This window comes from Gallinula chloropus (genome assembly GCF_964237585.1).
Source record: "Gallinula chloropus genome assembly, chromosome: 20".
Classification (NCBI taxonomy): Eukaryota; Metazoa; Chordata; class Aves; order Gruiformes; family Rallidae; genus Gallinula; species Gallinula chloropus.
The window spans coordinates 12531820-12603543 of NC_140105.1; the positions used below are offsets into that span (position 1 = coordinate 12531820).

Below are 71724 nucleotides of genomic sequence, written 5' to 3' on the forward strand. Positions count from 1 at the left end.
TGCATGAGTGAGTCTCAATGCAGTGCAAATAAGGGATGGCTCAACACTTGACTCTCCATGTAGTCTGAAGTTCACAAACAAGGGTGGGGCATCAGGGAGGACCAAAGGCAGCCAGACCTAGAGGAAGAAATCTGTTCTAGGGCTGATGTCTGAAAGTGTTTTGTTTTATCTGCATACTCTTTAGAGAGGCACTGCCTGCCAGGCCATGAGCATCATCCAGTGATCTCTCCATGGAGCCCATAATAACCATCTGAGCTTTAATCCATTTATAGAAAGACGTTACATCTACACCAGAGACCACAGGGAAGATACACAGGGTAACTTCAAGCTGGTGGGGACAGAGAACAGTTTAGCTGAACTTGGAATGGGATAATCTGCCCTACCAAAAAGCTGGATAAATTGGCCTAATTAATGTGTACTAACTCTGCCTTTCTACTGCTAGACTCGTGTTACTATATGAGCCAGGTGCTTTTAAAATGGCTCTTGTGTCTCTGCTTTACATCGCAGCATGACACACAGACGTATGCCACGTCTTGATTTAAGGATGGTAAGTAGCAGGAATCTTGTTCATCCCTAGATAAGATACCACAGTGATTAACTACCCTCATTGTTGAATTGGGCATGTTCTTTATTAGTACAGACAGTCTCTAATGTTGACATTCTGGTCTTAAAGGGAAAGAGTTTCGAAAGACTATGACTGGTGCTCTTAAATCTCTTGGCTACTCCTGGTGATTGCTTTTTTTTCTGATAATAACCGTGCTCCAAAATCTAGGCAAGAATAGCTGTTTGTTCCTTAGTTTGGTTCACGCTACTGTTCATCATTTCCTATAGCAAAACATAATTTAAAAACCAAGCCATATAAAATTTGGTTCCTTTAGTGATTTATTTTATTTTCACGGTGTCTGGAGACATGATGTACTCCCATCCTCTCAGAGTGGTTATTAGAGTTTGGCCTGGCTGTTTCTTCTGGAAAATCATAAAAATATTTGGTGAGCAAAAGAGAGATGCTGAGTGCTTTGGTGGTCTGATCAGGGAGGGTATTTAGAAAGACTGCGTGTTTTGTTTCAAATGAAGTGACTAGCTGTATCCTTTATTGATGGCAGAGAGACGCCGAATTGCAGCATAGTTCTGTATTTTTCTTTTAAATCACTCTCTTAATTTAGAATGTTTGAATGTCTTGTGTGAGAATCTTAACTGGTATGTTTTCAGTTTAAACTACTTCTGGTGTTTTGGTGAAGGTAAATAAGCATCCTGACAGGGCAACCCTTGGACCAGGCCAGTAGCCAATGCCAGCTGAAAGTTAATACGGTTAGAGGGTGAATCATTTCCAGTGTCACAGAAGATCAGGAGATGTGGATAGCAGGTCTGAGTCAAAGAAATGGAAATCGACTTCAGCAGGCTTTGGATCAGCCGAGCAAGAGAAGAACTGGCTAACTGAGAGAGGACAGCTTCCCGAAGGAAACCTGTTAATGCTTCAGCAGTCCCTCCCCAGGGGGAAGCTGTAATCAAACCTTATTTGCACCAGAAATATCCTTTTCCCAGTGTCATAATAAATACTGAGCTAATAGGAATTAGAGGTACCACTTGAATGAAAACCTGCATCCCCAATTCATTTTTAACAAGAAAATGTTATTCTGCTGGATTTTTTCTGTACTTTTGATCTATGCTATTTGTGAAAGAAAAACCATTCAGATCTCTTTCACAAATGTATTTAAATCAATACATGTGGAAGAACAAACTTGAGATGAGCTATCACTGAAATTACACTGGTATAAGACAATAGAAGCTTAAAATAGTCACTCGATAACAAATTTACAACTACAAAATTAAAACTAGGAATCATAACAGATTAAAGCTAAATAATTTCATTAAAATTGCAAGTAAAGTATATAAATTCTAATAAAAAATGAAATAAAATAGCAATAAATAACATTCACTGGGATATGGCTATTTACACAGTGGCATAAGGATACTGGTTTTATAAAGTCCATTGTGGACCAGGCATGGAGTTACTATGACCAGCATTGGTATTGGTGTCATTATTGCAATACCTAAAATAACACTGTAGTGCTTCTTGGACAGTAGAAGCCTTGGATCTCAACACATCCTAATTTATTCTGCATCAATGATTTCTGCAAAGATACTGTCTACATTGTAATCCAGGGCTAAAGAGCTTGGTTCATCCCTTGGACCTCTCATTGCAGGCTCTCAACCGCTTCAGGGAAGCCTTGGCCCACAATTTCATGACTCTTTCCATAAAGTGATGTGCAGGGAATTGCTTAGGAAAGCTGAACTTTCATGTGTCTGCCAGTTCTAGTCCAGAAAGATGAAACTAGAAAACTTGCTACAGGCAGTCAGCATTTTGCCCACATTCTGTATCAGTCAATATTCCATATCAACCCCTTTCCACTACAGTCCACATTTTCTATCCCTAACGTGTATGTGTACACGTGCATTTTGATTTACCACTTCATTTAACTTCTCTGTACTGAGAAAAGTGCTGATATTTATTGCAGAACACTGTAAAGCTGTTTTTTTGCTGCAATGTCTGCTTTCTGATTCCAGGAGAACAGTGTCATGTGAAAGAACCTATTCAAAATCCATTGCGTTCCCGTCCTTTTAATTTATGCAGTCAGATTTATACTCCTAATTTCACATATCAGTTCTTGTCTGCTCTTGAATTAATTTGCTTTCATAGCAGATGGAGCCGCTAAAGTGGCTGCATACATACCAGCCTTCTTAAACTGGAATGATATTGTCCCTAGGTAGGTTTCCTTTAGAAATGCCACTGATCCTCCCAAAAATTCTGGCAGAGCACGGAGCACATCACAAGTTCAGCAAACGCGGGACGATCGGATGATAAAAGCCTGTTTGTGCTGCTCTTGCTCAGTAGGAGTAATAGCTGATTCTTCACATGCCCAAAATGAAATTAAGGGGGCTACTCGAAGAGGTTGTGGTTACACGGTCACTTTAATCTGGCATAAATCTGGCTGCTGCTGAAAGGGGTTGCTCCACTCCTCTCCCCCCTCTTCCTCTGCACCCAGTCACTTTTTTCGCCTACTCTTGTCTGGCACCAGCATTTATGTGGCTTTACAACAAGTTGGACAACAGAACTGATCCAGCTGAGTATCAATTCACTTAGGAAAAAAAAAAAGCATACAGCTAATTAGTTTCTTAGGGTAGTGCAGTCACATGAATGCTTGTGCTGGCCTAAGAGAGCACAGCGAGGAGTGTCTGGGCGAAGAGGGAATGGAGGAACCACTTCTTCAGTAGCAGCCCAAAGGACCGTTGAATGGTGGCCTGATCAGACTAGCAGCATCCAACCCACACAACTGAAATTATCTAGGCTAGGCCATGAACTTTGCACATAGAATCATAGAATCATAGAATCATAGAATCATAGAATCATAGAATCATAGAATCATAGAATCATAGAATGGTCTGGGTTGGAAGGGACCCCAAGGACCACAGAGCTCCAACCCCCCTGCCACAGGCAGGGACACCAACCTCCAGGCCTGGAGCTACACAAGGCTGCGCAGGGCCCCATCCAACCTGGCCTTGAACACCTCCAGGGACGGGGAATCCACTACCTCTCTGGGCAGCCTGTTCCAGCCCCTCACCACCCTTTCTGTAAAAAACTTCCCCCTAATATCTAATCGAAACCTTCCCTCCTACATTCCTTGGTAACTCCTCTGCTCTGGTCTCATAAGCACCTACCCATTTCTCAGTAGCTACTGAACACTGAGTTTTCAGGCGCTCTTTGTTCTGGGAATCGTCTGCCCATCTCGGCCATGAGCAGAGGTATCTGCTTTGCTTTCTTTTTCAGTTTGTAATTTCTACAATTTCTCAGCAGTCATAGCCCCAGCATGTCAAATTAATTCAAATTTCTTGTTTGTTCTTATTTTTTTCCTTTTTACCACAATGTGCATGCCATCCTAAACTTTTCCAGAGACCGGCCAACCAAAGAAAAACAAGGTAATTTTATAAATTATCTAAACAATGAGCATTTCAGTTCTGAGACACAGTCCAAAGACCGTTTCCCAATTCAGTGAAATACTGTCCTAGTTCTGTTGGGCTTAGGGGCAATATGCAGTTGTGTTATCCCAACAGTAAAGCAGTGCTTCAGTTGTGGCTCCTGGGTTTCTTCCCTTCCAAAAGAAGCAATCCATGTCAGCATTGTGCTTGGCTCCGACCACGTTCCCCTCCTTGCCACATGGCTGCCTTGGTGTGTGAGGGGTGCCAAACCAAAATTCCTCAGCTCCCCTTCCCAGCCCACCTGTTCCCCACCCATCTGTGTGGGAATGGGGAGGGGCACTGCTGGGACCTGCCACACCAGCAGCCAAGGTAAGAGAAGAAAGGGAAAACTGCCTCTCAGAACTCTACCATGAAAGAAAAATTCTCATGCCCACTACTCAGAGTGGCAGGTACAAACCCATGGCAATAATAACCAGTGTAATATTTGTGATCTTTAATTTGATATAAAAAAGCTCTTGTGTGTGGCACATTTGCACAAGACTTGAGACCAGAAGGTGCTGACCAAGGGAAGCATCAAACCCTCTAACAGAACACCACCCCCCCCCCCCCCCCCAAAAAAAAAAGCACCCTGGAAAGGCACAAATCCAGGTCAATGTTTTGTATTTCTTCATCTTTATTCCAGTTTTATCACAGAGCTGGGGCAGTTATTGCTGGTTGCACCTTCTGAATCCAGTTGTGCATCAAAAGGAGCATGGTCAGCAGGTCAAAGGAGGTGATCCTCCCCCTCTACTTGGCCCTGGTCAGGCCCCACCTGGAGTGTTGTGTCCAGTTCTGGGCTCCCTGGTATAAAAAAGACAGGGATCTCCTGGAAAGAGTCCAGAGGAGGCTATAAAGATGATTAAGGACCTGGAGCATCTCCCCTATGAGGAAAGGCTGAGTGAGCTGGGGCTGTTCAATCTTGATAAAATAAGACTAAGAGGGGATCTTATTAATGTTTATAAATATCTCAAGTGTGAGAAACAGGGGGACATGGGCAGCCTCTTCTCAGTGTCTGTGGGGACAGGACAAGGGGCTATGGCCTCAAGTTGGAGCACAGGGATTTCCACACCAATCTGCAGAAGAACTTCTTCCCAGTGAGGGTGAGGGAGCCCTGGGACAGGCTGCCCAGAGGGGTGTGGAGTCTCCTTCTCTGGAGATATTCAAGACCTGTCTGGATGCCAACATGTGTGATATGTCCTAGGGACCCTGCTTTGGCAGGGGTTTGGACCCGATGATCGCTTGAGGTCCCTTCCAACCCCTGTGATTCTGTGAGTCTGTGAAGACACCGACAGTGGAGCTGAGCAGACACAGCTATGTGAGGCACACTTCCTTGAAAATTCCCACTTTTCCTTTAAGCACAGTTCCTGGCTCTTGATGTAGAAGCCATATCGATCTGAGGAACCATGCAGCACAACGAAAACTTCTCCACCAGGCAAAAAAAGGCCAACAAACTCAGTATGCTGGGTTGTCTTTGCAACAGCCTTTTGGGCTTCTCCAAGTCTGACACAGTCTCACTGTGGAAGTGTTTTGACCCATAAGTAAGTTTGGTTTGGCCTGTTAACAGCAACGGGAACTTTCTTTGGGTTCATTTGTAAGTTTGAACTAATTACCCGGGTCTGCTCAGTTTTTCAGACTAGTGCAGTGACAAGCCAGGCAGGGTGACAGCCGTCACTTGATGACTGGACACAGTTCTGAGGCAAGCAGGCGATGCTGGTGGGCTGCCTGCCTGCCTGACAGGCTGACAGACGGGCTGCCTGACAGACAGACGAGCAGACAGTTGTGCTGGGCAGCCCCAGAGCAAATAGGTTCCTGAGTGAGTGGGGCATGCCAGCCCCGTGGCACTGCAACCTCCCTGCAAAACTGCAACATCACGAGGCAACTAGAGATCCCAGGTGGTATTACAGCTCTTGTAATTGAGATCTGTGCTTCTGTAAGCACTTGGATTTGAAAAAAAGTCTCTCTGTGTGTCAGACCTGGCCCTGGGAATGTGTGGCAGCAATGGGAGCTGGCGTGGGCAGCACAGGGAAATGGGCTGGGTAGAGCAGGAGCACCGATTGCCCATTGTCTCCATCCATCCCCCAAACATACACCTGCACCTACGCACACCCAGTTTCACTGTGATTTGTCCCCGGATTGAATTAAGCTGAAGGATCAAAGAGCCAAGCTGGGATGCTGTGGTCAGAAACCAGCCCTGTGTTTGTCCCTGCTGGCCTCACCTGATTCAATCAAAGCACTTTTGCTTCCAGCCCTTGCTCCCTCCCATCACAGCCCCCTCAGGTTTCTTCCCATATGGGCTCCTTCCAACTTTGCCCCATGTTCTCCAAAATGCCAGAAAGTGTAATTCCTTCTTTTTTTCTTTTTGTTTTCCCTGGAGTTGGCACTAAAGCTGGAAGGAAAGACATTTCTGTCTGATCAGAGGGGGTAAATACCTGTTCCAAATGCTTCTGAAAAAGGCATGGCAGACTTTATGACACTCCTTTGACAACAGCGGATTCTATTTTCCTTTTATAAACTTCGATGGAGCAATTTTCCATGTCTGCATAGATGCAGACTGCCTTATTCCTGGGTTGGGGGAGGCTGGGTCTCCATTAATTGAGTGGTGCACATAGTTTCTTAAAGAGTTTTTTAACGTGAGCTTGAATTACATCCGCAATTTTAGCTTAAGGTTCTATTGAAAGTGTGGCTCTGAATAAACAATAATATACAGTTAAATGCAAACTCTTCCTGCTAATTTAGGCAGAATCAGGATACTTTATTTGCTGCTTTGCTCTGAACATGCAGTTCATTATTCCACCCTAAATATTTTAGGATAGTTGCGGTGATGTATTTATAGTTCCCAAGTACCCCGGCCTCGTAACAATCAATGTGAGTAATGGCACATTGTTCATGTGATAGCAAAGGAGATCAGATGGTGAGGTTGGTAGGTAGTAAAATCTGGTCATGAGGCAAATGACATGAGCAACGTCTGAATGCTACTGTTATGGTAAATGCTGATCTCCCTGATTTTCAGTAACCACTGCAATTCCTTGCAACATCTAATCAGTCCTGTCACCACATGGGTGAAACAACCTTTGCAGCCCAAAGTTTGTAAGTTTGTCTACACAATAGGTAGGGGAGATGTTTATAGGTTGGTTGCCGTAGCAGAGCTTGAGTTTTAACAGGGAGCATCAGGTGCTTCTGAAACTGAGTTCCAAAAATAAAAGGAAATTGCCAAAAAGTGCATAAGCTAATAAATACCTAGCACCTTTTGTAGTCCTTTGCTGCAGATAATGCTCTGTGACCATCTTTTACCTGACAGAGAAGAACAAAGCTGAAAATAAATGAGACATGTGTGGGCTTAAATTGGAGCAACAGGTAAGGAAGAAGTGACCTCACTGGCATTTCATAGGTTTTCTTGTCTTGTTTAATTTAAGGAGTCATGTTCTAAAAAATCACACTTTGGTATTTCTGTTGTCCCTGTGCTTCTCTCTGGGCTGGTGATTTACTGTGTGTATCCCAGAGCTGTAATCCATTTCTCCCTGGCTTAGAGGGACACACATGTGTCCTGCTGCTGACAACTTGAAGCCCTGGGTGATGTGCACTCCAGAAGTCCTCTTGAGAGAGTCTGGTTTTCACAACAAGCCTTTGGTGTGTATGGAGCAGAATTAAAAGCTCAGGAATAAATTAACTAGGTGGTTTGAGCATTTCTCATCCCTAGGAAATAGATGAGCAACTGAAATGATGGAAGGAGCTTCCCTCCTACCCTATGGCAGCCATGAATTTCAGGCCATGCAGGATAATTCAAAGCAGAACTGAGGATGTGTCAGCAGTCTGAGGGTGTAAATAATGCTGCAGCCCTTAATAAACCCAGTCAGTATACCATCTGTGCTAGAGCCATGCCTCCTCGGGGTGGGTCCCAGCCAAAGTTAAAGCAGTGCCCTCTGTTCAGTGAACTGTTGAAATCTGCTGTCAGAATATTTTGTTTGAGGGAAACCCCTGTTTATTTCTTGGGTGGGATGAAACACTGTGAGTACCTTTGGGGTGAGTCACCTCTGTGTGCAGCTGAAATGCTGCACAGGATGGGCTGTTGCAGAACTACGTGGGACAACCACAATATACACCCTTAGACACAGTAGTAGTATTGGGTACGAAAGTTTTCACCTCCCTGGGCAGTTTAACCACAACTGCAGAATTTTCTGAGTAGAGAAGCCTGTGCAGCTGATAAAGCACCCTAACCTGCAAGGAAGTATCTCCAGTTCACCAAAACCGGTGTGGAGGAGAGAGAACTCAGTCCCTAAAGCTTAGGGTGGGAAAAGGAAGCTGTCTCTGACTCGAGCTCATATCTATTGCATCTATGAGCTATTCTTTACTGAGGTTGGACTGGAAAGCTGTAACTGATCATGAGTTCAGTAGGCATGCACCAAAAAATAAATAACTTGGCTTACTGTCAGCTGGAGGGGTTTTGGACTTTGAGTCTATGGTTGTGATTGTTCACTTTGCTGAAACTCATTGCCTTGAAGTGCCTCTTCAGAACTGCCTTCAGCCTCAAAGCCATATTAATATTTAAAATGTTTTTCTCCAGCAGTGTAACAGCTGTGCAGTGTGAAATAGAAGACATTTTTCTCTCTTTCCCTGGGCAGCTCTAAACCATCAGTTGGTAAACAGAGAAGGGAAAAAAAAAAAAAAAAGGAAGCTTTTCTTTGTGTGCATGGGGGCTACAGCGTGTTCTCCAAGTGAAAGATGAGATTCTGGGTTCTTCATATGTCTCCAGGGGATGACCAGTAGCAGTGCAACCTTGGTCCATCACAGGCAGTATCCATGCCAGCCTCTTGGCTTTGTCTGTTCAGCAAGGGAATTAGTATAGTTAGGAGTTTCCAAAATTGTATTTGGGAACAACAGTAAAAAAATGCTTGAATACCATGTACCATAGTAACTTTAGTCCTGTGGAAGTTTGGAATTCTGGATGACTTCCATAGGCAAAATTTACTCATATTTTACAGAAGAAAGCCCTGAATCTTTATTTTTAAATTATTATGAATTTATATAATATATAATTTGTATTATTTCACTATTTCTTTTGCAGGCTCAAGGGCTCTGGTTTTGGTGAATGATGGTATTTGGTTGTTGTTCAGTCTGAGAGTTTCTTCTACAGCGACTATTTGAAATGTGATTCATATGATAGTATAGCTGTAGTGTAAAATAATAGCAGTAGATAGAACAGAACAGTTAGGACAATAAAGAACAATGTAATATAGACTAGAAATAAATGGCATCTAGAGCTGCACAGCATTTCTGTGTACAATTTCCCATAAATACAGTTGTTGGCCACAGGTCTAGTTGGTATCTGTACAAGAGCTTGTCTCCTCATGGTCTTTCTCTGCTGTGCAGAAGTCTGTTCTTGTTTAACCCTAAATGGCTGTCTGTTTCTTCAAGGAAGAATTTGCTTTGTGAACATAACATTTCTAAAGATTTTTTTTTTCTTTTGTAAGTCATTGCAATTTCATTTTTAGAAAGGCAAGGAATCCAACACATCCTCCTCTGAGTAGGGCTCTTCGATGGGTTAGGGTGATGCATGAATGATAAATATATCCACAGACTCAGAATAAATATTCAGTGGCATGTAACTAAGGTATAAAGGAGTAAATTTTATACAAGCTGCCTTGTCATTTCCCAGTAAATTGAGGAGTCTTCCGTTGAACCTATAAATTTATCATACTGGTATTCTTCCATGACTAGAGAAACAGTCTGACCCTGTTTGGATGGAGTGTTTCATTCCCCACAGATAACAAGAGCCCAGTGCTGTTCTCACTGATACCATGGCCCCAATAAATTGAGCACAAACCCCTTTTTGCAGCTCTTCTGTGGCTGTTGAACTTTCTTTTTTACTGTTTGGTTGTTGGTTTTTTTTTTTTCATAGAACCTTGCTCAGACTCTTTGACAGAAGAAAAAGTTCTCTGCTAATTACTTACAGGCTTATAAGCAGTGTTTTGGTAACAGAAGCATAGCAGTATGAAGGAAATCTTTCTGCTGTTATGAATCACATGGTAGGTTTCCAGTATTGCCCAGTGTCCTCAGTTGCTTCCCAGCACAAGCTGATCCAAAGTGATGGAGTTGAAGGCCATGCTATTAGGCCTGGATTAATTTCAGAGTCCAGATTTGTGTGTTTCTGAGGTAAAACTACCTTCTTTGCTTAAAATCCTGTGTTTTTACATACCTCACCCCTCCTTGTGACACTCTGAATGTCAGGAGTTGCCCACGATTGCAAATGGTCCCTTGGGGGAGTGGATTGTTTCTGGGTTCTACCAGGAAGGGAACTTTCTTGCATGGTGCTGAGCTTATGAAACAATCCTTGAGTGGTGCAAAGAGCAGGTGGGAATGAGCTGGGGCATGTAGGGAGAGCTCTGATCTTATACAAGACTGGTGAGGCCAAACCACGTTCTGTGAAGGGTCTGCCCCATCCTGGGCAAGATCTGCTTGTACAGGAAAATGCTGCCGTTGCTCCTCGATTGGAGGATGAAGATTGTTGAAGATGCCCATGGGCACCTGCCTAGATCCATGGTTAGCCATGGACAAAGATTCTGCCAAGTAATAATCAGGACTTTGTAAGTGTAGGATGCTTTTCAACCCCAGGAGTAAAATGTTCAAAATATCATGAGCACAGTTGTCTCAACGTGAAAATAGCCATGCCAGTGCTGCACAGTCATTGGTTTGGCATAATTACTGAGGATCAGATTTTGAGAAAGCTCAGTTACAATTTTTGTAGACTTCTGGTCCCTCCATAATCAAAGAAAAGAAATGGACACTAGCAGAATACCCATTTTAAGAACCTGCTTTTGGATTATGGGAATTATGACCTAGAGGGAGCAGATAAATCCCACATTTATTCATTATTAATTTAAGAATGCTTTATTTATATTTGATCAATTCCCATTACTGCTAAGGCTTTGACATAAAGGTACGGTATGATGCTCATGTTATACACATTGATGCCCAAGTGGATCCTTAGATCCAAATTCACCCACATTTGGAAAAAAAATGGTGCTTCAACTGCTCATTAGGTACTGAATTGTCCTGAAAAAAAGACAGGAAGTACCAAGATAGGCTTGAGATTTGGAACAAGGCTAGTGCTTCAGACCTTTCCTTTCATGTTGAGCCTACCCTGGGCTGGACATGCCCATTCAATAGAATAAGGATAGTTTTATTAGCTTAAAGTTCAATGAACCTTTTCTGCTTTATACTGTTTTTCATTTTAGTACACATCTTTACCCCTAGACCTGGCAAAGGATTAAAATGCCAGGAAGGAGACAGATCACTCAGCATTTCTAATCACATACCAGAAATCTCAAGACACTTAGTTCTCACAAGATTTTCTGCTCTTTCATAAAAGGCTCAGATAAACTTCTAAAGTCCACTGTGATCTCTTTAGTCATTAAAAAATAAGTTTCCACTGAAAATCTAATCTAGATTCCTACTGCAGTGATCACATTTGATCGATCCAGTTTCCTTCCACTGCTTCAGAAGTTAGTTATTCGTTCATTCATTAAGACAGAATAATGGAAGTTTTCATTCAAAGCAAGATTCTAACATTCAAAATAAAGCTACAGATATTGCCAAAAAAGTCCCAAAGTACTGCAGGCAAACACTTCTGTAGGCATGTTTTCATTTCAGATTGCTACAGACATTTTCTTTGTCCCTCCCTTCGATGTCCACTTGTCAGAAATGCTCCTGAGGGGTCCTGCCACCATGGGTGGAGGAGTGCGCCCGCCTCTTCAGCCTCCAGCAGCAGCAGGTGAAGACTATCATCTGAGCTACAAACTGGTAAGATGAACTTTGTATTTTCCATGACCTTTACCACTGTGAAAGTGAATTTCAGTGAAAATTCTGGAAATTCCAGTCTTAGTAAGTAAGTAGTTCCAGTGCATGTTCTCCTACAAGCTGAGGCAGTCTGGTAGAAATAGCCAATTAGTTGGCTTGCCAAATTGCCTAGTGGCAATGGTGTGACTACTTTATCTACAACTTACCTGGCTGTGATAAAATCTTGGCCTTGCTGAAGAACTTGATGCTTTCAGATATTCCAGACTTTATCTTTTTTCCCCAAGTTGTTGTGTATTTAAATTAAAGTTGAAATTATGATCTCCTGTTTATAGAGGGTGCTACATTTCAGGCCCTGAGCACAGTCTGCCTTTTCTGTACAGGTTTGTACAGCACCTAACACATAGTCCCCCCAGCTGCTAAAGGGAATCAGTGTAATATCTAATATCATGCCATGAAGAGTGATGCTTTTACCAATGAGTCTGCAGCTTACATTTTGGGGTGACTGAAGATAGATTAAATGGGACCTAGCCTGAGAGGGAAGACCTTCTACAAACACACAACATCCTGTCCTAGGATCTGTGTTTGAATGGCAGACTGGAAGAAGGCACAAACCACTACAAACTGATGCAAAGAAACTTTCAACCATTTCTTTCTCTGACTCTTTTACTGAGTGCACCCTCCTGACAAGGCAGACACCCTGCTAACATCTGCCTTTGCAGCAATCTTGGATCCAGAGGGGGAAAAAATCAGCCGTTTGCTAAAGGTCTTTTCTTTTTCCAGTTAGAGATAGCTTTATATTTTGCCACATGAGCTGAGCATATTAAGAAAAGGAGTGAAAAAACAAAGGGAGAGAAGGAGGGATGCAGGATTTTGAGTCAAACAGCTTCTGCGGGCTGTGATGCTGCCGGTGACACGCAGGAACAGTGGCATCTAGTGGGCAGTTTTTCAGATGAGAAAAGTCAAAATTGGCAGACGTTGAAAACAAGTAAGCGATTGAAACTAATGATATGTTTATCTCTTTCATAGATTAAAGATTTCCCCAAGTCTGTTGTAATCCCTTTCTGCAAAAGCATTTGGAAAGAAACTATTTTTCCAATTTTCACATCTTCACTATAAAACTTCTTCTTCCTATTTTCATTATATTAAGCCCTCTCATGGCTTTCAGATGCAAATTCTAATTACTTCACATCATAGAGATTTTAATAAATCTTCACCCAATAGAAAAGCTAATGCTTTGCATGTATGTATAAAAATCTACCATCTTCCCCCAAGATTTTTGACATGGATTAAAAAAAGAAGCCCTTCAACTAGACCTTGAGCACACTTGATCTAGTTCAGCTTTGGATGATGTCAAGCACAGCGTGGCTTTGAAGGAAAGGTCTGTGTAAAGGAAGAGAATGAAGACACAGTAGGGGCAGCCACACTGAAGGACTTTGAAAAAAGCCTCATTACGTAATTTCTGTAGCTACAACATAAATTCTGAACTTCAGTGTTTGCCAATGCTGAGCAAACTTCTGAAAGGCCACTGTGCTGTGATGGCCTCCTCTTCTTTGTCTGTCTCTCAGGTATGTTGAAGAGTGTTTAGCCATTTACTTGTAGGTCCCAAATTAATTTGTATGAATGGAGGACTTGGCGTCTTAAACTACCCTCATTATTTTCTGTTCTCTCTCTTCTTTACACTTTCTTTACACTTCATTCTCTATGTTTCAGCCTTTCCTATGTGGTGTCTCCTGTTTTTCCTGTCTTGATGGATTGGGAGGTACCACAATGGTCAAGTCTGTCACAGAACAGAAGTGTAGATATTTTTAAGAGAGAGCTTACTTTTATGAAGAAGCTTAAGTGCTGGAATTATAGGAACATTTATAATGGTTTTGATCTGCAAATGTGGGTTGCTTTTCTGCCAGTTGGCTAGCTGAATCAGCCTGACATAAATGTGGGATATGGACTTATTAACATTATACCAAATTTTTCTCCTTGTGAAGTGGGAGAGAACACAGAACAGGGACCTAGAAGTACTTCATCCTCCTGTGTTTCTAGATTTCTCCTTGTAACTTAGACATAATAATATTCAACTTTGGAAATACCTATAGAAGATCCTTCAGCCCTAATGTGGAAAAGCAAACTTAAACCAAATAAACAACCTCTATTTTACTACTGAGGTAGACCGAGAAGCCACTATTTAACCTTACTAGTTATCTACCTCATGACTGAATATAACTAGGTGGGAGTTCTTTTATTTCAGAGAAGTACTTAAATTGACTTTCACTTGGTCATAATTGAGGTCAACACGAATTTTTCACTGCACAAGAAGAAACAGCGACAGGATTTCACCTAATGGCTTTAACTTCAACATAGATATACTAATTGAGATTTAGGTATTGAGAGTATTATGAACGAAGCACAATAGCAGCCTGATTATACATTTTTACACTCCCAGATTTAATCTCTGTTTTCATCTTGACATTAGGGAAAAGCAAGCCTCTGATGCTTTGAGATTTAAATTATTTCCTTGGAGTCATCTAGGGGAGATCTCTTTTTTACTGGAAGGAAAGTATGCTAGAAGGGCTGTTGATCTATTTCAGCCAATCAAATGCTCTGTTGAAGCAGTAATTACCTTACACATCTTCATAATACTGTGTTTTATTTTCCTACCAGTCCTCAGGCTCTTAGTGTGACTGCAGTGAGGAACTCTGAAAGTTACTTTGACCCATTCATAACTGGTGCTGTTGCCTACATGCTTCCTCAGTACCTCACAATACTGAGCCACACTTCAAGCAATTTTTATTAGCATACAGTATGGGAGACTAATGTAACAACATCATATGAAAATGGATTTGAAGCAAGCTTTTATTATGAAATAATACATGAAATACTCATCAGGCAATTAAATACAGATTGGTGCAGCATACATATTATGTCTCCATATAATATTTTTATTTAAGCTAGAAAACTGTTATTAAGGATTCCTCCAAAGTCCAGAAATGTGGCCTTCTCTTCATGTTTATACTCTTCAGTTGTCTATGGATCTCTCCTGCAAAGGTCCTATTGCCTCAGACAGTTCAAAGATGTACCCTATCATCCCTCAGGGCTAATCAGCAATTTTTTCTTGTCGATACCTCAGAAACTGGGGGAAACCCTTGGTGTATTTATCCATACATGTAATCACTACTGGTAGAGAATATATGGTGGTCTATAACATATCTAGCCAGTTATAGTTGAAAGCTTAGCTGTATCACTAGGATCACACTGTTTTGCAAGAGGTTCAGCTCTACAATGAGTGTGTAGCCAATGCAGGAAGAATCTTGTCCTCTCTAACATAATCGCAGTATTTATCCTCTTCAGTGTCCATGAATGTATCTGCATAAAAAAACAACCAACCAAAATTAAAGCCATGCTGACACTGGTGATGCTAATAATGTGTAAGGGGCTTCAAATCATTTAAGCACTTTTCTAGAATTAATTATTCCCAGTCACCTGTGAGCAGCTCTTGTGAAGACTTACAGAGGCAAAGTGAGCCAGCTTGCAGCTGTGACTCAGCTGGAAGAGTTTTGAAAACTGCCAACCTACCTCTGACCACTAAGGTTTGGGAATTTTATGTTGGGCTTTTAAAGGAAGTTTCAGACCTTTGGCCTATTGTGGATTAACATAGCTCCATTGAAGTCTACCACAACCACATTTTCTAAGGTGTTTAGGTATGTACAGGTAGCAGAATTCTAAGCACAAAAACGTTTTGCCTTTTGAAACAGATCAGCCCTGGCAGACTGTATTCTATGTGTTCTCTGCTTAAATGCTTTTGCCAATATGGAGCGAAATCTACAACTTTTATGTTAATAAGTTAAAGGTGAGTGACACAGCATCGCTACAGTGGTGATGATTCAGGTTCATCCCAGCTGACAAATTTCATATCTGAAGAATGTAAAGCAGGAAGGCTTATCCTTATACAGTTTTTTGGTGTCACAAACACTGTTGGGTAATTGGAAGAGTATATGATTAATACTTATATTTTACAATCCTATACATTCCTTACCACAATACATGACATTCTTTCAATGTAGTGCTAAGTTGACACTGCATTCAAAACTCACAAGGAAAAAAAGGATGACCATATCACAAACCTAATGTAGATGGAGCACAACTGGGATGTGCCAGTTTGTCACCAACTGGCTGGTGAGTAGTGCCTCATTTCTGAGCTGTGCTTTGGACTATATTTTCCTCTTGAACTCTATGATGCATATGATAAACACTTGCAATAAAGCAAATTATGCTATTACACTGATGTTGAAAACCATAAACAGAACTAATAATCCATGCAAGCTCTGTGAAAATGTTCTATCTTAATGCTTACCAGCATGTGTATTAAATAGTGAATTTAAAAAATCAGCAGCTAGCCAATTATTACAGCAGAGATACTGCAGAACAGGCTCAGCTCCTGTTCTGGTCAGACTCAGGTCAGACTGCATCTTAAATATCTCAAGGATTACAACTATGAGTCCAATCCTACCACACTGAGAGCTAAATAAACAAGTACAGGACTTAAATAGATGAGTTGGAAAAGGGAAACAGCAGACAGGAAAGAAACAGGAGTGATCTGAAGCAACATAAACAAGACTGTTACGCAGTCACCAACTTCTATGCATATAGCAGAGAAATGCATAGCCAAATCTTTTATTAACACCAACAGAACTACAATGCTGATGCTTATGACACTTAGGTTCCCTGCCACTGCTCAGCTGCCAGACTCCTTTCAGCACCAGGTCTTCCTCCAGCCATTGGTTATTCTCTCCTCTTCCAGTTTGTGGCTCTGCCTTTCATTATGAAGGACGAAATACATGCTACAAAAGATATATATATATATATATGTGTATATATATATATACACATACATACTGATTCCAGGGTAGGGAAAACCGTTAGACTGGATGCACTAAATCCCTGTTGCAGTGTGGGAAGCAATGTGGATTCAACCAGTGTTCAAGGAATTGTTCTTCTGATCTCTGCTCCAAGTGCTGGAGGTGAAGCATATATTCCTATTTGAAGAAAAGAAAAAATAATTTAACTTTGTAATCACTGAAGTCAGATGTCAGGCCAATGAACCAGGAGAATTTTGCAGCTTACGTAAGAGCAATTAATTTTCTCCTTTAAATTATCAAATATAGTGAAGTGGTGTTGCTAGTCAGCTTGCCCCAACCTAGCAATATTTATTGAATGATATCATCAGCCAGATCAGTGAAGGGGATGAGCAAGAATTCTGCAACAATATTCATGAATTAGGAAGTCTACATACACATTTCTTATTCTTACAGGTAGGGCTGTTGTAGCCTCTTTTGAAAGTTGGTTCCTGATGATTAAAACCCATTAACCCCTTACAGCATCCTGTGGCAGTACTGTGAAGGCTTCTAGTAAGTAGCATGCAGGATTGATTTTATGTACATCATATATAAACAATGTTAATTTCCCATGCTAATTTATAGGGGGGTTGGTGTAAGAAACAAATCACCAAACTGAAGTGGCAGTGTACCAAAACCTTGACCTCCATCAGGAACAAAATTTACTTTAAAAAGTTACAACCCCAGTGCATGTGGGCTCACAAGCCTAGTGAGCACTAGATAGATTTTTTCAAAATACACCCTTTGCTTTGCACAGTAGGCACTCTAGGAATGGAAGCTGCTGTGTAAACTCTTTGCATTGGCCAAGTACTCCTGCTGTCATCCAGTTCTCTGCTCCTTGTGCTGACCAGAGGGTTGGTGCACTGGGTGCCAGCAAGGAAGCGTTAGTATCCTGCCTTTTCCTGTGCTCGCTCTTCTGGCAGCACAGACAGGCTTGGCTCAAATCCCTCAGCAAGGCTGCATTGTAAACTTGCAGTACTGGGAAGATACTGCATGATAAAAAGCAGGGTCCCCATCAAAGTAAGATTAAAATGTGTGGGTAAGGTAAATGGCTTTTTTTAAATCGTCGAAGATGGCTGATCTTGCTGTCTGTAATGGGCTTTTTGACTCAAACAGCACTCTGGAAGTCAGGCAGTGTCACAAAGAATTGCAAATTAAATTCCCCAGCTCAGCATGAGCTGGCCTAGTGCAAACAGCTTTTGCTTAAAATCGATGAACAGAGGAGGTAGGTTCATCCCAGCATCCACTTTTTTCTGCTACAAAGAATCCACACAAAATCAGTTTTTCTCCTTGAGCTGGTGGCAGAACTGTGCACAGGGATACAGCAGCCATGCACCTTCCTTCACAAGGGAAAATCTCCATGTTCCACATGGCACTGGGGGTTAGTTTTCTTTATGAGAAGATCTTTCTTTTTCTACTGAAAACCTTGATGTGTAGTGAAAAAACCAGTTTTTTCTTACAGAAAGACAGCATTGCTGTATAAAATTAAAAAGAAATAAAAAGAAGGTTGGAATTTTTCAACAAAGTGTTTGCTACTAATTGTGGTAGGGTGGAAAGTGGTAAGGACAGGGCAGCAAAGGTCAGTACCCAAGCACTTCTCTAGCCCCAGCTCCCTCGATGCCCCACCTAGAATCATCGAATCATACAATTTTCTTGAGTTAGAAGGGTCATTGAGTCCAACTCCCTGCTCCTCACAGGGCTACCTAAAACATACGACTAAGAGTGTCATATGTGAGCGCTCTTCATGTCCTGCAGAGTTCAGAGCGCTCAGCACCTTGCTAAACTGAGACCCTTGTATTCATCACACATGCACAACCTGTTGTGTGCTTTCTAGCTTCTGTGGGTTTTGCCTCTTTGGAGCCATATAATTTTATCAGTTTATTTACTTTGGAAAGAAATAGACAGTGATTTTAAAATACATTAAGTACTTCTTGAGAAGTGCAGAATTATACATTACATCTTGTCGAAGCCAGTAGGAGAGAAAGGTCCTTAATTATTTTCCTTTTGTTGTAATATGGTTTGAAAATAAATGTGCATATTGCATGCAAAACCAATGCTGATGCATTAAGCTAACAACTAAACCCAACTACAGTATCATAACAAACAGCCCTACCTGTAGCACTCATAAATAAGTGGAAGAAAGAAAGTGGTTTGAAAAGCCAGTTCAGAACTACCTCAATCTCCACGCTGACCACTGACACCTACATCTCCTCTCTGCCTTGAGTGCAGAATGTACTGTAAGCAGAAGACGTTTCCTGTTATTTAGGGTTTCAGGAGCAACCTGATGAAATCCACATTTCTATAAATGAAAAGCCACTTTCTTCTCAATAACTTAATTGGCATTCTTAAACCATGATAAATAACTTCCACATTCTGCAAGTGTACATTTCCTGGGCAACAGTCAGCACTTACAGAATGCTGCATAGCAGTAAGTGAAAGAAGGTAAAAGGGTTTTTTTATATTTAATGGAAGAACTCAGCTGCTGAAAAAAGCAATATTCATAACTTATTGCTTGGAAATCTATAGAATACAATACTAAGCACAAATTATTGGGGGTGGGGGGGGGTGTATTTTTCTTTCAGTTAATGTAATTTAAAAATAAATCTAATAAATCACCCTCATTGGCTCATCAGGGAAACCAGCTTTTCTTGGTCTGTCTTCACGACGAGTTCTCAGGATTTGTTTGGCATCTTTTTCAGCCAAAATTGGTGAAGTGTCTGAAGACAGAAGAGTAGAAATTAGGTCTGAAATTAGCAAAAAGTTAATCATTTGTAAAATGAAATGTCTCTGAGCTTGATTTTTGACTATATACAAAGTGTTCTTTCATTACAGCCCCTTCCCAGGGGATATTGCATTCCAGGAGATATGAGTGGAATTTTAAACCATTTTTATACTTGTGCTTTCTATAGTTCTACTAGTAGGAAGCAAACCCTACATATTCATGTTCCTCCCTAAAATGCAAGAATATAACAGCAACATTAGTAACCCTTTCAATCCTTCATTCTTTTCTGTGTTGCTTTACTTTTTACGATTATTTTTCAGAGTAATGAGTTAGACTTTTGTTGTAAAGGAGAGACTGAACTGAACATTAGGCTTGCAGCACCTTAGTAAAATAATATTAAAATAGTAAGCTCATAAAATTAAAATTTATTTTTATTTAAAATAAATTACTACAGTGTGGTAATGCAGAGACTAAACTATCTACTACAGCATGTTTGTTAAAAATCAAATCATGGCAAGTCTGCGATACAAAAATAGTTAAGTATTAAAAATGAAATACAGAGATTAATCAAATGCAAGGTTGAAGAACTAATTCTATTATACTATGTTCTGCATACACAGGCTTGTTTTATATAAACTCCTACCTGTAAAAGTGGTAATCAGGACCAAAAAGAAGACAAACACTACTAGCATCTTCATTTTGATTCTGCTCTCTCAGAGTCTGTTCCAAAATGAGTAACACTGACTGAGGCATTAGCCTACTTGAAGTAGCTACGTCAGTCACAAATGTTTGTTTATGCTTTCACTGAGTGGTACTATGATTTTGAAGACATCTGGTCTGAAGTTTTGAATATGACTATTGTCCACTCACACATTCTCAGCATAACTCTGTCCCTGAGGGAAAGAAAAGACATTTTTTCCAATTCAGGCTTCAGAGTTACACTGGATATTTTGAATTTGTGAAAATAAAACACATCACCTTGCATTCAGCACAGCAAGCAATGGTTTCAGGTGCCTGAGATGGGCGATTGTTTTTTAAAAGAAACAATTGCTCATTCCTGAATGTTAATCTCAAAGACAGACGCAAAGGGGCCCCTTTTTCAAAAACTGTGTCTAACTTTACACAGCACAGCAGTACATGTTAATGTGGTTTAACTCTAGCAAAGCCACACCATTACTGCTGAAAAACACAGCAGAGATTTTTAGCAAATTAATAGAACCATAATAATGAAGAAGAAGGCTGCGGGGGGACCTCATTGCAGCCTTCCAGTACCTGAAAGGAGCTTCTAAGCAGGAGGGGATTCAACTTTCTAAAAGAGCAGATAATGGCAGGACAAGGGGGAATGGACTAAAGCTAAAGGAGGGAAGGGTTAGATTAGATATTAGGGGGAAGTTTTTTACAGAAAGAGTGGTGAGGTGCTGGAACAGGCTGCCCAGAGAGGTAGTGGATTCCCCATCCCTGGAGGTGTTCCAGGCCAGGTTGGATGGGGCCCTGGAGAGCCTTGTGTAGCTCCAGGCCTGGAGGTTGGTGTCCCTGCCTGTGGCAGGGGGGTTGGAGCTCTGTGATCCTTGGGGTCCCTTCCAACCCAGACCATTCTATGATTCTATGATTCTATGAAAACTGACATAATTCTTCTCTTTTCAGGACAAGTGAGTAGAAAACAGGATTATAAGTGTCCTTACTGCTAAACTTAGTGTTAAGTAAGAATGTCAGTTTAACAAATGGCATTGCAAGCTTCTGCCTTGAGAAATGTGGCTGTCTAGACCTGTACTGGATGTACAGCACCAACATCACCAGTTTGTAGGGAAAGGAATAAGCAGTCCTTTGAATACAGCATGCAGAATAGGTAGTCAGAATTCGCCAGTGGCTCTCGCACAAGGGGCGTGTGTAATTAGCACTTGTCCTTGGAGGGGAAGGTGCAACCCGTCCCCACACCTCCCATGCCTTTGCCAGCCTGGCTCTGAACAGCCCTCCTCATCCGTGCCTTTGTCTTTCCCAATGAAATGGTGTTTATTTGACCTGCACAACTTTGCCAGCCAGTTTCAGTGAAATCTGGCAGGGGAGGGAGCTGCGGGTCTCAAACATGTTACAATCCAGCCAGGCTGGGGAAAGGGAAGAGCAGATTGGAGGGAAAGGGTCCAAGAACGGACAGAGACACCGTCAGGGTGTGCTTCATGTCGGCAAGACATATCCTTGGCCAGCCTGGGTTGGCTCAACTGCTCACACCAGTTAAGAGTTCACAAAAATCAGAGGCTTGCCATATGAAAGTGGGGGTCAGAGACCAGCAGGTCCGGCCTTGGGCAGTTCTGGTTCGCATGGGCCTGCACGGGGCTTGTCTGGGAGACCTGGGTGTTGCCGAACGGGGCAGCATTTGCGTTTCTCAGAGTGTGTTTTAAGTTACCAACAGCCTAAAGGCCAAGAAATGTTCTGTGTCCGGCATGAATTTATGCGATTGATACGCTGTTTTAAAAGTACAAGAGCCTCTAGTTCCTGATATCAGCAAATATTTCTTTTCAGAAATGCTACAGTGGAAGAGCCTGACTGGTAGGGACTGACTGAACCGAGGCGGGGGCGGGGAGATGCTTTAATGGCTGAGGCAATAAAAGAACAACTATCTATGAGAATCTGTCCGAAGCCAGCCCGGCCTCCTCCGCCGAGGCCCTTGCTTTGCCTCCCGGCGGTCCCGTTACCGCTGGGGCTTGAAGCCGGGCCGCGCTGCCGCGGCTGCCGGAAGCCCTGGCACTAAACCCGGAGTCGCGATAACTCCCTCCCTGCCAGGCTCGTCCGCTTCCGGGCGGCGCCTGTCTCCCGGTAACCGCCCTGCGCTGCTTCCGCTTCCGCCGCCCGCGCATCCCCGGCGCCCGCCGCTCGTCGCTCGCGCTGCGGTTGCCTCTCGGCCCGGTGCAGGCGGCGGCGGCGGCGGCGCGCGGGGAGACGCTGCCAGGAGCCGCCTCCGCAGCGCGGCGGCGGAACCCTGCGCGGGGCGAGCGCGAGGTTGCGGAGGGGGCGCGGCGGCCCGAAGTGGGGGGGAGCGGTGTGAGGGGCCGGGGCCTCGGCGCGGGGCCGGCCCCCCGCCCCGGCACAGGGGCCGGAGTGGAAGCGGGGAGTCTGGCCAGAGCTCTGCGGCTGCTCCCTTCTGGCGCCCGCGGGAAGAGAAGAGGCCGGGAGCCGGCCGGCCCTGCGCTAGGCCCGGGCAGGCAGCGAGGAGCCCCTCGCACCTGGCCAGCACCGAAATCCTTCTGTTGGCTGATGGGTCAGATATGGAGGCAAATAGGCGCTTGGCCCTAATAAGGGATTAGAAGATGCTTCGCAAAGGTGCGCGTTGGCTCCTTGAAGTAAGGGGCCGTTCCCGGGCTTGCCCTGCTGCCTGCCCGACTGGTGTGGGGGCTTAGGCTGGAGAGGCGGAGCGGCTGAGGAATGGAAGGGACGGAGAGCAGAAGCGGCACGTCCTCGGTCGTCGCAGACTGGAGTTTGGTGTTTTGGACTCTGTGCTCTGTCCTCCTGCCCGTGCTGATCACCTTGTGGTGCAGCTTCCAGCGGTCCCGGCGGCGGGTGTTAATACAGGACATCTTTCGCAAGAGCAAGCACGACTGGCACTACACAGACCTCTTCGGCCAGCCCTCCTACTGCTGCGTCTGCACCCAGCACATCCTTCAGGGTGCTTTCTGCAACTGCTGTGGGCTGCGTGTCAGCGAAGGATGCCTCAAGAAGGCCGACCAGCTTTTTCTCTGCAAGGAAATCGTGATGAGGAGCGATGGTGGAGCCCACGGCTCTATGCCACACCACTGGATCAGGGGCAATGTCCCTCTCTGCAGCTGCTGTATGATATGCAAACAACAGTGTGGCACACAGCCCAAGCTCTGTGACTACAGGTACTGCAAGGGAACTTGGCTGCTTATGAGAAAGTGCAATGTCATATCAGTAATGTATTTTCCACAGGGTTATTGGAATGCATCACCCTGAAGGTGATGTGACAGTATTCTGATATGAAACTTTAAAAAAAAAACACCTTCAAAGAGCCTACAGTTAAAATGGGTGCTCGTGGGTCGTCTTGAGTCATAGATTAGGAGTGTGGCATTGCACCTTGTGTCTGCTTATTCTCTTACTAGCGTTACTCCAGCATAATGTGCTAGATGCTGTATAATTACATATAAAAAGTTCTCTATGTCCAGGAGAGTTTACATTTCAGGGCATGACCTTAAGAAGCTTCTAATGCATCATCTGTACAGTAACTAGCCTGAGCAATTTGGGTGGCACAGCTGGCAGTTCTATCAGAATGCATATGTATCTCTGCAAAAGTGGCATGTGCTTGGTGTGGTATTAACAACTGGACTATAGCTGGTTTATGTTGTTTAAGGATGTTCAGAAATGGAATATTTGGGAAGTTTAAGGATGTTCAGAAATGGAGTATTTGGGAAGTTTTCAAAGCTACTGTCACATCTATTGTTAAACTTTGCAGTAAGAGTGATAAATTTTAAGGAACCATTACCCCATGGGCTTGCACCATCATCAGTAGTGCTGCTTGAAAAGTTGTCAGCACTTTATGATAAAATGCATAGTGCTTGTGGTCCAGGCTCTGGGTATGGTGTGTTACCTCAGCCTTCTCAAAGGATGTCATCTTTCTAGAATATGTTTTCACCGGTTTTTGCTTTGTGTCTGTGTGATGCTGTCAAATTGCTTGTTAAGTAAGCAGAATTACAGTGTAAATGAGCATATTACCAGAAACAAAACCTTCAGAGACAGTATGCATTGGAGAGGAGGGAAGGAGAGGAAAAGAGGAAAGTCACAGTACAGAGCAAGTGTCATTGCTACTGTAGTTGTGTGCTGGATTAGCCAGGAGGACTCCAAATATAGCTTTCACATCTGCTTAAACCAAGGCTTTGGATGTAGCAAATAAGGATTAACATCCTGCAGAGGCTGACAGTGGATATTGCAGTTTCCTCTTGTTCTGGTTAGTTTTCCTGGACAGCTTTTAGAATAGATCAAAAAGCTGACCAGTTTTGCACAACAAAATCCCATCAGACTCGTATGGTACTGTGTAAACCATTTTGGTTTCAGGCTTAAAGGGCTATTGTCAATCTTAAGCAATTTATTGATGTTATTTGTAACAGTTTATTAAATTGAACTCTAGTGGTTTATCTGCTCTCTTTAGGAATGGAGAGAAGTTTGGTTTCTCACACAAGTTTTTGGTATAACTGAAAGAGGCAGTGGAAGAGGGTATTTATAGTACCTGGTTTTGGAATTAAAAAGAATAAAATCAATTTAAAACTGGGTTTTTTTTCCACTGAATTCAAATACATTTCTAGATTTTCAAGCATCTGACCAAGTCATGTAATTTTCTGTCACCAATACATAGTCAGGCAGAATTCCAGAGAATGCATGGTTTTCTCTGTGGTGTGCTTAAAATATTACTTATGCTGGTGCATATAAGTATAAGTACTTTTCAGAAAGTTGCTCTATCTAAAATAAATGAGCAGAATCAGTGTGCCTTTTGTTTGAGGATCTTTACCATGGGTTTCGGTCTGTTTTCCAGATGTGCCTGGTGTCAGTGCACTGTGCATGATGAATGCATGATGGAGTGTTTAAAGACTGAGGAGTGTACATTGGGAGAATTCAGAGACTTGATTATCCCACCCTACTATTTGTCTACAATCAACCAGATGCGTAAAGAAAAAAGAAGCAGTTATGAGAAGGTAATTGTCTACTGCTTCTTGGGTTTACAACAGATTTCAAAAAAAACCCCAAAAACCAATCCAAAGCCACGTGTTAAAACTTGAGCTCAGTATGTTTTCAGGTTAATAACTATCAGGTAAATGTTTTGATGTACATGAAGGACTTACAGTGTTAATTCAGAGAGGTGTTTGGTGTTTTATTGACCTGAAGCATGAGCAAGCATTTGGGTTTTGTTACTCCAAAACACCACTGAGATTGTGTACCTTATTTCCTTGAATGTTTTGTGTTTTTCTTACTGCCATGCTCATGACATTGTATTATTTGCTGCCCTGGGCACTGTAGAACAGAGATCTTCAACCTCAGTGTGTTAGAAGTGTCTGTTTCTATTTTGATTCCTTAAAGGTAGTCGGTAAATTCTTCATTTCAGCACAGGTTTTAAACATTTTAAACAGCAAGGCTTTAAGCATTTTCAATCATGCATTATTTGTGTGACTGATTGTTGTCTTTTTGCAGGTTGTACCTTTCTGCAGGAAGCACTGGATGCCAGTAATCATACTGGCTAATACTCGTAGTGGGAACAACATGGGGGAAACTTTACTAGGAGAATTTAAAATTCTGCTGAATCCTGTTCAGGTATTTACGGTGAAAAACCACTATAATAAAAATTTAAGTTAGAATAAACATTGCTTTACTTACACAACAGCAGTGGGACCTTGTGGAAGATCAGGAAAGGAAAGAAATTCATGAAATTTGTTCTTTCAGAAAGAATAGCTGTATGTACAGAGACCGAAAGTGCGGAGGTTCCTCCCTCCCCCAGGTTTGTTATGGCTCTAATACTAGTCTGGTTTTCTATTTATAGTAAGGCAGTCAGTAATTCTGTTGATGATGAGTATCTGGCTCTTGAAGCAGTGCACAATTTTTAGAAAATGCATTTAGATCTTGTTAATTTGAAGCCCATATTTGTTTAAATCCTTGCTTTGCTTGTGAAAACTCAGTGCTGAGAGTCACTGTTTTGTGCTGTCGCTTTCCCCTTAAAATCCACTGGGATGTCACAGGATGTTGAGGTAAGGCAGTTAGTTGTTCCTTGGATTTCCTGGCTGCACCCTAATTCTCTTCATTTAAAGTTCAAAACCTAGCCTTGGAAAACAGCATAAAAGAAACCACTATGTGTGCATGTTAAATGCACCCCAGTAAGGCTTTAAAGAATAAACCTCTTTGTGTGCTGAGCATGTTTACAGAATTCATCATAGTGCCTCTAGATACAGACGTTTCTTAGGGCTCTGTCAGCTCAGTTTATCAAGGACACCTATTCCATGGGAAGCAGATGGAGCTTTGTCGTGAATTTGGGAAAGCAAGTCAAGACAGCTCATTTAGTAATGTAATATTGTAAATGGAGAATCTTTGTTTTGGCTTAGAATGAATTTGATCAAGTTGTTTATCTGCAAGATGAGACCTGAGTCATGTTCTGTGAACTTACGGAACTCTGTGTTGTCCTTTTTTCTAGGTTTTTGATCTGAGCAAAATTGCACCTGCTAAAGCACTCCAACTTTGTACCTTGCTGCCTTGCAACACTGTCAGAGTTCTGGTCTGTGGTGGGGATGGCACAGTAGGCTGGGTCCTGGATGCGATCGATGAAATGAAGATAAAGGTCTTGTGTTTTACATTAAAAGATGTCTTATGGTGAAAGGAGTTACAGAGCTTCTAAACTGCTCCACCTTCTCTCTTGCATTTATTGTTTTCATCTCCTGAAGAATTGCTTATTTGTATTGGGTGGGGGGAATGCATCTGGTTATGAGTCCCTGTTGTTCAGGAAAAATATGAAAGCTTTATATTTTAAATTGTATTTAAAATTGTTCTTTTCTGTTGAACAAGAAAAGAACAAGCTGCAGAGTATTTTACGTGTTGTTCTTTTGTCTTTGTCTAAACAGATGTATTTTGTTGTAAATGGCACTGCTTATGCTGGCTAATATGCTCTGACTGCTTATTTTTCTCAGTGTGCTCAATCTTTTATAACCACCTCATAATTTTTCTGGCTATACTGGTTATATTGCCAGTGCAAACAGAAGAAAAAAAATAACCTGTAAGTTCACTCTTGGTTTGAAGTGGAAGATAGTCCAATTAGAAGGGTATGAAGAACTCCTGAGAAAATTAAGAATGAAGAAGCTTTAGTGCTTTACCTAATAACCTTTTCCTTTAGTGTTAAGAGGAAGACATTTACTTTTCCTATATCAGGTCTTGTCTTTCTGCAGCATTCTTGTTAATACATGAGCTGTTGTAGTTGAAGGCCATTATTACAACTTTATGCATAGTCAGACTGGGCTGCTTTGAGAATTTTTATGCAGTGATAAAGTAGATATGCAACAAAGTGTAGCTATAAAGGTTTATAAACATGAGTCTATGGTTACTTGGTCTAGGACACTTGATATGTGGTCTGTTAGAGCCAATGCAGTTGATGAAATCTAGGTTCTTCTCTGTTGCCAAGTATCCCAGTTGAGTTGCTGTATTATCAGCAGTAGGTTATTTGCTCCCATCGTTTATCTTGACTCTTAACTGCAGTTTACCTGGTTGATGTGTTTTCTTGAAGAAGAAAAAGAAAAGTAACTGTATTGCCCTATATTGCAAGTACTTCTCCCAGCTGAGTTTCAAAGGCTGTAGTACATCTGAAATAACTCTTCACCCGTCTGTGGTAAAGAGAGCAAAGACCTTTACTGAGGTGGCCTTTCTGCATCTCTGTTTCTGTAACTCTGTGATCTGTGGAGGTGGTTATTATGTGCTCCATCTGCTGATGGTGGTTGGGTCTGTGTGTGTATGTGACAGCTCTGAAACATAGATACTGACTTTCCCTCCTTGAGTGTGTGAACTTCTGTGGTGGAATACTCTAGCAGTAGGTGCACCTGTAGTTTTAGACCCAACCTCACGTCAGCCTTGCAAGAGCACGTTGCTGTCCTGTTATGTTTCACAGCCTTGAGTGTTCTGTGTCTTTTGGTGTTCATATTGCTTCCCAGAGGTATGTGCAGCAATAGTAACTTGTGCAGCAAGTCAGCAGCACGTCATCAGGAAATCAGATGAGAAGGTCAGGCTCCCACTTCTAGAGGCAAAGGAATTTGAAGGAATACTCTCTTCAGTATTAATAACGCATTGTTCCCATGCTGTGTTTGTGTTCTCTTCTTACAGTGGTTTAACATTTCCTTCCTTTGCATTATTCCTGCCATAAATGCTTAAATGTGCCATCTGCTGTGCTGAGGCTGCCAGCTCTATTGCTCTGCACTGTGTAACAGGCTGCGTTGAAGATTAATGATATTTATCTAACCTGGACATTTGGGGATAAAAGAGAAAACGAGTGCGGAAGAAGGAGCTAAAATACAGTGTTTATGTATTCTAGGGGCAAGAACACTACGTTCCACAAGTTGCAATCTTACCTCTGGGAACAGGTAATGACCTGTCTAATACACTGGGCTGGGGTGCAGGTTATGCTCGTGAAGTCCCCGTAGAACAGATCCTGCGAAACGTCATGGAGGCAGATGGAGTCAAGCTAGATCGGTAGGTGGCAGTCTGCAGAACCAAGTCCTGGTAGCTCTACTGATACCTAGTTGCAGCAATATATGGAAAGAAACACAGTTAACTGCTGCAGGGAACTGCAAAATAACTGAGGTACAAAATGAGTCGCTGTTTAGTTGTTCTGAAAGGCTTAACTCTTTCATAATTTAACTAAACTTGAATCTTTTGACTTAATCCCAGTATAGTTATGAGGTTCCTAACTACAGCTTTGATATTAATTAAGAACAGTCTGTCTGTCAGGCGTCTAAGTAATGGCTGTTGTTTTTCAGATGGAAGGTACAAGTAACAAACAAAGGTTACTACAACTTAAGGAAACCAAAGGTATGGTTTTCAAGTATAAATATGTATTTATACTTGAATACTCGTACATTTATACTTACTTTTCCCATTAAGCACTGGGACTTTTACTCCTGGTAATGATATTTAATAAGACTGTAACTGGCATTCCTGTATTACAGGTATTCACAATGAACAACTACTTTTCTATAGGCCCTGATGCTCTCATGGCTTTAAATTTTCATGCTCATCGTGAGAAGACTCCCTCTCTGTTTTCCAGCAGAATTATTAATAAGGTGTGTTTATGAAAAGTGACACTTTTCTCCTTGTAGTTGTTGATTTGACTTAAGGCTGGTTTTGCTTTATATTGCTTTATTCCTCTACTTTCTTTTATACCATTTTAAGAGTTTGAGCTCATTTTTCTGGAGGAGGGGTGAAATATGCTTCCTGTCTACTCACAAACTTTTGCCTTGCTTCTGCTTGCTTATGGAAGATGCTGTCTGTTCAATTTTTGTTTAGGTTGTTTCATTTGCTTTGAAATTTTAATGAGTAATGGGCATTGCCTATTTCCTTCTAAAGTGGAAAGCAAGTTTCTAATGCAAGTTCTAGCTTACCTCATGAAGAAAGCCTATCTGAAGGATGTGTAAATATGTTACATACTAATTTTAGATAGGGTTTGCACAACAGTAACTATACATTAATATTTCAAATAGTCTTTGTATGTTCTGTCTTTTTGTAACAGTGTTTTCTGTTGTATTTGTTGTGGGTTTTTTATAGGCTGTTTATTTTTTTTATGGAACCAAAGACTGCCTAGTACAAGAATGTAAAGATCTTAACAAAAAGGTTGAGGTAAGTTTTTTAACTTGCTTTTTCTCTCAACAGTCAGGAGAGTGTGGAAACCGATCTTGTGAAAGAAAAGGGGAAAAGCTTTGCAATTATAGCCAGATGATATTTGTACAAGGATGGTGACCTTCTGTGATGGCGTGACAGCATCAGTAGATAAAGGGAAGGCGACCGATGTCATCTACTTGGACTTGTGCAAGGCCTTTGACACAGTCCCCCACCTCATTGCAGCCTTCCAGTCCCTGAAGGGAGCTTATAGGCAGGAGGGGATTATACTTTTTAAAAGAGCAGATAATGGCAGGACAAGGGGGAATGGACTAAAGCTGAAGGAGGGAAGGTTTAGATTAGATATTAGGGGGAAGTTTTTTTACAGAAAGAGTGGTGAGGTGCTGGAACAGGCTGCCCAGAGAGGTAGTGGATTCCCCGTCCCTGGAGGTGTTCAAGGCCAGGTTGGATGGGGCCCTGGGCAGCCTTGTGTAGCTCCAGGCCTGGAGGTTGGTGTCCCTGCCTGTGGCAGGGGCGTTGGAGCTCTATGATCCTTGGGGTCCCTTCCAACACAGACCATTCTATGATTCTATGGCTCTGGACTTGGGGTATTTTTGATGTTCCTTTTGCTGTCTGCAGCTTGCCTCATTGGATTCATGTCTTTGAGCTTACTTAAACTGTCTGAATATTTTTCTGTTCTTAACTCAGTTCTACAAGTTCAAGTACTCAGATATTGGTATTCAGGTAACATTTGTGTTTGCACTAGGGACTTAAGTGATAGTTCCTTTTCTCTACTAAGAGCGATTTATTACAGTTTAGGATATCTTGTGAAATCAGAAATAATTTTTTAAAGTATGAAAATTAAACATGTTCTATTTGTAGAGGGCTGGTTTTTCATCAAGTGGAAGCCTATTAAATGCATAAAGAGGATAACTAGCTTATAGTGAAACACTGAATCTGATCCACAGTAATTAACTTCTGTTTGTCTTTTAAAGCTAGAGTTGGATGGTGAAAGGATCGAGTTGCCCAATTTGGAAGGCATCATTGTCCTGAATATTGGATACTGGGGAGGAGGCTGTAGGCTCTGGGAAGGAATGGGTGATGAACCTTACCCCTTGGCAAGGTATATAGTGCCTCTTTTTCTTTTTTTTTTTCTTTTTACAGTTCTTGTAGTACAAGCAATTCCCTTCAGTAGGCTGTGCTCACATAGCCAGCCTTGCCTGAAACTCAGAAGGATTGTTTGTGACAGCAGACTATCTCAGATTTTTATTTTCCTTATCTTAGAGACTTGGACTAAGTGCATCCCACACATCAAGGGTTTGGTTTTTTAAGATCTTCTCAAAATGTCTGGCATGATTAAGCAACAGCATTGAAAAGGCTGCTTAAAAATAAAAGTAGCCTTCAAAAAGTAGAAGATAGATTTGTTCCAGAATATAAAAGAATACATCTTAATAAAGATTGAAATATAAAATAAGAAGCAAGCCAGAAGTTTTACTCCTGTGTCCAAGTAAGTTGGCTGGAGTGATAGGTAAGAAGAGAATATGTAGGTACATTACTTATTCCCTGTTGTGACTTCCTTCTTCAGAAGCCATGTATGTAAATATACAACACAGTTCTGTTACAAGACTTAGCATCCTGGATTTCTAAAAATTATTTGGGCAAGGTCCTTTGCCAAAATCTAAAAAAATAAACGGTTAAATGATTTTCCTGTAGATTAATCATTGACTGAAAAGGCAAAAAATTGTACAAATTTATGGAAAAATTCACCATGGGCCTTAAATAGGCACAGTGAGTCTTGGGAAGTCTTGTATCTGTAATTTCCAAAGCTAGCTAGGGTCTACCAGCTGGTGTATTGCTCAATGCTTGTGGCTTTGCATGGCATCCTTGGCCATTCAGTGTGATTTTTCCAGCACAAATAGTTTAAACATGTTTGTAGAATAACATTTGTCTTCTCTGTAGGAATAACCGTACCAGAACTATGTAGTATTTGGATAGGTATTTTAGAGCTCATGAGCAAAATACTGAGCATCACTAGAAACAATCTCCTTTCTTAATCGTAGACATGATGATGGACTTCTGGAAGTTGTTGGCGTTCATGGTTCTTTCCACTGTGCTCAGATTCAGGTGAAACTAGCAAACCCTGTTCGCTTAGGGCAGGCACATACAGTGAGGGTAAGTGGTGTTTAGGAACCTGGTTCCCTCATCTTTTTTTTTTAATATGCAGTGTAGAATCTGAAGTGCTCAACCATCTGATCTGAAGTTCAGACTGCAGTTGAGCTAGATGTATCTCTTGCTTAGTAAAAATAATTATGTCATAATTCCCAGTCCTCTCTTGCTGTGGTTGGTGGCCTGTGAGTGTGGGTAATTATGTACTGAGGTGTTCCCTGGCCAGGCTGAAAATGCATAGCATGGGTATGTTGTAGTTGAAAAAGGTCTCTTCAGAGCAATTTCCAACTGCTGTGATTGTGTCTTCTTCTGTTCCATACTAGCTGATCTTGAAGAGTTCAAAGATGCCAATGCAGGTGGATGGAGAGCCATGGGCTCAGGGACCCTGCACTGTTACCATTACCCATAAGACACACGCACTGATGTTGTATCACTCGGGTGAGCAGACAGATGACGACGCTTCCAGCGTGTCTGAGCAAGACCAGGCGAGAGACCAGACGGATGAAGATGTGTAGAAGCTGTGGAATTTCATGTAATGTGGTGATGAGCTTCAGCTGAGAGAGCCTCACAGCATAAACCTTTAGTCTGGATTAGACACATACTTGTGAGTGAGCTAGAGCTGAGGAAAAAGCCATGCTTTCCTGTTCATGTAAACTTCCCCAACTTTTCGATTGGTGGTGATGCCCAGCTTTTCTAGTTACTCTGATGGCAGGAAACAGACACCTTCTGCATCCCTTCTTTGCTGTGGAATCAGATCTTCTGCACACGCACAGTACAGTATGCAAAAGGTTTGAGACCCTTGGAAAGGGGAACAGCTGGAAGTTTGGCCTGCTTCCACCTGCCCTTTTCCCCAGAACAGTTCCAGAAGAGAAAACCAGACCATATGGGCTGATATGGGCTGATTTTCTGACACCAGTTAGCTCCTGGCTGCACTCTTGGGGAGCAAAACAAGCACTCTTTGGTGCACCTGCTTGTGCAGTACGTATCTAATAGGCATGACAGGGAGAGCAGAGGATCTGGGAGCTCTTGGAAAAGTAGTTCACAAGGAAAATACTTTTGGACCAAAGGTTTCTGGAAGAGTTCTGTTAGTGGTTGATCTTTTTCAATGGCTTTGTAAGCCATAGATGGAGTACTCCTGAGGCCCCGAGTAGCCAAGATACAACTCGATAATAATTCTACTTGCACTGAATGATCCTGTGACTGACTCTGCTTCAGTCCAGTAAGAATCTAATCCTAGGCTTTGTAAATAGCAATGTCTTAGCTCTTGAGGAGGCTTTTTGGAGGAACAGTTGGACAATAGAGCTGTCTCCTTTTTTGAGCTGTTTACAGGGGGGTTTTAAAAAAATAATGGTGATTGAAGAATGTTGTTTTTAAAGGCTTGTTAAAGATCTTGCTTCATTATCACCTGAAAATGATGAATAGCAAGTCAGTCTGTTAATTCTTGAAGTGTGGAGGTTGAGAGCTAAGTTTGCAGAAGTTAGAAAGTTATTTTTTCATGTGTATAATTTGATTGTGGAAAGAAAGCCTGGAAGTATTTGTTTTCTGACTGGCTCGTAGCAGGTCAAAGATGCCTTGTTATACCTGGAACTTCATTTCCCATATGGGTATAGGGTGAGAAAAAGTTTGGTGGTCTTTATTGATAGTAAAGGTTAACACATACAACAGTACAGGGAAACTCTCAGTCTGACATATCCGAAGCTTCTCAGGTTAAAAGCTTCTCAGGTGAAAACATCTTCATGGTTAACAGAAGTAAAAACCCACTTCCTTTCTTCTTTTCTGTTGTAGGTATTTGAAGCCTTCAGCAGGCAAGAGCTATGAGCTGAGGTTTTAAAATTTGTCACCAAGTAATCCAGTTAAGTCCAGTTGAGTTACTAAGGCAGTCTTCCAAGCAGGGAGAGAATTTATGCTGAATGTATTCTGCACAAGCCAAGGTCATAAGAGAAGTTGAGAGCTTTGGTCTGAACTTTGAATGTTGCTGCTTTGGTCAGAACTCCCACATCTTTTTTTTTTTTTTTTTTTTTTTTTTCTTCCCCCCCTTTATGCTGACTGCAAGTGATACCATTGGGTAAAGTAGGCTATGTTTCTAGCTTTTGTAAAATGAGACTGGGTTTCAACAATCTTTAAAATGACATGTGCATTAATAGTGAACGAGCTATTTATATTTTAAAATAATTTATTGAAAACTTGGCAAAGTCAGTATTTTTAAAACCTTCAATTGTAATCCTCTTTGGAGAGCATTTTTAACTTGATGGTGTTCATTGTAGAAAGTGTATGTACCAGATTTTAAGTACTACTGTTTAGCAGTGAATTTATAGCTGTCTGAAAATGTGATTAGAGTGTGATGAACTGTAAAGCAGAAGCCATTTGTAAATTCCATAGTTGTCAACCTTATACACCTCATCCTAATTATTTGATCATATGTAAATATAGAGAACAAATTAATAGTCAAATATATGTAAAAAGTGTTTTAAATACCCAGAAGCATACTATGTTAGGTAAAACCACTACCCTTTTTTTAGTTGTGAGGTTTGGTTTGTGTTATGTTTAAAAAAAAAGTCAACAAAAACTTACTAGTTATTTTTTTAGTTACTTGTAGCCATTGATATCCTCTAAATAGTTAAGTTCTATGCTACGGTTCTTACCAACAACTCTTGTTTACAAACGAGTTACAAGTCTGTGGAAAAGCAGGGTGTGAGCTATGAGGAGACAGTATTTTCTCAAGAGAAGTGACACCGCTGGTTACTTCATCGAAACTATTCATGATACAGTGTAAAGAGTTACCTACAGTTCACCTGATAATTTATTAAAACTGTTTAATAGCCTAAGAACCTTGAAATGCTCAAAAACTTCACTCTCTGAGCTCCTAAAATAATGGCTGCCAAGTCTTAGAAGGTCTCCCTTTTTTACAGTAGGTGAGCTGCCTTCCCCCCTTGCTCTTTGCCTGTGTGGGTACCAGTAATGATGTACTATGTGCAGATCATACCACTTCCTGCAGCTTGCTGGGAGGTCCATCCTAAAGGTGTGAAAAATCCTCTTGGGGAAATATTTCTTTTGGAGGAAAAAAGAAAAGGGAGAATTAGAAGTGAAAGTAGCAGCTAATTGGGTGCTTTTTTGGGACAGCCTGTGGTAAATAGTCATGCTGGTATTAGACAAAACATCCCCTCCTTGCACCTGGAAGTGCAGAGGTTTGTGTTTCACACAGGGACAGCAAGCACAGCCAGTGTAAGTGTGGGGAAGCCCCTTGTAAAGTTCTATTTGTGATGCAGAGTATTCTGTAAGGCTGGACGGTCAGGTTCTGGTTCCCAGTCAGACGTGTGGCCATCCTTCTGACATCATGGTACCTGGCTGTCACACGTGTGACCAAGACAAGCTCTTTTTGAACACACAGTGTTGGCACTGGAATCTGTTGGGAAGTCTCGCTGGTTCCAACATGCTGTCCTTTGATTTCAACACATCCTTCTCTCCAGTGGGTTGCAAATCAGGTTAAGGGTTTGTTTGAGTTTCTTTTGTGGAACTTTTAAGTTCTAGTCCAACTGCAGATGGTAAACATCAGCAGTGGGCTCCCAGATTCCAGGGATGGCATAAATGAACTTTTCTAATTGGTGATACAGCTGCTTAAATGTTTTCATGTGTGTGTTGTGACTAAAACTGTTACATGTGCTTTTTTTAATGCTATAGGTGCTTAAAGCACTGATACAAACTGCTACTCTATAGCTCGTCTGAAAACGGATTGGAAACCTGAAAGCACTGCGGTATGTTCTCTGTCCAGAAGAGGGCACTCCTGCAGCTGGTCTCAGCTCTGCAGTGAAGAATTTCCCCTTACCCTGTTAATCATTAACATGGGAAAAATAACAAAGGTGGTATTTCAAAAAGACAACGAATAGGCAATATACCTTTGTGTAAAACTTGCAGGGTGAGTGATAACACCAGTTGTCAAGCACTCAAATGAATTCACAGGGTCTGTTTTGAAGTTTTATTGTTGCATGCACAAGTTTAACTGAAGCTTGGTGAGATTCTACCACGTTTAACTACACTTGGAGGTAATAATCTTGTTGAGGGAGTGCATACAGCAAGTTAAAGTTTCTTCTGGATAACTTCAGCTGATTCAGATTGAGAAATTGTTCCCCCATATATTTTGTCTTGCTAGTGTGTACAGCTACTCAGTAAGAACTTCTTTCAGTTATTTACTTATTTTTTGCTGGCTTGTTTTCAGCTAAAAACGTCAGTTGGGACAATATCAAAAGCTCTGCTGAAATCAGGACAGCAAGCTTTGCTTTCATTCATTTTATCTTTCATGCCAGCTGCTGTGTCAGAAAAGAAAATTGGAGTTTATGCTTAGCCCAGTACCTCTCCTGTTTCACTTTTTCAGCCAACATCCCCACACCTGGAAGATAACAGAAGGGTCACCAGAGGTTCCCAGTGCCCGGACCTATTTTAGAAGTACAGTTTTTGCTCTTTGCTGTTGGGAGGTACCTCCCTGCTCTCCACAGATTCAGAGAACTGATAGATAAAGGTTCTGATTTCATTTTGGCCAGCTGCTTCTGGTTCTGCATGACCTTACACTGGAGCTCATGGCTTTTATAGTGTTACTGTATCTCGCTGGTTAGAAAAACAAGCACTGTACCCCAGCTGTGAGCAGCATAAAGGTACCAGCGTTGCAATACTCTGTTTTCACATGGCAACAAATGCTTTTTAGTAGAGCACCACAGTATCCTAGTTAGTTAGCTTATGGGTAAGAGTAGGACACTTAGGAATCTTTGCATGTGGTCTAAAGTGAAAACCTTTATTTGTTCTGTATTTCATACTAACTAGTAGCAGTTTTCTTCCTTTTGGAAAAGAAAAAAAGATTGGACCTTTAAAGTTTCCTTTAAGACTAAACTAGGATATCTTAAGTTGTAAAAATACCAGTACATAGCTGAGCCTGTTGAATGTGAACCACTTACTTAAAAAGGCTCTGACTTGTTTTTTCCAAGAAACAACAGCTGCTTCTTGAACACAGGAATGAGGCAGCTGAGACTGCTTGTTCCTTTAGCAATTAAGTGTATTGAGAGAATTTTCATGTTCTCTGTATCAACTTTGTTTAGGCCACAGTTCTAAAAGCATGGCATGATCAAACCTTTTAGTCTCAGTAAGAGTACTGAATGCCCAGTTCAGGTTTGGAGCATCTCAGGGAGAGACTTCTAGCTGGAGTAAAGCCACGTGCTGTGACTAAACCTAGTGATGTTACACTGATGTTAGCAGAGGATCTGGCCCTTAACTCTTCAAGTGTATGAATGTATTAACAATTTTACTTTGTTTCTCGTTAATGCTGCCCTGTTTACTGTGTGGTGTGCTCTTGTAGCTGTTAGTAATCCATTTGTTGGATTGTTTCATTTGCTGTATTGTTTGATTTGCAACTTGTTTGTAGATTTCAGAGTAAAAATACCTTCTTTTTAAAAGTAATTAGGAACTTACATTGTGAGTTTAATGCATTCTGTATCTTTGAGGTTTATATCCCTCAAAAGCCATTTTCTCTGCTACCAACTGTTGTAACCCTTAGAGTACCTCCAGCAGTCTTCTCTTTCTAGGATTTTTATAGTTCAACAGAATGGATTTTTATTTTTGTAGCCTGTAACTTCAATATCTATAGTAGAGTAGTAGTATTTCTATTTAGTATTTAGTGATCAGAATATTGTAAAAATGTTACTTTTAAGAGGTAACTTTAAATTAGTAATAACTACTTACAAGAAAATACCAGCTTGTTAGCAGGTTGGGTTTTTTTTTTAAAGAAGTTATTCTTTAGCTTGGAAATACTGTGATGCTGTGACTTGAGATTTGTATTGAATGTGTTTATGCATACATTCTGAAGTTGCACTAAATAGGTAAAAAATTAGCTTAAAATGCAAGTAATAGATCACCAAGTAGAATCTATAACATCTTGCATTTTATTCAACTGAGAAAGGTGACATTTGTGACTGGGTATCTTTTGAGTTCCCCACAGAGCATTAAGGAAAGTGTGATCAGTACTCTCTCAAAAGAACAGTTGTTTCCCCACAATGCAGTTTGAGATGTTACAGCCCAAACGTAAGCAGAAGCCTCCTGAACGATACCACCCCTCAGAAACCAGAGAAAACCTGAATGCTCACAGCTGCAAAGAAAAAAAGCAGCCAAGGTAATGCTGAACTGCCAGTAAAAATGTTTAAAGTCAAAATTGTAATTTTTTTTTCTTGATCTCAAGTGACACTTTCAAATCCCAAATTGTTGTTCCTTAGTTTTTTAAAAGAAGGCAGGCTGGAAGGAGAGGATAAGGAAGTATTTCTGTAAAACTCCTAGTCATAAGAGCTGGGAAGTATGTTCTGTATTTGCTGCACAGGCACAGAAGTGTGAGTGTGGAACAGCTCATAAAGTCTGTGCTTTGGTTGCACCCTTGTTAGCTTCATCCAGTAGTTCTGCAGCAGGTGAGGACAGCATTGTCCCTGGTAACTGTGACGTTTGCTTAAACCATTATGTGTATTGTTTGAGTACTTAGGCCAGGCTCTGTCTGAAGTCCCAGAACTCCACCCAGTTATTACTGCATATGACTAACACAAATGAAACCGAAGACAACACTTGTCAGTTGTGACTTAGCTCCCAGGAGGCTCTTTTGGAAGCATCTGCTCTGTATTCTTCATAGAAGTTTGTAAATGCAGGTTTTCTTCACAGCACTGACTCATGTTACTGAATTTCCTAATGCGTCTTTGTTGTCTTGTTATTTGTACTGTATTTCCCTGTAGACTAAACTGTGCATTAAAGTATTTAAACTCCCTTTCCTTGTTTCTCACTGTGCATAAAAGCAAAGTCTGAGATTTCATCTCTGATACGACCTAGTGATGAAAATACCTGCCTGGTACTGTGGGAGCTGCCTGCTCAAAGTCCTGGTGTTTCAAACCTCAGGTACATGGAAAATTTTCTAGACAACATGGTAATGACATTCAGAGCTAAAATTAATACTGTTTGGTAGCCTACAAAAGTATCTCAGCAGCTGCTTGCCCACTTCTGGCTCATCCTTAAGCCCATCCCAATTGATGCCTGCGTGGGGCTTTGTAATAGATGTGTTTAAAAAGCTAAGGCTCCTATAGTATGTTGAAATGTCTGGATTGCTGCTTCTCCCCAAGGTGTAAGGGATTTGGGCTAGGAAAACCATTTATGATGTAAAATCTTTGGTCTAAGGAGAGAAGTAGCCCCACATATTCCTTATATGTAAAGAGCAACTTCTAAATAAGAGTACTCTGGCTGAAAAAAACACCTAGGGAAGTAGTAGTAGGATGGTTCCCTGAGAAAAGAAAGCTCTCAGCCCAAGGGTGAGAAAGAGTGCTTGTGGGCTCCCTGGGGAGATTTCAGGCCAGCTATGTCTTTCAGCCCTGGCTCCTTTGGTTTGGGAGCTATTGCTAGACTTTTGGCATGTTTTAAATTGCAGGCTGCTCCTGCCGAGAATTAACACCTAGTGAAGTATAAAGATGGTTCCCTGGCAAAGGAGACCCCTGATCCCGAAAATGAGAGGGACTGTTTCTGGGCTCCCTGTGGAAGCTTCAGGCTATCTCTGTCTTTCAGTCCTGCCTCCTTTGGTTTGTGAGCTTTTGCTGAACACGAAGCGTGTTTTGAATTGAAGGCTGCTCCAACCAAGAAAAACACCTAGGGAGGTATTAAGAGGGTTCCCTGGCAAAGGAAAGGCCTGCGCCCCAAGGTGAGAGGGGCTCCTCGTGGGCCGCCTGGGGAGGTTTCAGGCCAGCTGTGTCTTTCAGCCCTGGCTCCTTTGGGTTGGGAGCAATGGCTGGACATTTAGCATGTTTTGAATTGAAGGCAGCAACGGCCAAGAAAAAGACCGTTGGAGGGATTAAGAGGATACCCTGGCAAAGGAAAGTCCTGAGCCCCTGGTTGGGAGGCTCTGCTTGGGGGCTCCCTGGGGAGGTTTCAGACCAGATCTGTCTTTCACTCGTGGCTCCTTTGGTTTGGGAGATATTGCTGGACTTTTGGCATGTTTTGAATTGAGTGCTCCTCCATGTGAGAAAAAAAACCTAGGGAGGTATAAAGATGGTTCCCTGGCAAAGAAAAGCCCTGAGCCTAAGGGTGAGTGAGGCTGCTTCTGGGCTCCCTTTGGAGGTTTCATGCCAACTGTGTCTTTCAGCCCTGGTTCCTTTTGTTTGGGATCTATTACTGACATGTAGAATGTTTGCTTCTGAAGGCTGCTCCAGCCAAATAAAAAAACCTAGGCAGGTGTGAAGATATTTACATTTTAAGGGAAAGCCCTGAGCTCCAGGGCATGATGTTCTGCTTAAGGGCTTCCTGGGGAGGTTTCATGCCAGCTATGTCTTTCAGTCCTGGCTCCTTTGGTTTGGGAGCTAATGCTGGGAGTTTAACATGTTTTCAATTGAAGGCTGCTCCAGCCAAGAAAAACACTTAGGGAGGTATAAAGATGATTCCCTAGCAAAGGAAAGCCCTGAGCCACAGGGTGAGGGAGGCTGCTTCTGGCCTCCTTGGTGAGGTTACATTCCAGCTACATCTTTCAGTCCTGGCTCCTTTGGTTTGGGACCTGTTGCTGGATGTTTAGCATGTTTTGAATTGAAGGCTGCTCCAGCCGAGAAAAACACCTAGGAAGGTATTAGGAGGCTTCCCTGGTAAAGGAAAGCACTGAGCCCCAAGGTGAGAGGGGCTGCTTGTGGTCTCCCTGGGGAGGTTTCAGGCCAGCTATTTCTTTCAGCCCTGGCTCCTTTGGTTTGGGATTTATTGCTGGACATTTAGAATGTTTGGTGTTGAAGGCTGCTCCAGCCGAGAAAAACACCTAGAAAGGTATTAGGAGGGTTCCCTGTCAAAGGAAAGCCCTGAGCCCAAAGGTGAGAGGGGCTGCTTGTGGTCTCCCTGGGGAGCTTTCAGGCCAGCTATGTCTTTCAGTCCTGGTTCCTTTGGTTTGGGAGCTATTTCTGAATGTGTAGCATGTTTTGAATTGATGGCTGCTCCAGGCAAGAAAAACACCTAGGGAGGTATTAGGGGACTTCCCTGTCAAAGGAAAGCCCTGTTCCCCAGGGTGAGAGGGGCTGCTTGTGGGTTCCCTTGGGAGTTTTCGGGCCAGCTATGTCTTCCACTCCTGACTCCTTGGTTTGGGAGCTATTGCTGGACGTTTGGCATGTTTTGAAGTGAGTGCTGCTGCGGCCGAGAAAAGCACCTAGGGAGTTATTAGGAGGGTTCCCTTGTTATTAACAATTGATTGTATTTCATGACTTTGATTCGAAGGGAACAGTAAGAGAATATACTGTATAAGACACTGTCTTTATCACTATGAAGAATCTCTACAGACCTTGGATTAAAACAATGTGTGCCAGTCATGTGCCTTGAGTTAAAACAATAAGAAACTGCAGTTATGAAAAGAACAGATGGAGATGAGATAATCTTGCTCAAGGATGGGGGTTCGCCCACAGACACAGTGAGGAAGACTATCAATGACCACCAGAGAACAGTGAGGAAGACTATCAATGACCACCAGAGAACCCCCGCTCAACAGAAATACACATGTGCAAAGGACATTAACATATGAGGACAGGCTGAGTAAGTTGGGACTTTTCAGCCTTGAGAAGAGAAGACTAAGGGGGGACCTAATTAAAGTTTATAGTTATCTGAAGCAGGGGATGCAGGGGGAATCAGCCAGCCCCTTTTCAGTGGTCTGTGGGGACAGGACAAGGGGCAATGGCTGCAAGTTGGAGCACAGGAAGTTCCACACCAACATGCGGAAGAACTTTTCCCCAGTGAGGGTGACAGAGCCCTGGGACAGGCTGCCCAGGGAGGTGGTGGAGTCTCCATCTCTGGAGAGATTCAAGACCCGTCTGGATGCCTATCTGAGTGATATGTCCCCTAGGGGGGTTGGACCCGATGATCTCTTGAGGTCCCTTCTAACCCCTACGATTCTATGATTCTATGCTATGATAATGATTTCTAGGAATTAACATGAATGTGCTAATTAATACCCTCCCCTCTTTGTATTTAAAATAATCAGCATAGCTATCTGTATTCTTATTCTATCAAAATCATTGGTTAAAGCGAAGCAATCAAAAGCCAATAGTTGTAAAGATCAAGGTAAGAAATGAGCGTTTTTGCACAATGATCTTTGCTAGAAATTGTATAAATACCTTTGGGTGAACATGTCTTCAGTGGAATTATCCCTCGTGTTCCCCAGCACTGGTGCCTGCTCTGTGCAGATAAGTTCTTTGTGATTGGGATCGCTGACAGTTTTGGCGACCCAGATGGGACCTTGCGAGTGAGACTGGGCAGGATCAAGTGCTGATGGGACTCCAGCTGGCACCGAGGGATTCTCAGGGAGAGACATCACCTTCGACCCTTACAGCTCCTCACAACGTTCCCTGGAGAGGTAAGGCACTTCTTTAAAAACTGGGGAGCCTACCTGGTGAACTAACCTGTAAGTCTGTCCTGGTTTTGGTCAGGATGGAGTCAACTTCATTTGTAGCAGCGGATGGAATGCTGTGTTTGGGAGTTACAATGGGAGTAGTGCTGGTAACACCCTGATGTTGTTAATTGCTGTCAGACAGTCAAGGACTTTCTCAGCTCTTCATGAGAAAGGAGGGGCGAAGCCAGGACAGGTGACCCAACTGACTAAAGAGAGTATTCCACGCCAGTTACGTCCTGCCCAGGATATCGGGGGCTGACGGGAGGAAGGCCTGGGGCGGCTCCGGCACGCGCGGTTCTTGGGGGACGGTCGGGTTCTGGGACGGCTCTGGGTGGCACGGCCTGAGCTGTGGGTTCGGTGAGAAACTGCATTGTGTACCAACAGCTTCATATATTTTTGCTCTGAAGTCCTGTTAGCATTGTTATATTTTATCTTTCTGTTATCTTAGTAAACTGTCCTTATCCCAACCCACGGGCCTCTTAATTTCTTGATTTTGGGGTTGTTATTTGCCCCTTCCTTTTCCCTTCCCTTACCTCTCACCCCCCTCCTCCCCTTCCCTCTTCCCCTGCTCTTTTCCTTTAAGGAGCAGGCAGCTGCGTGGATCTCGGCTCTCAGCCGGGGTAAAACCATGACAAAGTCTCAGTTGCTTGAGCTCTGCTTGGTTGGGCCTGGGTGAGACCAGAAGCCTGACAGATGGAGCGAAAGGTCTGCGTGGTTGGGCAAGGAATTCCTGAGTGTGGAAGGGTAGGTGCCGCCCATAAGGCGAATGTGAAAGCGATCGCAGGGTTGGCAACAGAGGGACAGGTAAAAGGTAAAAGAAGGTAGAAAAACAGGTCTGCACCAAAAAATAAAAAAAAAAAGAGAGGGAAAAAAAAAGAAAACCACAAAAAAAAAAAAAACCCAAAACCCTGAACCCCTGCATGGGACCTGCATAAAGGAAATAAGGTACCTTACTGGTAAAGGTTCAAATCTAAGTTCTAAGGATATAGAACTAAGGTATTGGCTAAATGGTGTGTTGAATTCTGTGGTTTGTGTTTGAAAATTGTATGGTGAAGTTGTATAAATGTGAGTGAATGAGATGTGCACAAAGTGAGTGTGGAACTTTGATCTGTGGTTCCATTATCCCATGAGGGATGCGGCCAAAACCCCTGCGGGGGCCAGCATAAAAAGAGAAAATCACAAAAAACCACCCCAAAACGATTGTTGAAATATTGTAGGATATAATTAGGCATCAATCAGGAGTTAAGCTCAGCCTCCCCCAGCCACCCAGTGTAATCTGAGGTTTGGCTGAAACACAAGAGGGTTTAACTCCTGCCAGATTTTGTAACTGGCAAATACAAAAGGCAAGCAAAAACATTCACTTGAAATGGCACTAAAATTTTCAAATCTGTTTGGGGGGAGACAAGATCCAGTACCAAGGGCTTCTCCCTTAGGTTGTCTTTTGGCACATTGGAAGGAATTACAAAGTGATTTTCGTAAAAATCAGCTCACTGAATATTGTAATCATGAGTGGCCTCTGTATAAATTGGATAATGAAGAAAAGTGGCCTCTGAATGGAACCTTGAATTATGATATTATTTTACAGTTAATGTTGTTTTGTAAGAGGGAAGGAAAATAGGACGAGGTCCCACATCTAGATTTATTCTTCTACTTAAGAGAGAAACCAGAGTGGCAATAGGAATGTAAATCGAATAACCAAGAAATGTCTCTTATGATAAAAGACAAAAAAAGTTTAAGAACGCTGCCCTGCATGTACCTCCACCAAAAGGTGTTATAAACATTTGGCATTAAAAGGGAAAGGACATACTGATAAAGGTCCAGAATTAGATATTGCTCCAACTGCCCCGGCAGTTCCTGCTGTTCCGATCTATCCTCCTATTCCCTTACCCTCTCCAGAATATGGACCTGATTCCAGCAATAACCATCCAATAAGGCCATCAGTGCCAGAACCTGAAATAAGGGAACCTCAATCTGGCCCCCGTCCAGGTAGTCGTGGATTAGAAGAGGAGGAAGGAGAATCCAAATTGGAACTCTCCCCACCAGTATCCAGAAGGACACGGCTGCGTACTCATATAATAACTCCCTTAAGGTCAAAAATAGGGAAACGAGTAATAGACCCCTTGAGACAAGGAGTTGGGCAAAATGAGCCAATATATGTAAAGATACCCTTTTCTCCTTCTGATTTGGCTATATGGAAGGAATCAGCTGGTACCTATAGGGAGGATCCTGGTAAAGTCGCAAGAATTATTGGAATTAAAACACAAAACCCAGATTGGGATGATATACAAGTGAATTTGGACACACTTATGGATTCCCCAGAAAAACAGATGGTTTTGAGAACTGCAAGAATGAGAGCAGAGGAGGATGTCTGTACTTGGACAGTAGGTGGTACAATAGATCAAAATTTTCCCACAGGAGATCCTCAATGGGACCTAAATAGAGATGAACATATGCAGAGATTGAAAAATATCAACAATGGATTTTATATGGGGTCTAAACTGCCATGCCCAAGGCTATAAATTGCTCTAAACTCTATGACATCAGGCAGGAAAAAAAGGAATCTCCAACAGCATTCTTAGAAAAAGGCTGAAGGAAGCAATTTGCAAGCATACAGACTTACAACCTGAGGCAGAGGAAACAAAGGCACAATTGGCCTTCATCTTTCTAGGCCAGTCACAAGAAGATATAAGAAAGAAGCTCCAGAAATTGCAAAGTACAGAGCTATGAAATCTGGACAAATTATTAGAAGTAGCCTGGAAAGTTTAAAATAATTGATAAAAGGAAAACTAAACTAGGAAGCAGAAACTTCTTGCTTGCCAAGAAGGGGGCACGGAATTTTGCAGACCGAGGGAGAGGAAGAGGAGTCTTTTCAAGGGGAGGAATGCAAGGGGGAAAGGGAGGAGGAAGTGGTAAAACCTCTCTAGGGATACATCAGTGCGCTCTCTGTAAAGGAGGAGGGCACCTGAAGAATGAATGTCCAAAAAGATTAACTAGGCAGCAGCAAATGTGATGGTTCTGGGGGGATACACAAATTGACTAGAACCGGAGGCAAACCCAGCTGAGCCTCTGGTTACTTATAATAAAGCTGGGAGAAAAAGAGGTCACATTTTTGGTGGATACAGGAGCAACGTTCTCAGAATTAAATGAACAAAAAAGGGAAAATAGGAACTAAACCAGCAAATGTTGTGGGAGCCCCAGGGAAAGAGGGAAACTAGCCATTCTGACAGCCCTTGAATTTGCGATTCGGAAGCAAAATTAACACATCAATGTTTGTATGTTCCAGAATGTCCAACACCCTTAATGAGAAGGGATCTGTTATCTAAATTGAATGCACAAATTGTTTTTGAAGATGGAGAGTTGCTGTTAAAAATACCTGAGTCAAAAACAGGTGAAACTTCAATATTGAAGGGAAAACCAAAGGTACAAGAAATCCCCCCAGAATTAAGCTACGCAGTGGTCCCTGTGGTATGGGAAACCAACATCCCAGGAAAATCTAAATTAGCACAGCCAGTGAAAATTGAATTGAAGGAGAGTGCAAAACCAGTTAGAATTAAGCAACACCCAATTAAACCTGAGGCTAAATGGGGAATTAAAAAGTTGATAGATAAATTTTGGGAATATAAGAGTTTAGAAGAGTGTGAATCAGAATGTAACACACCTATTTTTCCAGTATGAAAGCCAAATGGTCAAAGGTCAGGTGAAAAGGTCAAAGGTCACCAGTAAGGTTAAAAGGTCAGGTCAGGTCAAAGGTACGAAAATCACATGCAAAGTTCAAAAGGTCATGGGTAAAAGGTCATCAGAAAAGGGCGAAGGTCAAACAGGTCAAAGGTCAGAGGTCACACGCAGAGGTCAACGGTCATGCTAAAACGTCAAAAGTCAGTGTCAGAGGTCAAAGGTCAAGTCAAAAGGTCAAACATCAGACCAAAGGTTAAAGGTCACTGGCAAAGGGCAAAAGGTCAAAGGTCAGGCCAAAAGTGAAAGGACAAAGAGATCAGGTCAAAAGGACAAAGGTCAGATCAGAAAGGTCAAAGGTCACAGTAAAGGTCAAAGGGCCAACAGTCATTTCACAAGGACAGGATTTAATGATATGCTTTATCCCAACTGAAAACCTAACATTTCCTTCCTAATAGAACTGTGCTATCTGTAGCATGTTTAAACTTCAGCAGTACTGAGGCTTTCTAAGGCTGTATCTAAAGTACAATCATTTGCTTCGTGTTCCTGTTAGAAACACCGTCCTCTGCAAAGCCATTTACAGCAGCAAGCAATAGGTCTCACCTGTTTAAGTTACATGTGTTCAGCTGCTCTGAACCTTCCCTTGATCTGGAACAAAAAGAAATGAAGCAGCTGTTTGAAACAATCTCACCACACTTTTTAGACAAAAAGTTTACTGATGTCTTCTGCATTCAGATATTCTTTAAATAACCTGTGGTGGCTGAACCACCACAAACTCATCCTAAAATAGTTGGGGGGGGGGAACCAGGCGAAGAAAAGAGTCAGCCAAGTTGGGCTTGCTTCAGTCTGTTTTTCCAGATACAACTTCTGGCCTCTCCACCCCGATCAGAGCAGAACGGAGCTACATTCACACCAAACAACCAGAGAGGCTCCAGGCCAGGACTACCAGAGCTCACAGAACTCAGGAGCGATGCTTTTCTTCACCACAAGATACTACTTCTCTCAAAGTACATTTCTATTTCCAGATACGTTTGTCTGAGGATCCATCCTTCTACCACATTTGCTTTATAAAACATTGCTGCAATATTGCATTAAGATGCTTGTAAAGGGTTAAGGAAGACTTGCTAACAGGATGAAGTGCCATAGGGGTGACCTCCCATAAACAATGCCTGGCTTGAAGGACTCTGCCTCACTGATAAAGAAGAAACACCAACTGGGACATAAATTTGAGTCTAACACCATATTTTTAAGTAAATTACACACTCAAGGACTATGTGCTCTGTGGAAATACAATGACTTCTTTGACAAGTTCCAGTACCCCCCTCCTCCTGATCTGTTCGATGAATTCCTTGCTTGTCTCGAATTGGTCACAAATGCAGGCAAAGCATTTCACTGTAACTAGTTCAAGCTCCCCCTTGTCCTTGAAGATACACAAAACCTGCTGAAACCAAACTTGTAGTTGGGATCAGAGTCAAGGGGCAACTGAGTCTGCGCAAGACAGAAGGTTACTTGTGGGGAGGAAGAGGAGCCACCCGACTTCATCCCCATGACCCTCAACGACCACCACCAAACAGCAGTGCGCGGGCGCAGTGGGGAGGAGTTGATGGAAATCACTTCTTGGAACTCATTTTAATATGAAACGGGACAGGTTATGAATATGTACAGGGGTGTGAGGTCACCTCATGATTCTTGAATTAGGACCGTTGGCATTTCTAACACCAGTGCTGTGGGAGCAGCCTGTGCAGTTTGCTCTGTACCCAGATCACAAACGTTCGCTCCACACGCTGAGCTCCTGAGCTCCTGTTTTAATTCTTTCCCCCTCCCTCCGTTCTGCAGCTCCTGCTGCCCCCGCGCCGAGAAGGGCCCTGGCTGGGTTCGGCCTTTCCCGGCCGGTGGGTTCGGCAATTCCCGGCGGGTTCGGCGGCCGGTCGCGCGTCGCCGTTGCCCGGGCAGCCGGTCCGGCAGGTCCCGGGCGGGGCCGTTAAACGCTTTCGACCTCCCCGCTCCGTTTCCCGGGACACGCGTCCTGCCCACCCGCCGCTCTCGCTCAGTCGAGCCTTCGGCCATGGCTGAGCCGGTCGGTACTGCGGGAGCGGGAGAGGAGACCGGCCCCGAGCGCCGGGAGAGCGCTGAGCAAAGGGCTCGGTAAGCCCCGGGAGCCTCCGTCCTCTCACCCGCTGAGCCGGGGGGAGGAGACCGGAGGGGGAACCTGCCCAGGGGCCGGGCCACTGGCCGGTCCCACCCACCTGCGTCCCCCGGGCCACGGACCCCGCGGTTTGGGGGCGGAGAGAGAGAGGAGAGAGCCGCCCCTCTGCTCCGGCACCGCCGGGGAGAGCTCAGCAGCTCCCGCAGCGCCCACGCACGGCCCGGGCGGCGGCTGCTCGGCGCCGAGCTCCCCGCAGAAGCCCCGCCCGGGGCGTTCCGAAGGCGGGGGAAGAGGGAAGCGTCCCGCCCAGCCGGAGGAGGGGCCGGCCGGCCGGGAAGCAGGAGGCAGAGCCGGGGGAGGGGGGATGGACACGACCCAGCCCAGCCCACCCAGCCCAGCCCAGCCCACCCAGCCCGGTGCTGGCGAGGGAGGCCCCGCCCGCGGGAGGGGGAGCAGCGTGACCGCCCCTGGCCCCCGCCCCTTGGGTTCCCTGGGCTCTCCCTCCCCAGACAGGCAGCGGTAGGAGCCCATGGAGGGGCTGCTCCGCAGGGTCGTGGGAGGGGCGGCCGGGCTGGGCCGTGCCGGGCATCGCACGGGATGGGCGCGTTTCCACCGCAGGCTGCCGGGGTCCGTGTACCGATGGCTGCCGGGGGTCCTCGGTGCCCCCCGAGCCGTCTGTGGCCTCGCAGCCGCTCAAGAGGCTGCCCCCCAGGTGAGGGAGCTGCCCCGACACCGTACGGCCACTGAGAGCCTCGTCCCTTCACGAGTCCCCGCGGCCTCTCGGGGTGCGGCCTGTGGGACCTCTCCCCCCACTCCCCTCCGAGCCAGCCCGGAGCGCGGCGCCTCGGCCGCCTCTCCTCGGCCTTAGAGCCCAGGGCGGGAGCGGAGCTCGGTCCGCCCGCCCCGAGAACGCCCCTGGCAAACACACCCCTACCCCCGTTGTGTTTTCCGTCTGTGAAGCGGGAGTTTGAAAGGAAACGGGTCCTGGGAGCGTGTGTGGGGCAGGAGCAGAGGGGTGTGTGTCTCTGTGTCTGTGTCTGTGTGTCTGTGTGTCTGTCTGTGTCTGTGTGTGTACAGCAGGTGGAGGGGAGTCCCAGAATAGGGCTTCTGCAGAAACAGGGATGCCTTCCCAGGTGTTAACTGTTGCCAGTATCCCGGAGCTCCCACTAAGAGATGGTGGGTGGTGGCGGGTCTGGAAGGGACCTTAGAGATCCATCTTGTTCCAGCCCCCATGCTGTGGGCAGCGGTGGCCATGCCATGCCTGTGGCTTCTGTGTCCCTGAGAAGAAGGAGCGTCTTGTGGAGAGAGACACCGGCTGCACCAGTAGTAGTTCCCAGCAGCCGTGCAGAGCGCAGGGCCAGGGCAGGAAGGTGCCTGTGCAGGCGCTGCTGGCTGTCCTGGCACGATGGGAGCGGGAGACCCGGTTTCCCTCAGCGACCCCTCGCTGGGAATGGCGGGCGAAGCGGTGCCAGGGAAGCCGCGTCAGGTGCTTCAGCTGCTCTCCCGCTGCAAAGGGGTTTTCCAGCAGCGCTGGCTGGGACGGGCTGTAAGGTGGCAAAGGTGTTCCCAGGTCCCCTGTGTGAGTCCTTGCACGGAGCTCTCAGAAGGGAATTATCCCAGTGTGGCAGGAGAATTAGCGGTGCCTTGGCTGGGAGAGGCGGGGGATGCTCTGCGGTGGCTCTGTGTGTGTGTCTGAGATGATCCCAGGGGGCTTGGAAGGGGAACTACAGCAATTAGCTTTGGAAGTTTGCTTGTGGGAAGCTCAGCCCGTGGTTGTAAATCCCAGTTCTGTGTGTTCTTTCCTCAGCCCTCAGCCACCTGCAGAACATCCTGATGGGCAGGAACCACACCAGCTGCAAGCAGGTGCCGCCCATGACAGAGGTATTTCACAGCCCTGGTTCTTCTGGGGTTTGGTGTCCCTTGGGAAACTGTGGGGTGTCTGAAACTGCAGAAGGGTGTGCAGCTTGGAATGAATCCCACTGCTTTGGGTGGGGTTAAGGTGGTGTGTGTGGAGGTTTTGCCCTGCCAAAGGCCAAATGCTCACTCCCCTTTGTTAGAAATGCCAGAGGTCCTAAGAAAGGACTCGCAGTGACATACTAGTGAAGCAGTAATTTATTATATGTTCTTGCAAGAGAGGGTGAACTAGCAAAGTAGGCACACCTGTGGTCAGAGTTTACAGCATTTTTATACCATATTCCAATCCCAAATCCCTCCTCTGTTTATCTATGGATTAGGTTTTTGCAAGGTTTACAGGCTCAACCAAGGCGCCTTCTTCACACGCTGCATGTCTGGCAGGTTCCTGCTTTCCATTGATATTTATGGATTTACTAAGTTACCTTACATAGCCCTTAACTGTTGCCTATCTGTTTTGTCTGGGTCCATTGAAGCCAAATGGGGACCCTCAAATGCTTGCCTTTACCTCACTGCTTAGGCAGCTGAATAGTGGGGCTTGATTGGGACTCAGGGCATGTCTTACTTTATTTCTTCTCCAATCCCTGTATGTTATACTGGTCTGTTTATAACACCACAAAGAACATGGAATCCCCACACAAGGAAGTAAAATACTTCTCAAAATAACAAATGTGAAAAGTTGTTTGAGCCAGGCAAAGTTTGGGGGCCAGGAAGTGAGCTTATTCTAGACTACTTTAAATCCCCAGGGTGTATCATCTTGAGCTACTTGGTAAAGAATCTTTGTTTGCTTCCACATATTATTTAAATCTGTTTCAATTTCTTGTTCCTGATTTATGTATGCACAACAGCTTTGATGTATTACCATGCACACACCTCCTTCTTTGGCCAGCAGCAGATCTGAGGCCATCCGATTGTGTCTAACTACGTTACTGAAGGAGGAAACTTGTAATTGCAATCTATGGACAGCATCACTTGTGTCCCTTTGGAGGAACTCCAGGCTAGCAGATATATTAACTACAGCTTTTTCCAGTTCACTTACTGCAAGCCCTGGGAGGAATGCCCTTGCACAGCCATGAGAAGCAGTTGGCCGTACTATTAGGGGATTTATTCCCCTTTTATATATTTTCCCCCAAGGGAAATGTCTGGTGGAGGATGTGAGTGATTAAATCTCCAGGAATTAGGTATCCTAAAGTACGTGTTCTGTGGGGATGGGCAGAGAGCAACACCCAATTCGATAGGAATTTTAGGTGAAGCCGTTTTTTGGGTGAAATCCCACAGGTTATAGACCTTTATTACTGCAAAGGTGGCAAGCTAAAACCTGCTAATGGGTTACACACGCTGCTCACACCGTACTGATTGGTCAGTGATTATAAGGAGCTCTGATAACCCTGTCTTATAGCTGAATGTCATTACTTTACCTTTGATGTCTAAAAGCATCCACACACCTGCTGGTTTTGACCATCTTCTTATGGTTGGTTCTCAACGTCTTCCGTTACTGCCAAGTACCTTCCCATAACTGCTTCTTGGTCTAGGGCAGCCTGTGTCTCTGTCATCAAGGTCGCTGTGTTCTGAGAATGTGATTATTAGGATCCTCTCAGCATGAGTAACTTTTCCTCTCTCATGGGAACAGAAGAATATTGTCAGGGCCTAAGTCTTGGGAGAAGAGAACTAAGCTGCTGGCAAGCCTGCTGTCCTCTCCAACAATTCCCCTTTTTGTATTTGTGTTACCAAACCTGCCTGTAGAGGTTTCTGCAGGGCCCTTTGCAGAAAGCTCAACAAACATGGCAGTAAGAGTGAGACAACCACTACGACTGCTAGAATCAGCAATCCGGTTTTGGCCATTGACAATAATCCCCATCCTGACATTCCCCACTCAGGAAACCAATTGTCCAGTGAAAAGAATCCTTTTTGTTGTTGTGTCTTTTGTGTTTGATCTGTTAATTTCTGAATGCTGGCATGAATGGACTGAGAGTGGTCAGACAGATTCCTGCAGCACGTGCCACCAGAATCTTGACAGCCGTGTCCGTGAGCCAGGAACAGGAGATCAGTTGCTGCAGGATTCTGTGAGGTGGCAGGTCTCACAGAATCCACATCCGTAGCCAAGTGCCTTGGCTACCTTTGCTGTTGTATTTGTTTGCTTTGCCAGTCAGGAGTGTCTGGGTGTAGGTAACAGCAGCTTCTCTCTGGTACAGGCAGCCATTATTGTCAGTGATCTTAGGCTGTGGGCAAGTCACTATTTCACTAATTTTCAGGTGTATTTTAAAGACTGTTCAATAGTTCAGTATGTCCCAGAACAAAACTTGAGTCCACCGTGGCTGCAGTTGGAACACTTGACTGATCCTGGGGTCAGGATCCCATCCTGGTTCCTGCAGGCTTGCTTTCTTCTGGATGCACAGCTTTATCCACTTGGCTGGTCCCCACTAGGTTCCCGTATCTGTAATGACACAGGCAGATCTCCTTCCCCCAGTTAGTACCTGTAACTTCATTTCTTCCTAACACCTGACACTGACTTTCTTTGATCCCTTCCAAACCTCCTTTTAAACCTACTCCATGTTTCACCATTGGAGGTGCCAAACTGTCCTGAGGCAGACTTAAATAGTTCAAAAGAGAAAGAGCTTTGTTTAGTCGAGCAGCTGGGGAGATGTCCTTCCCTCCCCCTTTTTGTTTGTGAAGCAAACGCTTGAGAGTTTGATTCCTCCGTTCCCCCATGGCCTGGCCTGTGGGCGAGTGCGGTGTCCCTGTGACATGGGGAATGCCCCAGAGCTGGCAGGAGGTTTGTGTTGCCTGTGCTGTATATCCTGGGCCACTGTCGGGTCTGATTTCAGGGGGTACCCCAGGTGCTGCTGTGGCAGAGCGCACGTGGCGTTGGACATGTTTACTAGATCCCCCTTTGTGCAGTAGCCCCACACTGCCAGAGAAAAGGGCTCTAGACAAACATGGACATACTTTTGCCCTCCAAATTCTGGGAGGTGGGTAACGTCCACTTGCCAGGCTTCTGGTGGGCCTGTGCCACGAGGACTGACACCAGGGGCAAGGCCACTGGTGAACTGCTGACAGTCCAGGCACGACTGTACAATCCCTTTAGCCTCAGCAACTGACAGGTGGTGGTGTCGCTGAAGCACCCTGGCAGACTGATGAAAGGATTCATGTGATGTCCCAGCCTGTGCACAGCGCTCTGCTGAGGGAGCAGCCCACGCTGGTGCTGCCAACCTGTCTGGTCTCTCATCGCCTTCTGCCAGACCTTGAGTTAGTGCAGTGGGGCTGCAAATATGGGTAATAAAGTACTGATGCTGTCGGTTAGACAGGAGGAGCCAGAATTCCTTCACCAACCTGTACAATCTCTGGTCTGAAACCCCTTTCAATAGTGCCCGTTCCATTCGGGTCACTATTCCCACCACACACAGGGAGTCACAGACTGTATGAACTGGTTCAGCTTTCCGCTTGTCAAACACTTGTACAGCTGCCTGCAGCTCCAACTGCTGAGCTGAGGCTGGGGCTCCTTTTAATATCAAATGCTGCCTTTTTCCATTCTCTTGCCATGTCATTGCAGCCTTCTGAGTTCTGCCTCCCCCATCAGTAAATACTGTAACACCCCGAACCGGACGCCCAGACAACAAGGGCTTTTCTTCTGTTTGACAGTTCTGTGCTACTCTAGAGATTCTGTGTGGTGGGTAATGCACTTTCACTTCCCCTGCACAGTCTAATAAAGCTATTTGCAGGGCAGTGCTGTTCCTCAAGGCCTTTTACACTGACCTGGGCTGTCGCCTCCAAACACAGAGTTACAGTTCCCTTTGGCTGCACTGGCAAGAACACCCATACTAACAGCCTTAAAGGATCTTTGTCATTAGTCCCCTGCATTATAATAGCAAACACATGTTCTGTTTGATTAATGACTGTGACTCCTATGTCCCAGTCAGGATCCCATCGATGGGTACTAATAACTTCCAGGGCCTTTTTAGCTTCTTCTGACAAGATTCTGGGTGCTCCTGCACCACCTCCTCCCTTCAGCAATGCCACTAAAGGTTCCAGTTCCCTATTTGTAATGCCAGACAATGGTCTAACCCAGTTAATATCTCCGAGCAGCTTTTGAACGTCATTTACTGTGCTGACCTCAGCTGGGATCTCAATCTTTTGGGGTGTTACGGTACTTTTATCAATCTGCCACCCCAGATATTTCCACACTGGCTTCTTTTGAATTTCCTCTGGAGCAATCTGTAACCCCTGGCTTTTCAAATGCCCTGTTAACTCATGAATCCAACTGTCAATGCTCAAGTTTTTTCCTGCAATCAGCATCTCCTCCATGTCATGAGAGAAGATGAGATCAGGATGGGCTTTTCGTACTGGAGCAAGTGCCCAGGGTACATGAGCCTGTTACACAGTGGGTGAATGTTTTGTGCCTTGTGGGAGCACCACCCAATGATTCCTTTCCATGGGTTCATTTTTGTTTGTAGTAGGGACTGAAAAGGCAATTTTTCCTAATCATCAGGGTGTAGAGGAATAGTGAAAAAACAATCTTTGGGCTCAGTGATGAAAACGCCCCCGTTTTTAGGTCTGCTGTCTGGAGGGGTCAGCCCGGGCTGCCAAGCTCCCAGCTCTCCCATCCCTGGAGGGACTTTCCTTAACTCGTGCTCCCAGCGCCATCTCCCGTCCTTCCCAGGAATGGCACCAAGAGGCGTGTTCCAGGGCCTTGTGGAAGGCGGGATGTGTCCCTTAGCCAGTGGCTCCCGTGTTGGGTCCTGTCGGTGGGCAAGTGGCTGTGCGGGTCACAGCCCCTGATCAGCCCCAGCGGGGTTTCTGTTCCCAGGGTCCGTGTTTCCCGGGAGCTGCCCCCTGTCACCGGTGGCTCTCAGAGCCCCTTTCGCTCTGTCCCCAGCCCTGCTCTCAGGGGATAAGCGCATCCCTGACCCTGCAGCACAGGCGAACAAACGCTGCGAGACGCGAGGTGCCGCCTCCGCCCCGCGGGGATGGGGGGGGTGCAGCGATGTCCTGCGGCGATGACGTCGCCCGCAGAGCGACCCGGCCCTCCTCCCGGCGGGGCCGAGATGGGGGGTGGGGGGGTGTTGGGGGCCGCGGCTCTGCGGCTGCCGCGTCCCTTGTGCAGCGGCGCCCGGCGCCGCGCCGCGCTCTCTGGCCGCTTCTCGCAGCGCCGCTTTTCTGCCGCCCCCAGGGTCCTGCCGGCCAGCGGGGCTGAGCCCCGGGCGAGCGCTCGGAGCCGGGGCAGCGCCGGGACCGGGCACCGTTTCCACGCTCCCACCTCCCCCCGTCCCGCTGTCAACTTTCTCCCCCACCCGCTCGTTCCCGGGTCAGCTTTTCCCTGGTAGTTTCTGCGATTGAGCAGCAATTGAGTTCCCTTCAGTTGGAATCCACATCCCCACATGGGGCTGTTTTTCCCGCTCTGACGCCGCCTGACGTGCCCAGGCTGGGACGAGCCGTCTCTCTGGAGTCTCTGGGTCATCAGGAGACAGCGGTTTCTGGTTGAGTTCCTTGGGAGGCGTGGGCGGGAGCGGTGGGTGCAGAGACCAAGCGGGTCCCTGGTCTGATGGCAACGAGGCGGCTTCTGGACCGTCTCCGTAGGGCTTTTGTCCGTGTGCACAGGCTCCTTGTCAGTGTCCATGGGCTCAGGAGGTGCAGTAGGGACAACACTGACCGGTGCTTTAGTCGGTGTTTCTTCGTACTCGTAGTCTTGGGGTGGGGGGCCGGGCGGTGCTGGGGCTGGGGGCTCAAACCCTTTCCCAGCAGGCCATGCCGTTGCCGCCAGAGCTTTCACAGCTCCCGAGGCGGCTGCCTGCTCCGCCTTTCTGTCCTCCGGAGTAGAACCCACAAGTCTCCAAGCAGCAGCCAGTCTCTCTGCCTTCTTGTCTCCCCTCCAGACCGCATCCCATAATCGATCCCCCACCCCTTGCCAGGTGTTGATGCTGAGTGCTGAGTGCGGTTCGACTCCAGCTCCATGGTCACGACACCACCGCAGCAGACGCTCCAGCCTCGGCTCATCCTATTTTATGCCTCTTTGAAAGGGTTGTTGCTAAAATCCTGCCCGTGGCCCTTTCCTGGCTGGATAACTCATTCCCCACAGCTGTAACAGCCACTCACCTTCTCAGGCGTGTCGCTGCAGCTGTCGGGCTCTTTTTACTCGTGAGTGATGAACCCCGGTGGGTCGCTCTCGCACCGTGGTGGCTGTGACAGTTGTTAACAGCACCTGCTATGGGCTGTCCCCCTTTCCCTGAAGAGGATCAGCTGAAAATTGTTTAATAAAAACCCCATCTCCAGGATTAAAAGGGTATATAGGGTAGTCTAAACCTTTGGCTCTGGTTTCTAAAACACTCTTATTAATTTGTTTCAATGCTGAGCCAGGGTTCCCAGGGCTACTCCTTGTTTCTCATGTGAGAAGAGCAAGAAGGGTTTAGTCACGTCTGGTAGCCCTAAGGCTGGAGCTCTCGTGAGTTCCTTTTTTACTGTATTAAAAACGTTCTGAGCCTCTTTTGTCCACACCAGTCAGACAGAATTAACTTCAAGAGTTCATACAGAGGCTTGGCTATTAATCCATGATTGTAAATCCACAACCGACACCAGCCCGTCATTCCCCAACAGGTTCTGAGTTCTCTTCCCCTCTGAGGAAGAGGGTCTTACAGATGCTTCTTTTGCTTGGGACCCAACTCCCGCTCTCCTCCATAAATTTCACATCCCAGGTAGGTTACCTGTTTCTGTACCACCTGAGCTTTCTGTCCAGAGACTCGATATCCACTTAGTCCAAGAAAATTCAGTCAGCCTACAGTCCACTGAACACATTCCATTCCTGGTTCAGTTGCTACCAGCAAATCATCTCCATACTGCAGAAGAGTTCCTTTTTGAGAAGGAGGCTCCCATGTTCCCAATTCTGGCGCTGGCTGATTTCCAAACATTGTAGGACTGTTTTGAAATCCTTGGGGTAACACTGTCCAAGTAAGCTGGGTTTTTCTTCTGGAGGTGGGACTCTCCCATTCAAATGCAAATAATTTTTGACTTTCTTTGGCTAATGGCAGGCAGAAGAAAGTACCTTGTCAGTCTAGCCCTGTAAACCATACTTGATTATTTCTCAATGTAGTCAATAGCGTATAGGGATTGGCCACCACAGGGTGCAAATCTTTAACAATATTATGTATTGCCCTGAGGTCTTGTACTATTCCATATGTTCCATTGTGCTTTTAAATTGGTAAAATAGGAGCATTGCATTCTGATTCACATTCCACCAGCAATCCACATTGTGTCAAGTTATTAATTGGGCTTTCTATTCCTTTACGATCCTCTAGTTTCCAAGGATATTGTTTGTTCCGAATTGGAATTGCTCCCTCTTTGAGTTCAGTCACTATTGGGATAGCATTTGTTGCTCGTCCTGGAATTCCTGTAGCCCATACTCCTGGATATACCTGATGATTTATTTCCTCACAATCCGGTGTTGCTTCCAAAGATTTGGCAAGAGTAATTTTGGCGAGGCTTAAAATATCAATTAATTGGTCCTCTTTTACTTTCAATTCCATATTCCCTTGCTTAAATTCTATTATTGCTTCCAATAAATCCCTCCCCAGCAGAGATTTAGGAGAATTTGGGGTCTATAAAATTCTGTGTATCCCGATTTGTTTGCCCAATTTGAATTTGAGAGGTTCACAATAGAATGCCTTTTCCTGTTGGCCAGTTGCTCCCACTATATTAACAAAATCTTTACTTACGGGTACCAATTCCTGATTGAAAACAGAAAAAGTAGCACCCGTGTCAACTAAAAATTCCACCTGCTGCTCCTGTTTCCCCAGCTTTATTTTGACCAGTGGACCCGCTGGGGTGGATTCCCCAGGTCCCCGTCGGTTCCCCGCTGTTGCCGCTGCTCTCTGAGACTCTTTCTGACGTTCTGGGCAGTTCTTTTTCCAGTGCCCTTCTTTTTTACAGTGTGCACACTGATTTCGTCCTAAATTTCCAGACATTCCCTTACCAGTCCCAAACCTTTTTCTTCCTTGTTCCTGCTGTACTCTGTTTCCCTCTCTCTTTTTGTCCTCTACTTCCTCCCTATTTCTGTTCACTCTCCAAGCTGTTTCTAATCCTCTTTCCAATTCTCGTACGTCAGGTTCTGTCATTTTCTGCAGTTTTCTCCTTATATCTGAAGCAGACTGTCCCAAAACCAGAGAGAGCCACTGCTGCTTTCCCACATCAGAGGAGGGATCCCAAGTAGTCTATTTTATCACAGCTTCCTTTAGTCTGTCTAAAAATTCAGTAGGATTCTCAGTCTGCCCTTGTTTCATAGCATATACTGCAGACCAGTTCACTGCCTCAGGGCCGGCAGTCTCTATGCCCAGCCTTATCCATTCTCAGTATTGTGTTGGTCTTTTATAATCTCTGCTGGTATTTGGCTCCCAATAGGGATTCGTGAGGGGAATATGGTCACCTACATGCCTATCCAAAGATCCCCCTTTTATTTGTGCCTGCACATGAGTCCGGGCAGCTTGCAGTATTAACTGCTTCTCAGTCTCTGTCATGTCACTTGACATTAAATCAGTATCTTTGCAGTCAGGATCCAAATTCTTAACAATCCATTCAAATCTTCTTGCCACCTGAGAGGGGTCATCCCTATATCCTTTAGCTATTTCCTTGCAGTTATCCAAATCACTGATTGTAATGGGGGTCTTTACTTTAAGTGTGTCCCCTGTCGGTCCCACAACTTCTCTTAGAGGGGCTAATGATTGTGGGCCTTTGTCAGTTTTACTTCTGGTTCGGCTTCCAACAGGACCGGAGCGGGAGTGATCGGATGTTTGTTCATCTGGTTCACTTTCCCTTTCACCAGAAAAGGGAGGGGATCCTAACTTGTCTGGTTCTGGCATTTCATCCCCCCCTTTTCTCCTAGAAGCCCCTTTCCGTGTACCACGCTTCCTCATGCTGCATCCCTTCAGTAGTTTCTTTTTCTCTCTGTTTTTTTCTAAAGCCATCACCAGGGAATCTTGCGGTATAGGAAGCCCACACTCCCTCTGCCACTCTGGATCATTTCAGAGGGTGAAAAACATATCAATACATCTTCATCCCATTTCCTTTTTTCTTTAGATAAAGCATTAATTGCAACTGAGTATTGTACTTAAGTGTCCCATTCTGTGGCCATTTTTCTCCCCTATCCAATTTATACATAGGCCACCACTTATTGCAATATTTAATCAACTTCTTTTAACTCCCACGGGGTTCTTCTCTGGTCTCTTTCCAGTGCAGAATCACACAACCCAGGGGGCTTTTTTTAGGGACTCCCCACTCCCACCAGAGTCAGCTCATTCCACTCACACCAACCGCTCGTCAAATCCAAATCCCTTTTCACAAGTCAGTTCCTTGTAACAATATCCAAAGTTAAGAGCAATCACTCAGTGCCACCAGAGCAGCATTGGGAATCAAACCCTGGTCTCCCTGTGACAGGCAGGAGCTCTCTCACTGACCGCAGAGCAGCACGCTGTGACAGAAGGTGGCAGCAGGACTCCACCCTCCCCTTGTGATTACGGAAACGCCTCGGTCACACTGCACAAGATCTTTATATGATAAATCCAAACCAGAACAATGCTCACTCAATACAGTTATGGAGATTCCGATTGTTAGCAGCATTTACAGGCTACTAACCAGGTGTATACAATCAGGCACTAGTGACCTGGGATACGACACTCGCCTGGGATGTCTCCCAACTGCCTACAGTATCCCCAGACGACTGGTCTCCAGAAACCAAATGCCAAGATACCCAAGTACACCAGATACAGATGGGCATCCACCAAACCAGGAGCTCAAATAAAGTTGAAGGAACAGTTTAACAATGGGAGGATGGTCCTGGTCTGCTGCTGCAGTGAGCCGGGCAGGGCAAGGAGTCCCTGCAGGAAATCCCAGGGCGTGCCTGGGGAGTCCTGTTCCTCCCCGGGTCCTGCAGCCCAGCAGAGAGGGTCCCATCTGGGTGCCAAACTGATGCCTCGGAAAGCTGGAATCCAAACTCACCAGCCTTGGTGACTGTTGAGCAGGGATCCTTTATTGTAGCTCTGGGCACACAGGGGATCGCTCCTCCCAGCGTGTGTGCCCATTAGAGCCAAATTTCTCCTATTTATACAGATTAACTCTACATATTCATTATAATTTCTAGGGAAAGGCAGAGTTATGCAAATTATTTCTAAGAAGTCATTTCTCTTAATTCCCCATAGATAGAGCATGCTCAGTGACAGCCAGGGGGTCCCTCGGTGGTCCCCAGGGGTGAAGGCTGAACGCCCTCCTCGCTCTCAGCGCACACTCCTCACGTCTCCTCTCCATGCTTTTCTGGGCTCCCAACACCTGCACCAGCTAGCTAGTTTTTTACTGAAAACAAGATTACAGCCTGGCATGGTTTTACCCCGTCTGAGAGCCGAGATCCACGCAGCTGCCTGCTCCTTAAAGGAAAAGAGCAGGGGAAGAGGGAAGCAGGGTGGGGGGTGAGAGGCAAGGGAAGGGAAAAGGAAGGGGCAAATAACAACCCCAAAACCAAGAAACTAAGAGGCCCGTGGGTTGGGATAAGGATAGTTTACTAAGATAACAGAAAGATAAAATATAACAATGCTAACAGGACTTTAGAGCAAAAATATATGAAGCTGTTGATACACAATGCAGTTTCTCACCGAACCCACAGCTCAGGCCGTGCCACCCAGAGCCGTCCCGGAACCCGACCGTCCCCCAAGAACTGTGCGTACCGGCGCTGCCCCTGCTGTTCCCCCATCAGCCCCCCAATATCCTGGGCATGGAATACTCTCTTTGGCCAGTTTAGGTCACCTGTCCTGGCTTCACCCCTCCTTTCTCATGAATAGAGAAATAAGAAGAGCTGAGAAAGTCATTGACTGTCTGACAGCAACTAAACCCATCAGGGTGTTATCAGCACTGCTTTCATTTTAACTCTCAAACACAGCATTCCATCCGCTGCTACAAATGAAGTTGACTCCATCCTGACCAAACCCAGGACATTATCCACCCCTTATTCCATACCATTTATGTCGTGATCAGATCCAACCATTTCTTCTGGGTACAACCAGTTTCTTGTTTCAGACACACATATATGTATGTACACATGTATACGCACACATGTGCATACAGGGATTATTCCCTTAGTCTATGGACCATTCCTCTGCGTTTGTTGAGTGAATGAACATTTAGTCCATGATGATTTTCAGGCTTCATTCATCGTAACAGTCTCTCATGGTGTCAGTATGCGCCATTGGATCGTTGCGTGCTGCATCTCGGGCTCTCGACCAATACACCTGACGTGGTCCATGTTCATAGTCTGTGAATCAAAGATGTTAATTTTCAAAGGGAAGGAGGAAAAAGTTCTTGGAACACCAGGTCTTTGTCCCGTCATCCTGCATTGACTTGTTATGACTCCGGCTGTGACTCCATTGGTACAACATACAACAACATACAGCAATAATAGCAATAATGAATGTACAGTAATGGGTTATTTAGCAATTATTATAATACAATTTCTACCTTATTAATTATATTGGCTATTCTCACCTAAAATCAAATCCCTTTGAGGTACACATCGAACTTCTCCATCCTTCTGCATTACCCACCAAGTACAGACAGGTCCTTGAGCAAAACCAATCCCAGACATGGGTTTACCTTTGCCTGAAGCAGGGATGACCCAAACTGTCTTACCTAATATACTCTTCATATGCACCACTGGGACTCTGTCTCCTTCTACAGTACATGGAAATTTTGACTGGGCAGGACCAGCTCGATTGGTGGATCCCCTAGAGTTAAATAACCACGTGGCTTTAGCTAAATGTGTATCCCAATGTTTGAATGTTCCACCACCCATCGCTTTCAGGGTAGTCTTTAAGAGTCCATTATATCGTTCAATTTTCCCAGAGGCTGGTGCATGATAAGGAATGTGGTACACCCACTCAATGCCATGCTCTTTTGCCCAGGTGTCTTCGAGAGTGTTTCAGAAATGAGTCCCACTGTCTGACTCGATTCTTTCTGGGGTGCTGTGTCGCCATAGGACTTGCCTTTCCAGGCCCAGGATTGTATTCCGGGCAGTGGCATGTGGTACGGGATATGTTTCTAGCCAGCCGGTGGTTGCCTCCACCATCGTAAGCACATAACGTTTGCCATGGCGGGTTCGTGGGAGGGTGATGTAATCAATCTGCCAGGCCTCCCCATATTTATATTTCATCCACCACCCTCCATACCAGAGGGACTTCAACTGCTTCGCTTGCTTGATTGCGGCACACGTCTCACACTCATGGATAACTTGTGCAATAGCATCCATGGTTAAGTCCACCCCTCGATCTCGAGCCCATCTATATGTTGCATCTCTCCCTGACCTGAGATCTTTCCTCTGACCTGAGGAATCATGAGCCCATCGAGCTAGGAATAATTCACCCTTACGTTGCCAGTCTAGCTCTACCTGAGCCACTTCAATGCTAGCAGCCTTATCTACCTGATGGTTGTTTTGATGTTCCTCCATGGCCCGACTCTTAGGTACATGGGTGTCAACATGACGTACCTTTGCAACAAGCTTCTCTAACCGGGCAGCAATATCTTGCCCTAAGTCAGCAGCCCATATGGGTTTGCCTCTACGCTGCCAGTTGTTCTTTTTCCACTGCTGCAACCAACCCCACAGTGCATTAGCTACCATCCATGAATCAGTGTAAAGGTAGAGCATTGGCCACTTTTCTCTCTCAGCAATGTCCAGGGCTAACTGGATGGCCTTCACCTCAGCAAACTGGCTTGATTCACCTTTTCCTTCAGTGGCTTCTGCTACTCGTCTTGTAGGACTCCATACAGCAGCTTTCCATCTTCGATGCTTTCCCACAAGTTGACAGGACCCATCAGTGAACAGGGCATATTGCTTCTCATTCTCTGGCAGTTTGTTGTAAGGTGGGGCTTCTTCAGCCCGTGTTACCTCCTCATCCTCTGGTGACATCCCAAAATCTTTGCCTTCTGGCCAGTCTGTGATCACTTCCACGATTCCTGGGCGATTAGGGTTTCCTATTCGAGCTCGCTGAGTAATTAGTGCAACTCACTTGCTCCACGTAGCATCAGTGGCATGATGTGTAGAAGGGACCTTCCCTTTGAACATCCAGCCCAGCACCGGCAGTCGGGGTGCCAGGAGGAGCTGGGCTTCAGTTCCAATCACTTCTGAAGCGGCTCGAACCCCTTCATAGGCGGCCAGTATTTCCTTTTCTGTTGGAGTATAATTGACCTCAGATCCTTTGTAGGCTCGACTCCAAAACCCCAGCGGTCGACCTCGACTCTCCCCTTGTGCTTTCTGCCAGAGACTCCAGGTAGGGCCATTCTCCCCGGCTGCCGTGTAAAGCACATTTTTAACATCTGTCCCTGTCCGGACAGGCCCAAGGGCCACAGCATGGACTATCTCGCGTTTGATCTGCTCAAAGGCTTGTTGCTGCTCAGGGCCCCATTGGAAATCATTCTTCTTCCGAGTTACGTGGTAGAGTGGGCTCACAATGAGACTGTAGTTTGGGACATGCATTCGCCAAAAACCTATAACACCTAAGAAAGCTTGTGTTTCCTTTTTGTTGCTTGGTGGAGACATAGCTGCTATTTTATTGATAATGTCCATTGGGATCTGATGATGCCCATCCTGCCATTTTATTCCTACAAACTGGATTTCTTGCATAGTCCCCTTGACTTTACTTTGCTTTATAGCAAAACCAGCTTCTAGAAGGATTTGAATTATCCTTTTTCCTTTCTCAAATACTTCCTCTGCTGTATTGCCCCATACAATGATGTCATCAATATACTGCAGGTGCTCTGGGGCTTCACCCTTTTCCAGTGTAGTCGGAATTAGTCCATGGCAGATGGTGGGGCTGTGTTTCCACCCCTGGGGCAGACGATTCCATGTATATTGGATGCCCCTCCAGGTGAAAGCAAACTGTGGCCTGCACTCTGGCGCCAGTGGTATTGAGAAGAAAGCATTTGCAATGTCAGTTGTGGTGTTCCACTTGGCTGCCTTTGATTCCAGTTCATACTGCAGTTCCAGCATGTCCAGTACAGCAGCACTCATACCTGGAGTGACTTCATTTAGGCCACGATAATCCACTGTCAGCCTCCACTCTCCATCAGACTTCTGCACTGGCCATATGGGACTGTTAAAGGGTGAGCGGGTTCGGCTGATCACTCCTTGACTCTCCAGTTGATGAATCAGCTTATGGATGGGGATCAGGGAATCTTGGTTAGTACGGTATTGTCTCCTGTGCACCGTCGTCGTAGCAATTGGCACTTGCTGTTCTTCGACCTTCAACAACCCCACAACAGAAGGATTGTCCGAGAGTCCAGGCAAGGCACACAATTGTTCAATTTCTTCTGTCTCCAAAGCAGCTATTCCAAAAGCCCACCGGTACCCTTTTGGGTCTTTGAAATACCCTCTATAGAGATAATCCATACCTAAAATGCACGAAGCTTCTGGGCCAGTCAGAATGAGGTGTTTCTCCCAGTCCTTCCCAGTTAGGCTCACTTCAGCCTCTAACACAGTCAATTGTTGGGATCCCCCTGTCACTCTGGAAATACAAACAGGTTCTGCCCCTACATGATTCGATGGCATTAGCGTACACTGGGCAGCAGTATCCACCAGAGCCTTGTACTCTTGTGGGTCTGACGAGCCAGGCCATCGGATCCACACAGTCCAATAAACACGGTTATCCCTCTCCTTCACCTGGCTGGAGGCAGGGCACCTCTATTGTTGCTGACTGTGTTGGCTGTTCACTGGTGCAGCGTTCTTCCTGGCAGAACCGCGTTGTGCGATTCTTTTACCTCGCAGCTCATTTACTCGTGCTTGAAGGGCTGAGGTGGGCTGCATACCCCACTTACTCATGTCCTCACCATGGTCACGCAGGTAAAACCACAGCGTCTCTCGCGGTGTGTACCTACTGTATCCTCCCTTCTGGGACGATGGACGCTTTCTCCCAATAGCTGCAACATGGCTGCACACGGGTTGGGAGATGGACACATTTTCGTCAAGTCGCTTGACCAGTTTCTCTACTGCTGCGATGACAGAGAGAGAAACATTGTCCTGATATCTCCGGAGGTGGCCGGACACCTCAGATACGGTTGGTGGATACGTATCACTCCAGTCCATTGTTGCCAATGAATTGGTGTGCCCTGCTGGGGCACTTCGTACAACCTGATGCCACATACCTGGGGTGCATAGGACGTCATCAGGATCAGAGGGAAGCTGTGGGTTGTCCAGATCATAATAAATTACCTCCCGTACAGCTAATTCTCTCAGGTGCTGGATAACTGCCTCTAGGTTGTTACACTTGGGTGTTTGACATGTAATGTATTCCTTTATGGGATACCTTTCCCTCACACTTGACAGTAGTCGCCTCCAGAGGCTGAGGATTTCAGGCTTTTCCCCAATTGCCTTATCAATGCCTGCTTCTCTAGCTAGGGATGCCAACTGCTTGGCCTCCCTGCCATCTAATTCCAGACTACTGGCCCCGTGATCCCAGCATCGGAGCAGCCAAGTGATGATGTGCTCACCTGGGCGGCGGCTGAAATCTTTTCGAATTTCACGCAGCTCACTCAGGGACAGGGATCGTGTGACAACAACCTCATCCTGAGATGGTTGAGATGGAACAACCTTATCCCGGGATGGTTGAGATGGCTTTGCCTTATTCTGAGATGGTTTGGATGGCTTTGCCTTATCCTGAGATGGTTTGGATGGCCCTGCTTCATGCTGACATTCATCAGATGACCCCGCTTTATCCTGACATTCATCAGATGACCCCGCTTTATCCTGAGATTCATCAGATGACCCAGCTTTATCCTGACCTTCATCAGATGACCCCGCTTTATCCTGACCTTCATCAGGTGGCCCTGATTCAATTTCATCCTCATCCTCATCCTTCACTACAGGAACAGCTCTCTTTGTGTATTTCCTCTTTCGTACGGGAGCAACAGACACTGATGTGGGTTGATTTTTTGTTTTACCGGCAGTATCTGCTGTTGGGGCAGCAGTAGCTGCAGCATCAGTTGGGCAGGTTGCAGTAGCCACAGTGCTAGTCACAGAAGTTACAGTGGCCTCAGTGTTAGTCCCAGTGGTTACAGTAGCTACAGTTTCTGCTGGTCTGTTTTCCTTCCTTTCCCTCTGACACTGCTGACTGCCATCAAGCAGTGTTTGGTAAATAGTGGCCAGGGCCCAGCACAGTGCAGTAAGCTGTGCATCTCTGGGAAACTTACGGCAATTTCTTTTCAGATATGCAGCCACTTTATCAGGGTCCTGTAACTGTTCGGGAGTGAAACTCCAAAACATCGGACGTGAGAAAGTGCCTAGGTAGGTGCCCATACTCTGCCACGTACCCTGCCACTCGTGATTATCTGGCCTCGCAGAACACTCTTGAGTGCTATTCATAAACCTTTGCTTCATATTTAACAAAAGCAGAACCATATTCACCAAACATAACAACAGCAAAATGCTAGTTTGAATATTCCAGGGATATTGGAAATTTTCAAAAACTGTTACCAGAGCTGTTGCATTTAGCCCAAAGGAAGAGAAAGCAGCGTAGATATTTCTTTCTGTACTCCCACGATACCGGCTGCCATTGTTAACTCCTCCCTGTCCAAAGAGTGGACAGGGCAGCAAAATCTCATACAAGTACCAGAACAAGTTCACGATCATCGATATCACTGTATCATAAACTGTTTTCATAAAGTACACCAAAATGAGGTACGGGAACGAAAACAGGAGCTGCAGTCCCAGGATGTTAAAGGATCCTGCTAGGATTGCATACAACAGACGGTGCTTTTGCTGCCACAGCTGTGAGCACAGCCTTGTGAGGACATACCAGAGCATCGTGACCAGAGACTGCTTAAATCAAAGTGCTTATCACAACTTTGACTTAATTACAATCGGCTCAGGGTCAGATCTACCGTTATCCCAACCTTTCGAGCCCCACGTTGGGCGCCAAAAAGACTGTCGTGGTTTTACCCGGCTGAGGGCCAAGATCCACGCAGCTGCCTGCTCCTTTAAGGAAAAGGGCAGGTTAAAGGGAAGGGGAAGGGGGGTGAGAAGTAAGGGAAGGGAAAAGGAAGAGAAAGGGGCAAATAACCCCAAAATCAAGAAATTAAGAGGCCCGTGGGTTGGGATAAGGATAGTTTACTAAGATAACAGAAAGATACAATGTAACAATACTAACAGGACTTCAAAGCAAAAATATATGAAGCTGTTGATACACAATGCAGTTTCTCACCAAACCACACAACTCAGGCCGTGCCACCCAGAGCCGTCCCAGAACCCGACCGTCCCCCAAGCACCGCGCGTCCCGGAGCCGCCCCAGGCCTTCCTCCCGTCAGCCCCCGATATCCTGGGCAGGACGTAACTGGCGTGGAATACTCTCTTTGGTCAGTTCGGTCACCTGTCCTGGCTTTGCCCCTCCTTTCTCATGAAGAGCTGAGAAAGTCCTTGACTGTCTGACAGCAACTAGAAACATCAGGGTGTTACCAGCAGTACTCCCATTTTACTCTCAAACACAGCATTCATCTGCTGTTACAAATGAATTTAACTCCATCCTGAACCAAAACCAGGACAATGGAGGAAGAAGAGGAAGAAAAATCCAAGACGGAATACAATGAGGAGAAGGAGGAGGTGGAGGAGGAGGAAGACAGACTATGAAGAATAAGAGGAAGAATACTAATAAGGAACTAAATCCAAGAGGCGTAATGATATGATGATGAAAACAGTACAGAGGAAGAAGAGTTTGAGAAAGAGGAAGAGGAGAATGAGGAGCAGGAATTATCCAGAGAGTTATACAGGGAGGAATATGAGGAAGAGTAGGAGGAGGAATACAAGGAGGTACATAAGAAGGAACACAAGAAGTAATACGAGGAGAAGGAGGAATGCAAGGAGGAACTGAGAAGGAATATGAGGAGGATAAGGAATACTTAGAGATGGAGGAGGAGGATGGAGAACGAACAGTATGAGGAGGTATAGGCTGAAGAAGAAGAAGATGAGGAGGAAGAAGAAGAATCCAAGAAGCAATACAGGGTAAGAGGAGTTGGAGGAATATGAGGAGGAACAGAAGCGGCAACAGAAGAAGGAAGAGGAGGAGAAACAGGAGAAGGAGTATGAGGAGGAGGAGGAGGCGCTGGAGGAGGAGGAGGAGAAATTGAAGGAGAAATAGTAGAAGAAATACAAAAAGGAAGATGAGGAAGAAGAGGAGAAGGAATACAGGATGGAATAGGAGAAGGAATACAGGAAGGAATACGAGGGGGAGCAATATCAGGTGGAGGAATATGAGGAATAGGAACAGGAGGAAGAAGTGAGAACACTCCAGTAGCCACAGTAACTGCACTTGGAGAAAGAAATCTCCGAGCTGTACCTTGTCTTGGTTCCCAAAGTTGAGCTGGCTCTGGCAGATGTCTGTAAGCATCAGCACGTCCCTGGCCTCAGGCAGAACAGTCTGGGTCATGTTCAGCAGCTTTTAAGGCTCTGTCAGAGTTCAGCTCAGAGCTGCAGGGGAGGGAAACAAACTCAGCATCGGGTGGGAGCAGGGAAATACTTTGCTCACACCCTCAAGACAGGTGGCACACTGCCAAATCTGCACAAGAATTTGCCAGCACAAAGAAAAGGGGTGGAAAAGAGGGGTGAACTTACCGGGGACTGAGGGCCTGAAGCTCTGGGGCTGCCAACTCCATATGAGGCCCAGATGGCTCCGGCAGGGACTTGCTGCCCAGGCTGTGGCAGATACCAAAAGCCCCGGCTGGGCGGGGGAGCGGAGCTGCAGGGAGAGGGGGTGCCGGGGGTGGGGAGAGGCTGGCAGGGGAGAAACGCCCCCCTGCTGTGGGGAATGGAACAGCCGCCCGGGAAAGGAGACACCTTGTGCTGGTGGGAGTGGAGCTGTGAGAGCCCAAGGAGCAGCAGCACAGCCCGAGACAGGGGGTCTGGCAGCCCTGTCAGTGTGGGTGCTGTCTGGCAGCCGTGTCAGTGTGGGTGCTGTCTGGGAGCCATGTCAGTGGGGGTGCTGTCTGGGAGCCATGTCAGTGTGGGTGCTGTCTGGGAGCCATGTCAGTGGGGGTGCTGTCTGGGAGCCATGTCAGTGTGGGTGCTGTCTGGGAGCCATGTCAGTGGGGGTGCTGTCTGGCAGCCGTGTCAGTGGGGGTGCTGTCTGGGAGCCATGTCAGTGTGGGTGCTGTCTGGCAGCCGTGTCAGTGTGGGTGCTGTCTGGCAGCCGTGTCAGTGTGGGTGCTGTCTGGCAGCACGGTTTCAGCCACGCAGGCACTGTTACAAGCTCTGCATCTCTTCAAGGCTGCCAATTGCCAGTGATTCCTATTTCCAGCCTTGAAGAGGTGCACAGCTCTCCCCATGTCCTGGTTTAGATCACACTGTACTTCAAGTCACTGGAAACACAGACTGTGGTGGCAAGGTTCAAGCATCACTTTTCTGACAGGGAGAGAAGCAGGAAGCAGGATCACTATGAACACTCTTGGCTCATGTAAAGCCATCCAACAACCATTTTGTCATCAACTGAGTCAAACTTGCACATAGGGTCAAGGCTGGGTCACCCATCACTGGGAGAAGGTAGGAGGATTAATTATGTCGTAAAAACCCCACTTTTGACCAGAGGAGAGCATGTTGCAGAGCAGCCACAAATTCCCTCCCCTCAAGGACTCCCCTCATCCCTTGCAGGGGGGGCACAGATCCATGAGAGCAGCAGAACCACATACCTGGGTCTCGCTCGGGGCACGGCAGGTCTGGGGCTCTCACCATGCCCCTTTGGCTCTTTCCCTAGCTGTGGGCAGGAGCAGAAGAGACAGTGCAGGGAGGGAATCTGCCCTGATGAGATGTCAGTGCTGCTGCTGAACCAAGTTTGGTTTGTGGGACATGAAAATGCCCCAAAGCAACCTACAAGAGTTTCCCCAGCAGAACTTCTTGTTGGGAGACTTCTTGCAGTTCCGGAAATTTATGTTCCCTTGGATGGGGATGATCAGGAACCCAAATACCTTTTAGAGTTACAAAATGCATTCATAAAGCATTTCTCTTGGCTATGAAAGCCCTGAGCCGCAGCACCAGAGGGGCTGCTTGTGGGCTCCCTGAGGAGGTTTCAGGCCAGGTTTGTCTCTCTGTCCTCGCTCTTTTGTTTTGGGAGCTGCTGCTGGACGTTTGGCATGTTTGAATGTGAAGGAAGGTAGAGCTGAGAAATGACGTAGGACACTGTTAGGACTGTTCCCTGAGGTATTAAAGCCTGGTAGGTGATTTCCCCCTCGGGTTCTTACCAAGGATGAGAAGGGACTCGGGCAAAGCTATGGCTGAGAGGGGGTGACAGGAAAGGAAGTGGTTGGTGAAAATGCCAGGGGTTTTTGGTGAACTCTCGGCCTCCCGTGTGATTGGAGAGGGATCCTCCAGCTGTTACGCGGTCATCGAACAAGAACTGGGGCTGGGGAGCGATCGGGGTAAAGCTGCCCCCGTCCCCTCACTCTAGAAATGATAAACAGCAGCTGAAGGAGCAGCACCGTTGGGTCACGAACTGGCAGTGATGGGGATTTTAGCTTCCCAACGGAAACAGCGTCACAGCGCAGACCTCGGCCCGGCCGGAGGGGCGTCCCTCAGCGCCCCAGGAGCCTCTTCGTATCCCCCCTCTTCCCTGGCATGGCGCAGGCAGCTCCCAGGGGTGCCAGAGACACCAGCAGCAGCAGCAGCAGCAGCACCAGCAGCAGCAGCACCAGCACCAGCAGCACCAGCAGCACCAGCAGCACCAGCAGAACCAGCACCAGCACCAGAACCAGCAGCACCAGCAGCAGCAGATGCAACAGCACCAGCAGCAGCAGCACCAGCACCAGCACCAGCAGCACCACCAGCACCATCAGCACCAGCACCAAACTCCTGCTTGAGAGCGTGACTTGGGGATGAGGCTGCACTTGGTGTCGAGTCCCACTGTGCCTGAACTGGGGGGCAGGATAAAAGACAACTCCGAAAGCTTCCCGCTCCCTGCCTCAGTTTCCCTTTGGTCAGCAGCTCTTCCACCGGCTCAGCTGCTGCTCTTCAGAATCATGGAGAAAAGATGTTACGTGGAGGCGACGGCACATCGAGGCATCCAGAGCTCCAGAAGTGGGAGGGATATACGGAAGGGAAGGGAAAGAGGGAGGGAGGGAGGGAAGGGAAAAGCCCCTGAAAGGAATAACTGGCGCGTTGTATTTAAATATCAAGGAGGGATCTGGGGTCTCATCCTCACCAACGCCAGCCAGTTTCTGCTGCTCCAGTGCTGGTTCACCTGACAGTGCTTTCGGAGATGCGCATGTGCAGTTTTCCCTCCCCACGTCCCCACAGAAAGTACTAGAAAAGGAATCCAGTGAAACCAGTAGTTCTGCCATGATGACGGTGCACGACAAAAAAGAAGACTCCAGCCAGTTTTGACCAGGCCTGGGGACCCACCTAAAGCTTAATGTGCTGAGCAATGGGTGATGGGGTGGGAAAACTGTGGACGGCCTGCATTGCATATTCCAAAGCTGATCGGTTTTGCATTTCCAAAATCACAACAAACAAGGGAATGTATTAAGTTGATGGTACCAATTTATGATGCATTTTTGTTAAGTTTTGCTTCATATGTCCTTTTGATCCTCACACATATTCATCTTGTAAATGTTCATGTAAAGTATCATTATTTTGTTTTGCTCCAGCCCCTGAACTACAAGGGACAGAATCATAGAA

At 45.3% G+C, this 71724-nt stretch overlaps 2 protein-coding genes across 2 annotated transcripts; one reads left to right on the plus strand and one right to left on the minus strand.

Annotated features, from left to right (window-relative positions):
• Positions 1-16718: 16718 nt before the first annotated feature.
• LOC311199321 (uncharacterized protein C17orf67) lies at positions 16719-20114 on the minus strand (the record flags this gene model as incomplete). The annotated part of the gene is made up of 3 exons (XM_084273399.1): positions 16719-16835; positions 19311-19411; positions 20060-20114. 3 exons carry the CDS (start codon positions 20112-20114, stop codon positions 16719-16721), a joined length of 273 nt encoding a protein of 90 aa, XP_084129525.1.
• Positions 20115-22833: 2719 nt separating this feature from the next.
• On the plus strand, positions 22834-32432 carry DGKE (diacylglycerol kinase epsilon; the record flags this gene model as incomplete). Its single annotated transcript, XM_084273557.1, has 11 exons — positions 22834-23288; positions 24950-25109; positions 25603-25722; positions 26594-26737; positions 28472-28629; positions 28917-28968; positions 29106-29219; positions 29701-29772; positions 30747-30874; positions 31812-31923; positions 32241-32432. The coding sequence occupies 11 exons, from the start codon at positions 22834-22836 to the stop codon at positions 32430-32432; spliced, it is 1707 nt and encodes a 568-aa protein (XP_084129683.1).
• Between the last annotated feature and the right edge of the window lie 39292 nt (positions 32433-71724).